Here is a 70,983-nt window from a genome sequence, read left to right as displayed (position 1 = left end):
CCTTTATCTAGAGAAGACATGGCTATGTGGTTTACCAAGTAAACAGATTTTAATTTATTTTATATGTGTGGTGATTTGAATGAGAAGAATGTCAGATTTTCTGCTCTATCCCTTTTTTATCATATTTCCTTAAAAGAGGATTATGCTGACTAGTTTTGTTGTTGTTGTTATTTGATTGTTTTGTTGGGTTTTGGGGAGGGGGTCTGTTTGTCTTTTGTGGGAGTTTTTGTTTTGTTTTGTTTGTTTGTTTGTTTTTCCGAGACAAGGTTTCTCTGTGTAGCCTTGGCCATCCTGGACTCACTTTGTAGACCAGGCTGGCCTCGGACTCACAGCGATCTGCCTGCCTCTGCCTCTGCCTCCCGAGTGCTGGGATTAAAGGTGTGTGCCACCACACCCAGCTGTTTGTTTTGTTTTTTGAGACAGGTTTTCTCTGTGTAGTCTTGGCTGTCCTGGAACTCATTGTGTAGACCAGGCTAGCCTCGAACTCTCAGAGATCCACCTGCATCTGCCACCCCAGTGATGGAATTAAAAGAGATTAGCAATAACAGACATTTTTTTTTTTTTTTTTGAGACAAGGTCTCAACAGATAGCCCTGGCTGGCCCAAAACTCACTATATAGACAGACTGGGCTCAAATTCACAGAGATCAGCCTGCCTCTGCCTCCTGAGTCCTGGGATGGTCAAAGGTCTGTACCACCGTAACCAGCATCTCAACAGATACTTTATAGCACACACTCTGTGCTTAGCAACTTTACATACATAACTCATCCAATCCTCATAATAACTCTGTGAGGCAGCTATTACTGTCACTACTCTCATCCCACACTTGGGAGACTGAAACTACAAGCATCGCAGGTGGGTCTAGAAACCAGTACAGAACCCAGAGCTACATATGCTCGCCCAACCTCTGAATGTTTCCTAGGGAAGTTCCAAGTCAGTCCGTGAGGATCCTTAGCGTATCTTCCCCAACACGTTTACTGTAGCCCGTGCCGTTGACAAATATTTCCAAGAGCCATCCCAGAACAAGACTGCCGCTAGCACGCACAGCGCTGCTGTAAGACCGTTAGCTAGGGTGGTGTGACTTTTTCTGGTGCCCACATAGGGCACCAGAGACTAGAGGAACAATTAGGTCTAACTGAAGCAAAAAGTTTACTGGGTTCCTTGATGTGAGTCAGAAGATTTTTCCCAAGAGCATGGATGACTAAAAAACACATACGAGCCCTGCGGTGGTGGCGCACGCCTTTAACCCCAGCACTCGGGAGGCAGAGGCAGGCGGATCTCTGTGAGTTCGAGGCCAGCCTGGTCTAGGAAGTGAGTCCAGGACAGGCAAGGCTACACAGGGAAACCCAGTCTTGAAAAACAAAAAGAAAAACAAAACACATACAATCACAAAGAGCACCCCGCAGCTCCCGCTCAGGCAACAACTCTCGAAAGCTGCGTGTCCAGAGTTACCAAACTCCCTGCATGGCTTGCAGGGCTTGTTTGGAAAGGCTCCTCCTCCCCAGCCGCCGTTACAATTGATGTAAGCTTGGAGCTGTCTGAAACTTGTCAGTATTGTGCACTCTCGGACTCTGGTAAATTGGAAATGTTTCTGTTACAGGATGTAGTTACATAATAGCTAGCGGGATAGCTTTTTTTCTCTCTTCTCCCCTAGCCTCAGCTAAGGTAAAATTCAGTTTAAACTGAGCTTGGCAGCACCTTCTTGCAATCCTACCAGGAGGGCCAGTAATTCAAGGTCAGCTTTAGCTATAAACTAGTTTGAGACTAGTCTGGGATCCCTAAGAACTTGTCTCTAAAAAAAAAAAAAAAAAAAAAAAAGGTGTTTTTTAAAATATGTTTATTATGTTCTTTTTTAAAAAATAAAGTTTTTTAAAAGTATTTTTTATTTGAAAACAACAACAACAAAAACTCTACTGCTTTGAACATCTCTTTTTGTTTGTTTGTTTTTGTTTTGTTTTGTTTTTCAAGACAGGGTTTCTCTGTGTAGCCCTGGCTGTCCTGGGCTTGCTTTGTAGACCAGGTTGGCCTCGAACTCACAGAGATCCCCCTGCCTATTCCTCCCCAGTGCTGGGATTAAAGGCGTGGGCTACCACACCCAGCTGCTTTGGACATCTCTTGAACCATTTTTTCATTCATTTATTTATTTATCATCATCATCATTATTATTATTATTTGCTTTGCTTTGCTTTGTGAAAGACTGTCTTATATAGCCGAGGCTGGCTTCAAACTTGCTATGTAGCTGAGGATGACCTTGAATTGGTCCTCCTGCCACCACCAGTATCCTAAATTCTGGGATTAACCCGGTGACACCACCACAACTGGCTCACCCGGTTTCTTTTGTAGAAGGCTCATCTGCCATCAAGGCACAGCTCGTGCTGGTCTTGCGTTGCCACAGATAACAGAATCTTTAAGGCATCTGCAATCCTTTTTCCGCACCACTCAAGGCCCGCAGGCCTTATCTCACCTACCCTGTCAGCCATCGCTTTTACACACAACACTTAGCACAGCACACTTCCACATAAATAGTTCATAAAAGTACAGCCCACCTTGTCTACCCTGCACTCATTCTCTCTTAAGTAGCTTTTAATATGTATGACGCTTTGTTTGTGTTGTTATTGTTGTTTGTTTTTTGGGTTTTATTTTGTTTGTTTTTTGTTTTCTTTTGTATTGTTTGGGGTTTTTAAATTATTTCTCTTTTGTTTTGTTTTGTTTGTTTGTTTTCTGTGGTTTTGGTTTTGGTTTTTGAGACAGAGTCTCTCTGTGTAGCCTTGGCTGTCCTGGACTTGCTCTGTAGACCAGGCTGGCCTTGAACTCACAGCAATCTGACTGCCTCTGCCTCCCTGAGTACTGGGATTAAAGGCATGCACCACTATGCCCAGCTTGATTACTTTTACAGCAGAAAACTTTTTACTGTGTAACAGCTCTAGCTGTCCTGGAACTCACTCTGTAGACCAGGATGGCCTCGAACTCACAGAGATCCGCACGCCTCTGCCTCCCAAGTGCTGGGATTAAAGGCGTTCACCACCACTGCCTGGCACTTTTTTTTAAAAGATGTATTTATTATGTATAAAATGTTCTGCCTGCACATGTGCCTGCACAGCAGAAGAAAGCAACAGATCTCATTCCAGATGGTTGGGAGCCACCATGTGGTTGCTGGGAATTGAACTCAGGACCTCTGGAAGAGCAGTCAGTGCTCTTAACCTCTGAGCCATCTCTGCAACCCAGAGGTACAGGCTTCTAAACTTTGCACCTGGGAAAGGTCCCCTCAGCAGGGAAAATCACAAGTCCATGATCTGTCTGGGTTAGAAGGCAGACAAGCCCAGCCCGGCAACTCTGCCTAAAATAAAAAGTAAAGTAGCACTGATGATAATGAGGAAGAGGAGGAGGATGCTGAGGAGAATGTATCTCAGTGGTACAGGACTAGATAACTGGTTTTAGTATGTTTGAAGTCCTGAGTTCAGTTCCCAGTACCATCAAAAAACAAGACACACAGAAAGAGTTAAATTTCTGGAATTCGATATTGCGTTTTGCAAAGCAAATTAATTCAGACCAACTATTGTTCAAGTGCTCCACTGACACACAGAGCTAGTAGCTTCCAATTTGGTCAGGGCAGGTCTGAACCAATGAGCACAGTAATACCTCTTTCAAAATCCAGCCGACTAAACTATACCTAGTACCAGCCCAGTAGTGATAGCCTGGGGACCTATGCTGTACCGACCACACTGAACCCAATGATTTGCTGGCTAGTTGTGAGACATTTCTGTGGTGTATAGTGACCAAGGAAGCCTGTGATTCTGATCAGTGGGACCTTAGCACAAATTGTCTTGTAAGCAAGAACTGTCAGGCCCAGCGTCAGGAGGTATCCCACACCGAGAGCTGAAAGAACAGGCAGACCAAAACATATCCTTAGTAAGATCAATGAGCCGGGCGTGGTGGCGCACGCCTTTAGTCCCAGCACTCGGGAGGCAGAGGCAGGAAGATTGCCGTGAGTTCCAGGCCAGCCTGCTCTACAAAGCTAGTCCAGAACAGCCAAGACTACACAGAGAAACTCTGTCTAGAAAAATAAATAAATAAATAAATAACAAACAAAGATCAATGACTATACCTGGGAGGCTGAGGCAGGAGGAGGCTTAAAGCCAGCCTCCTCTACATAGTGAGGGCCTGTCTCTAATAATAATAATAGTTTCCTTTTACTTAAGCAGACTGGGTCAGAGCATCCAAGAACACCCCACAATCAGGCTTAACCACTGAGTGCAGTTCTTCAGGCTTCTGTGCTGTGGTGCCTCAAAAGGAAGATCTTCAGATAATTCTTTGGATCCCTTTAGGAGTCTTTCTGTGGAACGGTAGTGGTTAACGGCCAATAAATTTGAGGTAAAGATCTCTCACCCTCCAAGTGAGTCAGCACAGCTGCAGATGTCATCTCGGAGCTTGGGAGGGCAGGAAGTCCTTTCTCAGATAAGCTAGCCAACAGCTTGTACAGTTGACCAGCTCAAGCATTTGTGACAGTCTTTCAACACCTCTTCTGGACTGAGTAGACCTTGGGGCTGTCCAAAAGCTGGGTAAGCAAACACCCTTTACCGGAAGGCTGCCCAGAAAGTCATTCCAATGTGCTATGGGTAGCCTTCTCTGGCAGGCCCTGAAAATAGGATCCACACGACCTAGGCTGAGCAACGGCATGAAGAATGTGGAGAAAAGGTCAGAAAGACTGACAACTATTAGGCCTTAGACTGAAAGGAAGGGCAACAGGGGAAATAGAACTGAGAGGAAATTGCTTGTATATTCAATTCTTTACCCCGTACTGATTATCACTATGTGGGCAAACTTTCTCTGAGGCCAGCCACTGACAGTTCAGTCACTGCGCAGGTACTATATTCTGTATTGCTCCCAAGAGAGAGAAGGCAGAACAATCAGTAAGAAAGACACTCCCTTGTCTGTCTTGGAGAACACACACCACGCACCAGTTGGGGGAAAGCAGTATAAAGAAGAGAAGAATGTGGGTTTGAGAGCAACAAACTGCCCTGGGTGCCAGGACAATGCGAGAAAGCCACAGACCTCCTGGGATGCTTTCTAGTCTCTGAAGTGGATCGTTATCTCTCACCGCACTGGAATGTGTGTTACTTTACAGTAAGTGACCCTTGTGAGCTATTGAGTGCTATAAATGTTGAGCATGTTATGTCTCCTTTATAAGGAAAAAAAAAAGCCACCTCTGATGGATACTCTTCTTTCTGTCTTGTATACATGTTTGTTTGAAATGGGGCTTTGCTGTGAGTTCAAGGACCAGCCTTGTCTGCAAAGCAAGTCCAGGACAGCTAAGGATACACAGAGAAACCCTGTCTCGAAAAACAAACAAACAAACAATGACACAAAAAAAGATTTGCACTGACTAGAAAGTCACCGGGGCATGGTGGCAGAAGCTTGTAGTACTGGGCCATTGGCTGAGGATGCTGAGTGACAGCCAGCAGTTTAAGGTCGTCCTTGGCTGTATTATAGTTCATCTGCATCATAGTCTTCAGTTTCCTCTCCTCAAGAAGCAGCTCCACGCAGGAGTTCAAGGTCATCCTCACTGTGAGTTCGAGACCAGCCTGGTCTACAAAGTAAGTCCAGGACAGCAAGGCTAACACAGAGAAACCTTGCTCAAAAAACAAAAACAGAAGCAAACAAATAAAAACAAAGAAATAGGGTCTTGCTATGTGAGTTGCCTAATCTGGCTAATTTTGAAGCTCTGGAAATTCTATTTCAGCCTCCTGCGTACCTGGAATGACAGTCATGTGACACCACACCTGCGTAATTTATCAGATAGGTTTTTAGTCTCCAGAAACTGCTGTTGTGTGACATTCCCTAGGACGACGTGAATAGATGGCTCTTTACGTTAGCTAGGTCACAGTGACAGACCAAATGGTTCTACCCGTGTACATCTCGTTCAAGCAGGCACTTCAGTTGCAGTTATTTGTGGAGCAAATATGAGTGCAAAGTTACTTATGGGAGCGTGAACACCTATGGGCAGATATACCACCATGGTCTCCTCCATGCCACCATGGTCTCCTCCACAGAGCTTCCAACATGCCACCTCTTCCTCTGGCTTGGCATTCTTCTAGTTCCTTCTACCTCTATGTTTCTATAGCTTTTTAGCGTCTGGTGCATGAGGAGCGGAGTAATATAGATGTCTTTTTTTTCCCCATTTGGTGAGGAGCATTGGTTTTGGTTTTGGTTTGTTTTTCAAGTCAGGATTTCTCTGTGTATTCTTGCCTGTCCTGGAACTAGCTTTGTAGACCAGGCTGGCCTCAAACTCACAGAGATCCACCTGCCTCTGTCTCCCTAGTGTTGGGATTAGACTTATTTATTATTTATACAGTATTGTGCATCCATGACATAAAAGGGTACTAGATCTCATTCTAGATGGTTGTTAGCCACCATGTCATTGCTGGGAATTGAACTCGTGACCTCTGGAGAAGCAGGCAGTGCTCTTAACCTCTGAGCCATCACTCTGGCTGAGTGCTGGGATTAAAGGTGTGCACCACCATACCCAGCTGAGGAACATTGGGTTTTATGCCATTGCAACAGTCACTTACTCTCAGAACTTTGATTGCTTATGAGTCTCTGCAGGAACCACTATCTACTGCAAGAAGTAGCATCTCTGACCATGGCAAACAAAACAGCAGCAGTAATCAGTGGTCATAAGCAGCTGTTTAGAAGGCAATCTGAGCCGGGCGGTGGTGGCACACACCCTTAATCCCAGCACTTGGGAGGCAAAGGCAGGTGGATCACTGTGAGTTCGAAGCCAGCCTGGTCTACAAAGTGAGTCTAGGAAGCCAAGGCTACACAGAGAACCCTGTCTGGAAAACCCAGAAGGCAATCTGATAGGCACATCCTAGTCATCTACCAATACAACAAATTTCCCACTAGATCTATGACTTCCCTAGCCACAGAATTTTTGCCTTTGCCTTAATATACCAAATATGAATTCCTTCTTGTAGTGTGAACCTTAAATCCAATCAGAAAGTATGTGGTACCATCTTCTAAGAGGCCCCAGCAGCTGATCGAATTGGATCCTGAGATGCACAACCAAGCATTCTGCAGAGCTCAGAGAGTCCTGTGGAAGAGTGGAGGAGAAAGAATATGACCCAGAGAGGGACAAGAATGCCACAAGACCAACAGAGTCAAATAACCTAGACCCATCGGGGCATACAGAGATGGAAGCGCATATAGGGACCAGACCTAGGCCCCCGCACATATATGACCTATTGACCCCCATGTGGGTTCCCTAGTAAGTGGAACAGGTGATATCTGTGACATGGACTCTGTTGTCTGCTTTCCATCACTACAATGGAGCTGCCTTGCCTGGCCTCAGTGGGTGAGGATGAGCTCGTTCCTGATGTGACTTGGTGTGCTGGGGTGGGTTGGTGGGAGAGGGGACTCCCCTTTTCTGAGGAGAAGGGAAGGGGGAATAGGCGGAAGACAGTGAGAGGGAGGGATGAGGAGGAAAGGAGGGATGGACTGCAAGGAAAGGAGGGAGGGGGCTACAGTCGGAGTGTAAAGTGAATATATAATTTTTTTTTAAAGTATGTGGTTGTACCAGGCAATGGCACACCTTTAATTCCAGTGCTAAGGAAGCAGAGGTAAGGGGGAATCTCAGTGAGTTTGAGGCCAGCCTGGTCTACAGAGTGAGTTCCAGGCTAGCCAGAGATGCAGAGAAACCCTGCCTCAAAAAAAAAAAAAAAAAAAACAGAGAGAGAGAATATGGTTGTACCCATAACGATCATGCCATTATTGCACAAGCAAAAATGTCTTAGCAAGACTGTTGGTAATCCAAAATACTGTCTGCTGGACATGAGGGCTATTGCACGCATGAACTCACAGCACGAGACTGGTCACCATTCCAGCATAAACAGGAGAGGGGCTCATGCTGCTCCACTCCTAGCTGAAGGGCTATTGTCGATTGGCAGCCGCTGATAGGTTGGACACGCTGTAGTTCATCTTCCCACGCTCCTGTGCAAGCAGGCAGTGCTACTTGGCTTCAGTGGGTTATACAAAACAAAAACAAAAGAAGAGGAACCTGGGCGTGGTGGCGCACGCCTTTAATCCCAGCACTCGGGAGGCAGAGGCAGGCGGATCGCTGTGAGTTCGAGGCCAGCCTGGTCTACAAAGTGAGTCCAGGACAGTCAAGGCTACACAGAGAAACCCTATTTCAAAAAATCATAAAAACAAAACAAAACAAAAGAAGAGGACATAAAGGTCAGAAGGAGACATATTGGCTGGCCCAGAAGTGGGAGGTGGAAATTGAGCTGAAAGTTATTATGACTCCTTATATACATGGCTCAGCCATTAAGGTATAGGCTCATAGGCTCACAACCAAAAATATAACAGTTAGTGGTTCTAAAACGGGAGAGTCAGTTTTCCTTAAGGGTGTGGCTCCTAGTAATTGACTGTGCTCCAATGGGTGTCTCTTCACCCACCAGTATATGGACAACACATCAATGTAACTTTTTTTAAAAGATTTTTTTTTATTATTATGTATACAGTGCTCTGCCTGCGTGTACACCTGTAGGCCAGAAGAGGGCGTCAGATCACCTTATAGATGGTTGTGAGCCACCATGTGGTTGCTGGGAATTGAACTCAGGACCTCTGGAAGAGTAGTGAGTGCTCTTACCCTCTGAGCCATCTCTCCAGCCTCTAAATGTAACTTTCTGATTATTCATTTATTTTGATACAGAGTCTCACAGTGCAGCTCTGGCTGGCCTGGAACTCTGTGTAAACTAGATTGGTCTGGAACTCACAGAGACCCACTTACCTCTACATTTCAGACGCTGGGATTAAAGGTTTATACTATTACATATATATTTGCTTTTGTTTTATTTGAGACAAGGTTTCTCTGTGTAGCCCTGGCTGTCCTGGACTTGCTTTATAGACCACACTGGTCTCAAACTCACAACGATCTGCCTGCCTCTGCCTCCCTAAGTGCTGGTATTAAAGGTGTGTGCACGATCACCACCTGCCTTAATATAATCTTTAAAGTTTGTTTATTTTGTGTGTATGGGTACTTTGCCTGCATGTATGCCTGTGCACAGTGTGTATAGCTAGTACATTTGGAGGCCAGAAGAGGGTGTCACATTGACTGGAATTACATGGGGTTTTGAGTTCTTTGGAAGAGTAGCCAATTCACTTATACCCATGAGCCATCTCTCTAGCCCCAGTAAATATAACTTTTTAAACTTTTTTTCATTTTTGGCTTTTTGAGGCAGGGTTTCTCTGTGTAGTCCTGGCTGTCCTGGACTCGCTTTGTAGACCAGGCTGGCCTTGAACACACAGAGATCCGCCTGCCTCTGCTTCCCGAGTGCTGGGATTAAAGACATATGCCACCACACTGGCTGCCACCACCCCATACCCTGTCCCCCAAAGAGTCCTTAGGGCTGTTGTAGGGTTTTCCTCAATTGCCTTAAATGATCATCTGTGTTTTATCCAGCTATAAAATTTCCAAGAATTGGGTCTAGAGAGATGGCTCCATGGGTAAGAGCACCGCCTGGTCTTCCAAAGGTCCTGAGTTCAAATCCCAGCAACCACATGGTGGCTCACAACCATCTATAATGTGATCTGATGCCCTCTTCTGCCTTGCAGGTGTACATGCAGGCAGAACATTGTATATATAATTTAAAAAAAATAAATATAAAAACAAAACAAAAAAACTTCCAAGAATTAACATCTACAACTGAATTAGCCATATGTGATGATGTAGACCTGTGACAACAACACTCTGGAGGTTGAGGCAGGAGGATTGCCATGAGTTTGGAGTCAGTCTGGGCTCCATGGTTAGTTTGAGGCCAGCTTGAACTACATTTCAAGACCATGTCTCAAAAGACAAAGAGTCTACCAGCATCCTACAGTGTCTTGCTTCTTCCTTTGATCCCCCAAACTACCCCTCCTAGTGGGCTGGAGGCATGCTCAGTGGTTAGGCCTGAGGTCAGTTGCTGCTCTTGCAGAGCACCTGAATTCCGTTCCCAGCACCCAGGTTAGGTAGGTCACAACCACTTGTAACTCCAGCTCCTGGGGGTCTACCACCTCCGGGCTCCATGGGCCTTTGTACTCATCTATACATACCCACACTCAGAAACACACAATACTTAAATAAGTTTAGAAAAATAAACTGAACTTCTTAATTCACATTTCACCAAATGCTCTGTCCCCATTTCATGGTAACCATTTATTTATTATTGTTTGTTTGTTTTTCTTTTCCATTTTCTTATTTTGTTTTGTTTTGTTTTGTTTCTTTCATGAACTCTCTTTGTAGACCAGGCTGTCCTCAAACTCACAGCAATCCACCTGCCTCTGCCTCCCTGAGTTCTGGGATTACAGGCATGTGCCCCCGTGCTCTGCTTCATGGTAACCTTTTAAAGTTAAACTCAAACACTCAAACTAGAAATTCCAGTTACTTGTCACAGTTGGTGAAAAATTCCTGCTTTATCTTTTCAACCAATCTATTCCAGATGATAACCACCCAGGAGTGAAGCTGGCGTATCTCACTCTGTGTGCCTTGTTCTGTGTGCTGGTCTTGCTCACCTTTCCAGATTCTTCCACAGCCACACCCCGCAGGGTAGACTGCACATGGTTCTGGCTTTCTTGCCTTTACAATGTTTCTTTGACCTAGATCACAGTGTCCCCATTGGTCACCCAAGACTCAGATCCATTGCCAATCCTCTCAGAAGCTCTTCTGGGCTCCATGGGTCATGTATTTTGAGCATACCTCTATGGCAGCACTTCATTGCTGTAATTATTTACTTCTATATCTTGCTCTGACTAGTACTCTGAAATCCTGAGTGGTCTGACGCAACAGTCCATGAGTTTGTGTGTACTGCCAACTTTGCCATGTGACATTGAATCAGTCAGTGTTTAGCTAGTGAGCAAATAGCTGAGAATTTACAAATGAATGACAAACATATGTCAACCGAAAAGGCTGTATTTTTTTTTACTTTATTTTTTAAGTTTATTCATTCATTCATTCATGATAGAATGATGGGCTTTTCGAGACACAGTTTCTCTGTGTTGCTCTGGCTGTCCTGGAATCCACTCTGTAGACCAGGCTGGCCTCAGACTCAGAGATTCACCTGCCTCTGCCTCCCGAGTGCTAGGATTGAAGGCATGTGCCATCAGCGCCCAGCTTACTATATTATCTTATTTAACTAATTTATTTTAAGACAGGATCTCATGTAGCCCAGGCTAGCTTTAGACCCCTGACCCTCCCAAGTTCTAGGGTTACCAGCAAACGCCACCATCACCAGCATCATTGTTATAGAAGTTAATGGAGGGAGCCGGGAGTGGTGGCACACGCCTTTAATCCCAGCACTTGGGAGGCAGAGACAGGCAGATTGCTGTGAGTTCAAGGCCAGCCTGGTCTACAAAGTGAGTCCAGAACAGTCAAGGCTACACAGAGAAACCCTGTCTCATAAAACCAAAAAAGAAGAAGAAGAAGAAGAAGAAGAAGAAGAAGAAGAAGAAGAAGAAGAAGAAGAAGAAGTAAATGGAGAGAAAGAAGAGAAAAAAAAGTTGGTGGGCTCCATAATTCTCTCTCTCTCTCTCTCTCTCTCTCTCTCTCTCTCTCTCTCTCTCTCTCTCTCTCTCGCTTTCTCAAAGAGACAGGGTTTCTCTGTGTAGCCTTGGCTGTCCTAGACTCACTTTGTAGACCAGGCTGGCCTCAAACGCACAGCTCTCTGCTTGCCTCTGCCTCCCGAGTACTAGGATTAAAGGTGCGCACCACCATGCCCGGCCTGAGCTCCATAATTCCTGAGGCCCCAGGACAGTGAACTACATTAGACCCAGAAGCCCCTGCAGAGGCTCTACCAATCCTCGTAAGACAAGTACTTAGAAGCAGCTTGCACTGAAACACACGGCCCTTGCCACTGTAAAACTGGAACTTATGCTGCCTGTCAACACAAACACCAAGAGCAGAGGCTGACTCTTCAAGTGGCCGTTGGCTTCAGAGCAATCCAAGAAGATAGCAATTTCACACTCTAAGAAACAGGCCACCAGCCGGGTGTGGTGGCACACGCCTTTAATCCCAGTACTCAGGAGGCAGAGGCAAGCCGATAGCTGTGAGTTCAAGGCCAGCCTGGTCTACAAAGTGAGTTCAGGACAGCCAGGGCTACACAGAGAAACCCTGTCTCAAAAAAAAAAACAAAAAAACAAAAAAAAACCACACACACACAAAAAACAAACAAAGAAACAGGCCACTTTATACCTCATCTCCAGGCAGCAAGTTTTGGATGGCATATCAGGATTTGGGATGACACAGACAAACGTGGACACGACACAGGACAAAGGCAAGCAGCCAGCATGGAGAACTCAATCTTGTCTTCTGGCCTGATGGTCAGCGCCTTGTCCCTGAGAGTCATGCTGTTGCTGCAGCAATCCTTATCATTTCCTGCATGTCCCCTTCTTTATCTCTCCCTGTTGTCCCTCTGGACAGCCAGGTCTGGTTAGTATCTGCTGGCCTCAGGCCTGCATTCCTTCTGGCATCACCTGGGTTAGGGATTAACCCAGAGCAAGCAAACCATTAGGGCAGTGTGTGCTCACACCCTCCCTTGCACCATGGACGGCAAAAGTGCTCTCAGTGTTCCCCTGACCCCTGGCATCCTCACTTCTACCCAGGAGGTTACTGAGGGTCAGATGAAAACAGGAAGTGCCGCCCTTCATTTCTGTTGTCTGTGCAGGCACAGAGATGAGTGTAACTGTCTTATTTCTTCCTATGGAACCACTATGGGTTTCGGGGACAGCGGGACCTGTCAGAGCACCCTTTGCTCCTTGCTCCTTGCTTTCACTCCAGATGAAGACAACTGTCCAGAAGGGTGAGGCCACACCCTGAAGCAGAAGTGACCATCTCCTGAAAACCTGCTTGTTCCTCCAAGCAGCAAAGACTGCTTCAGATCTCCTTGGAAACCCAGAGCTCAGACAGTAACCAGAGGACACACCTAAGCCTGGACTGCTTTAATTACACACACCGTGTGGGCTGTTGCTCAGATTTGTCTTCTAGTTAAGACTAAGGTCCGTATCAATGTCATGAGGACAAGGCTTGGGGTCACTAACCTCCTTCATCTTCTCAATGTGGCCACATAAAATAAATCTCTTTTCTGGGCTTGTCACCTTTAAGTTACGTCTTAGTTGGCATATGAGGACAGGTGACTGCGTCGAGCTCATTGGGGCTGCTAAGTCTAGGCTTTCCCTCTGGAATACCAATGATACATTTTATCTCAATATGAATTCCTCTTCTACAAATCCACTTAACCTTTCCCTACTCATTCCATGGCCTTAGAACCATTTCAGTCTACCCCCAAGCTCTGCTGACTTATTTTTAAAATATATTTTATTAACTCATTGAAAATTTCATATATTGTATCTTGATCATATTTACCTCCCAGGGCTCCACCTAACTCCTCCCAGATCCTCCCCACCTCCCTACTCCCTCTTTTTTTTTTTTTTTTTTTTTAAGGTGTATTTACTTTTATGTGTACATGTATTTTGTTGTTTTTGTTTTTCAAGACAGGGTTTCTCTGTGTAGCCTTGGCCATCCTGGACTCACTTTGTAGACCAGGCTGGCCTCGAACTCACAGCGATCCGCCTGCCTCTGCCTCCCGAGTGCTGGGATTAAAGGTGTGCGCCACCATGCCCGGCTGTTTACATGTATTTTGCTTGCATATCTATGCATCACTTATATGCTTGGTACCTTCAGAAGCCAAAAGAAGGCTTCCTGATTCCCTGGAATCAGGCATTTTAGAAGATTGTTAGCTGCCATGTGCTAGAAATTAGACTGGGTCTTAACTGCTGGGCCACTTCTTTTTTGTTTGTTTGTTTGTTTGTTTTGTTTTTCAAGACATGGTTTCTCTGTTTAGCTGTGACTATCCTGGACTCACTTTGTAGACCAGGCTGGCCTGGAACTCACAGAGATCCACCTGCTTTTATACACTAAGAAGGCTGGGGGGGGGGGGTGGGGCCCCGGGGCGAGGGCGGGGCCAGGGGGTAGGGAGAAGCAAAACAAAACAGGGAGACAAAGTAGTTCCGAAATAGTGATCCCATCCCTGGGAACCTGAGGAAAGAGTGTTACTGTGAGTTCATAGCCAGGTGAGGTACTCAGACAATCTAACAATCTAAGATGTAGAGTGAGACTCTGACTCAAAAAAGGAAAAAGTAACAATCTAACAATCAAAAATATAGAGTGAAACTCTGTCTCAAAAAAAAAAAAAAAGAAAAGAAAAGAAAAGAAAAAGAAAAAGGAGCCGGGCGTGGTGGCGCATACCTTTAATCCCAGCACTTGGGAGGCAGAGGCAGGCGGATCGCTGTGAGTTCGAGGCCAGCCTGGTCTACAAAGTGAGTCCAGGATGGCCAAGGCTACACAGAGAAACCCTGCCTCAAAAAACCAAAAAAAAAAAAGAAAAAAAGAAAAAGAAAAAAAGAAAAGAGAAATGGGTCAGTGGTTAAGAGCATGCGCTGCCCAGGAGAGGCCTCAAGGCTCAATTCCTAGCACCCATAGCATAGCTCACAACCCTCTGTAATTCCAGCTCCAGAATCTGACACTGTCTTCTGGGACTCTGCAGGACAAGGCATTTGATGCAAAAGTGCTTGTGCAGGCAGAATATTCATACATATAAAATAAAATAAACCTTTTCCAAAACACGATGAATATCTTTAATCCCAACACTTGGGAGAGGCAGTGGCAGGTGGATCTCTGAGTTCAAGGCCAGCCAGGTTTACAAAGCAAGTTTCAAGGCAGCAAAGTTTTTGCCTCAAAAGAGGAAGCTGGGTGTGGTGGGGCATGCCTTTAATCCCAGCACTCGGGAGGCAGAGGCAGGTGGATCACTGTGAGTTCGAGGCCAGCCTGGTCTACAGAGCAAGTCTAGGACAGCCAAGATAACACAGAAAAACCCTGTCTCAAACAACAAAACAAAAGGACAGGAGGGAGAGGGGATTGCTAAACAGAGAGGATAACGTAAATTTCTTTCCTTCTTTCTTTCTTTTTTCTTTTTTTTTTTTTTTTTTCCTTTTTGGTTTTTGGAGACAGGGTTTCTCTGTGTTATCTTGGCTGTCCTGGAGTCGCTTTGTAAACTAGGCTGGCCTTGAACTCACAGGGATCCACCTGCCTCTGCCTCCTGAGTGCTGAGATTAAAGTCATGTGCCACCACACTCGGCTTTCTTTTCATAAGGTTCATTTTACACACACCTTTAATCCCAGCACTTGGGAGGCAGGGGCAGGCAGATCTCTCTGAGTTCAAGACCAATCTAATAGGGAGCTCCAGGTGGGCCATGGATACAAGACCTTGTCTCAAAACAAAAACAAACAAAAAAACACAATAAAAGTCGCAGAGGCAGGTAGATCTCTGAGTTCCAGGCCAGCTTGGTCTACAAAGTGAGTCCAGGACAGCCAGGGCTACCCAGAGAAACCCTGTCTAGAAAAACAAAACAAACAAAACAAAAAAGTGCACGTGTGGTGGGAGGGGGGGAATCTGGAGAAGTGGCTCAGAGGTTAAGAGCACTGTTTGTTCTTCCAAAGATCCTGAGTTCAATTCCCAGAAGCCACATAATGGCTCATAACTATCTACAATGAGATCTGTGCCCTCTTCTGGCATGCAGGCACATATATGGGCAGAATACTGTATAAATAATAATAAAAAAAAAAAACTTAAAAACAAGCAAAACAAAAAATCAAGCATGAGCCAGGCCCAGTATACAGGTCTGTAATCTCAGCTACTTGGGGAGCTAAAAGAAATTCTCAAGTTCAAGGCGGCAAACGTGGATGAATTAATGAGATCCTACAATGAATGAAGGCCTCTGTTTAATCTCCAATATGGAGGCAGAGGAAGAGAAGGGGAAGGGAAGGGGTGGGGGGACAGAGGAAAAGGAGGGTGGAGTAGGAGGCTCAGTCCAACCTTATTTCTCACAAATACCTACAAAATCCCTCAAATCAAACTGTCCAGACCCCTGCTGTCCTGCTGAATTCTAACCGGTCCCCCTAGCCATGAATCTTTCAAGCCTGGCGGGGCCAGTGTTACAAACCCCAGAATAGTATTCCTGGCATTGTTAGCCAGTAAGCAAGGTAGTGATTTTTAGGAGCAAACACCTAACGGAATGGCCCCTCAAAATGCTCTTTCCTTTATTTCCAGCTAAAAGTGTTGTTTGTTTTGTTTTTTAGAGACAGCATTTATTTGTGTAGCGTTGGCTGTCCTGGACTCACTTTGTAGACCAGGCTCGCCTCAGATTTACAGGGATCAGCCTATTCTGCCTGCGGAGTGCTGAGATTAAAGGCGTGCGCCCCCCACGGCTGCCTTAGGTTGAAATTGTATGATGGAAGTTGAGCATGCCCAGAAGAGGTGAGATGTTCCTGTCAGTTCAGCCTTTCCAACTTGTGACCCATGACTGCAAGCTAAGCATTCCCCCCAAAAAATGTGTCTGTCATCTTTTCTTCTTAGATTAGGATCTTCAATTGGGCATGCTCAGGAATGTCTCCAGCCCAGAGGACTTTTCTACCTGAATAAGAACAAAAATAAGAACAAAATCTCCACAGTTCCTCTGTTAGGGAAGGACACTGCTTTGGAAATAACTCCTGCGCGTCCTTCGCCCATGGCAGTAATTCTTTCTCCACTCACGGAAGCCTTTGACTTTCGTTTAGTCTTGGGCTTGCTGAGATGGGAACTGTATACATTCAGTTCCGGTATGTGCTTCAAAATAATTCTGTCAGAAAGCCAAAGCTGTTAGAGATGAAAGCAGACTTCATGGGTTAGAAAGAGATGCATCTCATAAGCATGTGCAAAGTACATAGCAGGAAGGGGAGAATGACTCTCTCATTATTTCTGATTTTCCCAGAAAAAAAAAAAAAAAAAAAAAAAAAGAGGAGAGCCAGGCGGTGGTGGCGCAAGCCTTTAATCTCTGTGAGTTTGAGGCCAGCCTGGTCTACAAAACGAGTCCAGGACAGCCAAGGCTACACAGGGAAACCCTGTCTCAAAAAACCATAACCAAAAAAAAAAAAAGGAGAAAATCCATCCTTACATTATGGGTTTTATTAGACTCACTGACTGATTGAAACATAATAAATAAATAACCTCGGAACCCAGAAGCATTGGATCCCTGGGAGCTGGTGTTACAGACAGTTGTGAACAACTGGCCCTGGGTCCCAGGCATGAAGTTAGGAGAAAACATGTCCAAGCGTGGGGAGGAGTTGAAGGGGCCAGTGGGAATAGATATGATCATGATGCAGTATCTATTTGGTTCGTTTGATTTTCAAGACAGGGTTTCTCTGTGTAGCCTTGGCTGTCCTAGACTCACTTTCTAAAACAGGCTGGCCTCGAACTCACAGAGATACACCCGCCTCTACTACTGAGTGCTGGGATTAAAGGTGTGCGTCACCACACCCGCCTTAAAAATTCAAGTTTTTTATAACTTTTTTTTTTTTTCCCTTTGAAAAAAGGTCTCACGCTATGCACAGCGAAGCAAGACTGGTCTCCGATTCTTCCAGGGGCCCTGAATTCAGCTCCCAGCACGCACATCAGAAGGCTCACAGTCACCAGTAATTCCAGCTCCAAGGGATCTTGTTTCCGGCCTCTGGAAATACTTGTAGTTATGCACACACATGGCTTGCTAACAGGTATACACACGTATAAAATGCCCAGCCGGGCAGTGGTGGCGCACTCCTTAAATCTCAGCACTTGGGAGGCAGAGGCAGGCAGATTTCTGTGAGTTCGAGGCCAGCCTGGTCTACACAGTGAGTCCAGGACAGCCAAGGTTCCACGGAGAAACCCTGTCTCGAAAAACCAAAACAAAAAACAAACAACAAAAACCCAAGGGATCTTGGGCTGGAGGGATGGCTCAGTGGTTAAGAGTACCGCCTGCTCTTCCAGAGGTCCTGAGTCCAATTCCCAGCAACAGCCGTCCATAATGTGACAATAAATAAATAAGTCTCTCTCTTTTTTTTTTATTTGTTTTGTTTTTCAAGACAGGGTTTTTCTGGCTGTCCGGATCAGCTGTCGGGTGATCTGGATCCACCTGCCTCTGCCTCCGGAGTGCTGGGATTAAAGGGGTGTGTCACCATGCCTGGCTAATGAATATATATATATATAAAACAAAAACAAGGGATCCTAAGAAAATTCAGTTCTCAGCCAGGCATGGTGACACACCCCTTTAATCCCAGTACTCATGGCATAGCCAGGAGGGTCTTTGTTAGTTGAAGCCCAGCCTGGACTACACAGTGAGTTCCAGGACAACCAGAAATACATAGAAAGATCTTGTCTCAAAAAAAAAAAAAAAAGTTAGAGAAAGAGAAAGAATCCCCAGGGCTTTATAACCTGTTGGTCCACATTCTTTGCTTTTTTTTTTTTTTTTTTTGGACAAGGTCTCACCATGTAGCAACATTTTTCTAATGTCAACTCTCATTCATGTCTGAACAAATGAAAGTGTGTGGCATTCAAAAGGGCAAATAGAATACACACGGGGGTGGGGGGGGGGACTGGAGAGATGGCTCAGCAGTTAAGACCACTGCCTGCTCTTCCAAAGTACCTGGGTTCAATTCCCAGCACCCACTAAAAAAAAAGAAAAAAAAAATACACACCGGAAGTGGAAGCTGTGAAAAGAATACACACCGGAAGTGGAAGCTGTTGAGGAGAAGGACGAGAGCCAATTATAGAGGTCCTCTGAAAGACTCCACCCAGCGGGTGACAAAGCCAGCCAAGGCAGAGACTCAGAGGCAAACATAGGGGTAGAACACAGGAAGTCTTTTTTTTTTTTTTTTTTTTTTTTTTTTTGGTTTTTCGAGGCAGGATTTCACTGTGTAGCCTTGACTGTCCTGGACTCGCTTTTTAGAGCAGGCTGGCCTCGAATTTACAGCAATCTGCCTGCCTCTGCCTCCCGAGTGCTGGGATTAAAGGCGTGCGCCACCACTGCCCGCCAGGCACAGGGAGTATTATGGAAGAGTAGAGGTGAGGACCTGGAGGGGACAGGAGCTCCACAAGGAGACCAACGTAGCCAACAAATCTGGGCCCCGGGGGTGGGGGACTGGGGAGCCTGCAGAGAGACTGATGCACCAACCAAGGACGGTGAATGGTGAGGATCTAGACCCTCTGCTCAGACGTAGTTGATAGGCAGCACAGTCTCTTTGTGGGTCCCCTAATATCCTTATTAGCAGGGGCTCTCTGATACAGACTCTGAGGCTCACTCCTTTGATCAGTACCCCCAGGGGGTGGGAGGTGGGGTTGCCTTGTCCGGCCACAGAGGAAGAGTATGCAGGCAGTCCAGATGAGACTTCATAGGCTGGGGACAGATGATAGCTCCCCTTTCTGAGGACTGGGGGAGGGGGGAGGGGAGGGGTGGGGGAGGGATGTAATGAGGGAAGGAGGGTGGGACCGGGGGTAGAGGGAAGAGGAGAGGCTACAATTGGGATATAAAGTGAATCAATTAAGGAAAAAAAAAAAAAAAAAAAGAGGGGGGAGAAAGGAGGAAGCAAAGTGCTGATCAAAAAGAAGATCTTACTCAAGTTAATAAGTTATGGGTCTATAAACTGCACCTTAATTAACATTCTTGCTAATTGCTCTTTTCTGAAGAAGTCACTCGCACTGCTAATCACAGTAGCAGAAATCGAATTCTTTTTCTTCGGACCTCCATAGGGGCTCACAATTCTGCTTAGGCACTTTAAATTTCATCCTCATCACTGTTACACTGCTCTAGTCCAGAAGCCAGAATTTTATAAGATCTTCATTAAATCTAGACACAGTGATACCTTCTCTGTAACCCTGGAAACTGGGAGGCAGAGGCAGGATCACAAGAGCTTAATCTGGGTGACAGAATCAAACCCACTTTCTCTCCCCACCTCTGTCACACACACATACACATACAAAGAAAAGAAGGAACCCATTAAATAACTTTATTTTGTTTTCTGTTTGTTTGAGATAAGGTCTCACTATGAAGCCCCGGCTGTCCTGAAACTCACTATGTGGACCGGGCTGGCTTTGAACTCACAGAGACTTGCCTCTGTCTGCCTCCTGAATGCTGGGATTGAAGGCCTGTGCCATCACACCTGGGTTTTTATTTGTTTATTTGTTTGTTTTGTTTTCCTTTCTTTTGGTGTGGGGGGGTAGCTAACAGGGAGGCAGTGGTTTGAGACATGGTTTCTGTGTAGCCCTGCATGTCCTGGAACTCCCTTTATAGGCCAGGCTGGCCTCTAAATCAGAGATTTTTGCTTGCTTCTGCCTCCTGAGTGCTGGGATTAAAGATACATACCACCATTACCACCCTACCACCCAGCGCTTGCTTTCTTTACTCCTCCTGCCCCAGGGTTTCTCTATGTAGCCCTGGGTGTCCTGGACTCCCTTTGTAGACCAGGCTGGCCTCGAACTCACAAAGATCTGCCTGCCTCTGCCTCCCAAGTGTTAGGGATATTTTTTCTTTTTTAAACTGAAATGTTACTCTGTGTGCTTTATTTTCCAATTGCAAGAGTTTAATTAGTCAAAGCAGCTAATAATTATGTTTATTGCTTTTCTCCTCAATAGTCAAACACATTGATTTGTTTTGTTTTGTTTTGCTGTTTTTGTTTTTTGAGACAGGGCTTCTCTGTGTAGCCCTTGCTGTCCTGAACTTGTAGACCAGGCTGGCCTCAAACTCACAGAAATCACCTGCCTCTGCCTCCCAAGTGCTGAGAGTAAAGGTGTGTACCACCACTGCCCGGCCATAATATACTTCCTAATTTACAGTAATGCCACTTGCTAACCCCAGCAAAACAAGTCTAACACACCGAGGCAGAAAGAACATGCTTACTCAAGAAGTTTATCCCAGAAAATGTAATGTATCTTGCAGGTCTAAAGCTGTAAAGAAAATATTTAAATTGAAACTTACTTAAAGTACTTCACATGACAGTTCTAGTGGCCCAGGTCTGTATCCACAGGTACTCAGATGGTTCAGGGAGAAGAGGCCCAAATGCCGAGCTGGTTTGGGCTTCAGAGTAAGGTCAAGGGCAATTCAGGTAACTTTTTAAATTTTTTATTTATTTATTTATTTATTTTTGGTTTTTTGAGACAGGGTTTCTCTGTGTAGCCTTGGCTGTCCTGGACCCTCTTTGTAGACCAGGCTGGCCTCGAACTCACAGCGATCCACCTGCCTCTGCCTCCCGAGCGCTGGGATTAAAGGCGTGCGCCACCACGCCCGGCTAATTCAGGTAACTTAATAGCATCCTATGTCAAACAAAAAGTCAAAGAGAAGGCTGGAAGTCATGGGTGAGAAACCATCAAAGCCCGGTGTGTGCTGCGCTCATCTGACTGCACTGAGCCCAGCTCTATGCATGCTATGGAGAACTGAGATGTCAACATTTTTACAGCTGTGTAATTCTCGTGCATGTGGATCACATTGCCACCAAGGGTTCTATCTGGGCAGCACTTAGTAGCTCATGCCTAAAATTCCCGAGCTCAGGAGGTGGGGCAGAAGCCCTATAGCTTTAAGAATTCCATGAGAGCCTGGTTTTTTTTTGTTGTTGTTGTTTGGTTTTTGTTTTTCTTTTTTTTTTTTTTTTTTTTTTTTTTTGGTTTTTCGAGACAGGGTTTCTCTGTGTAGCCTTGGCCATCATGGACTCGCTTTGTAGACCAGGCTGGCCTCGAACTCACAGCGATCCGCCTGCCTCTGCCTCCCGAGTGCTGGGATTAAAGGCGTGCGCCACCACGCCCGGCTTTGGTTTTAGTTTTTCAAGACAGGGTTTCTCTGTGTAGCCTTGGCTGTCCTGGACTTGCGTTGTAGACCAGGCTGGCGTCGAGCTCACAGAGATCTGCCTGCCTCTGCCTGCCAAGTGCTGGGATTAAAGGGGTGTGCCACACCTGACTTGCCTCTGCTTTCTAAATCCTAGAATTAAAGATATATACCACCAAGCCCAGCTTAGCAGAAGTTTTATCTCTAAAATTTAGTTTTCTAGGTTATAGGAGACGTTTTGTCCATTGACCCCAAGCATTTGAAATTTTCCTTTTTATAAACTTTAACATTATTATTGTGTTTTTTTGTTTTGTTTTGTTTTTTAAGATGGGGTCTCACTATGTAGCCTTGGCTAATCTAGAGTTCTCAATTGTAGAACAGGGTGGCTTCAAACTCATAGAAAGCCACATGTTTCTCCCTCCGTAGAGCTTAAGGTGGTTTTTCTTTCTTTCTTTCTTTTGTTTTTGTTTTGTAGTTTGTTTGTTTGTTTTGTTTTGTTTTTCGAGACACAGTTTCCCTGTGTAGCCTTGGCTGGCCTCCCTGAAACTGGAGTCATGGTGGGTGTGAGCTGCTGTATGGGTGCTGGGAACGGAACTCAGGCTGTCTCTTTAAGCACGTGCTCTTAACCACTGAGCCATCTCTCTAGCCCCTTTTTATTTACCTTTACAGTACCAGAGATTGGGCCCACAGCCGTTCACATGCTAGGCAAATACTACATCACTAAACTATATCTTTGTGTAGCTCTGGCTGTCCTGGAACTCACTCTGTAGACCAGGCTGGTCTTCAACAGCAAGATCTACCTGCCTCTGCCTCCCAAGTGCTGGGATTAAAGGCACGTGGCCCCACCCTGCAACTTGTCATTTTTTACTTTTAATTTATTTTTTATTTGTGTCTTTTAACTTAATTTATTTATTTGGAGGTTTCTGAGACAGGGTCTTACTCTGTAACCTAGGCTGGCCTCAAACTTGTGATCTTTCTAACTCAGCCTCCCAAGAGCCTGGAACTACAGATGTGAGGCCCCTGGACCTACAGATGTGAGCCCCTGGACCTACAGATGTGAGCCCCTAGACCTACAGATGTGAGCCCCTAGACCTACAGATGTGAGCCCTTGACCTACAGATGTGAACCCCTAGACCTTTCGATGTGAGCCCCTAGGCCTACAGATGTGAGCCCCAGGCCTATAGATGGGAGCCCCTAGACCTACAGATGTGAGCCCCTAGGCCTACAGATGTGAGCCCCTTGACCTACAGATGTGAGCCCCTTGACCTACAGATGTGAGCCCCTTGACCTACAGATGTGAACCCCTAGACCTTCAGATGTGAGCCCCTAGGCCTACAGATGTGAGCCCCAGGCCTATAGATGTGAGCCCCTAGACCTACAGATGTGAGCCCCTAGGCCTACAGATGTGAGCCCCTTGACCTACAGATGTGAGCCCCTAGACCTACAGATGTGAGCCCCTTGACTTACAGATGTGAGCCCCTAGACCTACAGATGTGAGCCCCTTGACCTACAGATGTGAGCCCCTTGACCTACAGATGTGAGTCCCTAGACCTGCAGATGTGAGCCCCTAGACCTACAGATGTGAGCCCCTAGACCTTCAGATGTGAGCCCCTTGACCTACAGATGTGAGTCCCTAGACCTACAGATGTGAGTCCCTAGACCTGCAGATGTGAGCCCCTAGACCTACAGATGTGAGCCCCTAGACCTTCAGATGTGAGCCCCTTGACCTACAGATGTGAGCTCCTAGACCTTCAGATGTGAGCCCCTAGGCCTACAGATGTGAGCCCCTGGACCTATAGATGTGAGCCCCTAGACCTACAGATGTGAGCCCCTAGACCTACAGATGTGAGCCCCTAGACCTACAGATGTGAGCCCCTAGACCTACAGATGTGAGCCCCTTGACCTACAGATGTGAGCCCCTAGACCTACAGATGTGAGCCCCTAGGCCTACAGATGTGAGCTTCTAGGCCTACAGATGTGAGCCCCTGGACCTACAGATGTGAGCCCCTAGACCTACAGATGTGAGCCCCTTGACCTACAGATGTGAGTCCCTTGACCTACAGATGTGAGCCCCTAGGCCTACAGATGTGAGCTTCTAGGCCTACAGATGTGAGCCCCTGGACCTACAGACTTGAGCCCCTAGACCTACAGATGTGAGCCCCTGGACCTACAGACTTGAGCCCCTTGACCTACAGATGTGAGCCCCTAGACCTTCAGATGTGAGCCCCTAGACCTACAGATGTGAGCCCCTAGACCTTCAGATGTGAGGCCCTAGACCTACAGATGTGAGCCCCTAGACCTACAGATGTGAGCCCCTAGACCTACAGATGTGAGCCCCTAGACCTACAGATGTGAGCCCCTAGACCTACAGATGTGAGCCCCTAGACCTACAGATGTGAGCCCCTAGACCTGCAGATGTGAGCCCCTAGACCTACAGATGTGAGCCCCTAGACCTACAGATGTGAGCCCCTAGACCTACAGATGTGAGCCCCTAGACCTGCAGATGTGAGCCCCTAGACCTACAGATGTGAGCCCCTGGACCTGCAGATGTGAGGCCCTAGGCCTACAGATGTGAGCCCCTAGGCTTACGGATGTGAGCCCCTAGACCTACAGATGTGAGCCCCTAGACCTTCAGATGTGAGGCCCTAGACCTACAGATGTGAGCCCCTTGACCTACAGATGTGAGCTTCTAGACCTACAGATGTGAGCCCCTAGACCTTCAGATGTGAGGCCCTAGGCCTACAGATGTGAGCTTCTAGGCCTACAGATGTGAGCTTCTAGGCCTACAGATGTGAGCCCCTAGACCTATAGATGTGAGCCCCTAGACCTTCAGATGTGAGGCCCTAGGCCTACAGATGTGAGCCCCTGGACCTGCAGATGTGAGGCCCTAGGCCTACAGATGTGAGCTCCTAGACCTACAGATGTGAGCCCCTGGACCTACAGATGTGAGCCCCTGGACCTACAGATGTGAGCCCCTGGACCTGCACAGACACCACACCACCCCGCTACGTGCCCTGGACCTACAGCTGTGAGCCCCTTGACCTACAGATGTGAGCCTCTTGACCTACAGATGTGAGCCCCTTGACCTACAGATGTGAGCCCCTAGACCTGAAACAGACCCTAGTTTGTTACAGGAAAACTACAGTTGCTTCCTGGGAAATCGCAATGCCTACTTGCCATGGAAATTTTCAGTTCAGCCAACAGCGCATCAATACCTTGAATCATCAGGCATTCCTGCATGGGTTCCTCATGGACTTCACCCCTGCACCCCTGCTGATGCTGATACACTTAGGAAGTGAGCAAGCACAGAGCCCAAACAGGAAGGACTTGGCTTTCTTCCTCTCCCTCCCCTTCCCCCTTCCCTCCTTTTCTCTCCCCTCCCCTCTTTCCTTTCCTTTCCTTTCCCATGGATAGTCTCAGGTAGCTTAGTCTGGCATTGAACTTGCCAGGTAGCCAAGGGTGGGCTTGGACCCTTGATCTTCTTTCCTACTCTCAAGTGACTGCACAACAGACATAGAATATCATACCTGGTTGAGATTTTCATTTTCATTACAATTTGTTTCATGTGAGGACACTCAGGTTTCTGTTCCTAGATATTATAGGTTTTTTAAAAGATTTATTTATGCTGGCTGGAGAGATGGCTCAGAGGTTAAGAGCACTGACTGCTCTTTTAGAGGCCCTGAGTTCAATTTCCAGCAACCACAGAGTAGTTCAGAACCATCTATAATGAGATCTGGTGCCCTCTTCTGGCCTGTAGATGTACAAGCAGGCAGAACACTATATGTAATAAATAATAAAGAAATAAATATTTATTATTATGTATACAGTGCTCTGCTTACACATACAACTGCAGGCCAGAAGAGGGCATCAGATCAGATCACATTATAGATGGTTGTGATCTTTGTAGACCAGACTGGCTTAGAACTAACAGAGGTCTGCCTGCCTCTGCCTCTGGAGCAGTGGGATTAAAGGCGTGCTCCACTACCACCCTGCTGATTGTTTGTTGTTTTTTTTTTTTTTTTTTTTTTTTAATTTATGTGCGTTGGTGTGAGGGTGTCAGATCTTGGAGTTACAGACAGTTGTGAGCTGCCATACCGGTGCTGGGAATTCAACCCGGGTCCTTCCAAGGAGCAGGCAGTGATTTTAACCACTGAGCCATTTTTCCAGTCCCTTCCTTGGGGTTTAAGCTGGACACAACTGGATGTATACATGAGGCAGCCTTAAATTCCTCATCCTTTTTATTATTATTGTATACAATGCTCTGCCTGCACCTGAGGGCTCACATTATGTGATGGTGTGAGCCACCATGTGGTTCCTGGGAATTGAACTCAGGACCTCTGGAGGAGCAGTCAGTGCCCTTAACCACTGAGCCATCTCTTCAGCCCTGCCTCCATCTTCTAAATGTTGAAGTCATAGGCATACAGGCATGCACAGCCATGCACAGCTTTTGTTCTAGTCTGTTCTGTTTTGTCTTGGGACAGGGTCTCACATAGTCCAGGCTGGCCCAAAACTTACCATTTGACTCAGGCTCTCCTTGGACTTCTGGACTTGCTGCCTTTACCTCCCAAGCGCTGGGATTCCAGGCTTGTACCTCTATGCCCAGCTCTCACTTAACTTTTAAAGAAAATGAAATTTGTTTGCTTGAGTGCTTGTTCCATTTTACCTCATCCCCACACCTGTGTGAGTTCCAGCTGCTGTCAGCACCTTTTTTTTTTTTTTTTTTTTTTTTTTGAGACAGGGTTTCTCTGTGTAGCCTTGGCTGTCCTGGACTTGCTTTGTAGAGGAGATTGGCCTCGAACTCACAGCAATCCACCTGCCTCTGCCTCCCGAGTGCTGGGATTAAAGGCCTGTGTCACCAACTCCCGGCTTTGTTTTGTTTTGCTTTGTTTTTTAGGTAGTCTGGTAACACGAGGTGTCTAGGAAAGTCTCTGTAACTTGTGTGACTTTCACTGACAGGAACAACGTGAGTCCTTTGCCATGCCTGCCAAATGTAAAGCCATTATTTCTCCATGAAATGCTATTATAGATCAAAGAATTTAAAAACAGGCTGGCTGCAGCTTTCACTGTTCTCCTGCGACTAAAACTTGCCAATGAATGACCACACCACTAAAACCAGCATGCCACAGTAATTCAGAGGGACATTTTTCTCGTACACACTGTCCAAGTTTGCTTTCAATTGCTGTGATAAAACCATGACCAAAGCCGGGTGTGGTGGCGCACACCTTTAATCCCAGCACTTGGGAGGCAGAGGCAGGTGGATCGCTGTGAGTTCGAGGCTAGCCTGGTCTACAAAGTGAGTCCAGGATGGCCAAGGCTACACAGAGAAACCCTGTCTCAAAAAAACAAAAACAAAAAAACAAAACAAAAAAACCATGACCAAAAGCAACTTGGGGAGGAGACAATTTGTTTGGCTTACATGTCCGTCATCTGTCACTGAGACACAGGCAGTGGAGGAGTGCACTTACTGGCTAGTTCCCCATGGCTTACTCAGTTTGCTTTTGTTTGGTTGTTTTGTTTTGTTTTGGTTTGGTTTTTTTTTTTTTTTTTTTTTGGGTTTTTCGAGACAGGGTTTCTCTGTGTAGCCTTGGCCATCCTGGACTCATTTTGTAGACCAGGCTGGCCTCGAACTCACAGCGATCCGCCTGCCTCTGCCTCCCGAGTGCTGGGATTAAAGGCGTGCGCCACCACGCCCGGCTTTTTGTTTTGTTTTTTTGAGACAGGGTTTCTCTGTGTGTAGCCTTGGCTGTCCTGGACTCGCTTTGTAGACCAGGCTGTCCTGGACTCGCTTTGTAGACCAGGCTGTCCTGGAACTCACAGTGATCTGTCTACCTCTGCTTCCCAAGTGCTGGGATTAAAGGCGTGTGCCGCCGCCACCACCACCCACCGAGAGCCTGTTATTTTTAAAAAGATGTTCTAAGAACTTAACCATATAGACACCCAGCTGAGGCCTGGCTTTCCCTGTACAGGGATGATTGTGTGGCATATGCAAGGTTTGGGTATTTTTTAAAAATCAAGTCTGGAAAGTTCTCTTGGCAACAGAAATAGCTTGCTAATTGATATAAGGAAGCAGATGGCACTAGAAACACAGCAACAATTAAAAAGATATCATTCTTAAAAAGAAAAACATTAGGGCATTTAGTCAGAGAGAACACTAGTACAAGATAAGATCTTAGAATTAAGGGCAACTGTTCATGCTGCTTTAAAAAAAAAAAAAAAACATGTAACTGCAGGACGTAGTGGCAGTGTACACCTTTAATTCCGGCACTTGGGAGGCAGAGGCAGGTGGATTTCTGAATTGAGGCCAGCCTGGTCTACTTAGTTCCAGGACAGCCTAAGGCTATGTAGAAAGACTTTGCCTCAAAAAACAAAACAAAACAAAACAAAATAAAAACAAAAACAAAACAACAACAAAGTTTTATTTAATATTTATCTTTAAACCGGGAGTGGTGGTGCAGGCCTTTAGTCCCAGCACTCGAGAGGCAGCAGCCGGTGGATCACTTTGAGTTTGAGGCCAGCCTGGTCTATAAAGTGACGCCAGGACAGGCAAGGCCAACACAGACAGACCCTGTCTCAAACACCCCCCCAAACCAAACCAAACCAAAACTATCTTTTTTTTTTTTTTTTTGGTTTTTCGAGACAGGGTTTCTCTGTGTAGCCTTGGCCATCGTGGACTCACTTTTTAGACCAGGCTGGCCTCGAACTCACAGCGATCCTCCTGCCTTGCTGCCGGCTAACAAAACTATCTTTAGCCTGGTGTGGTAGCGCATGTCTTTAATCCCAGCACTCGGGAGACAGAGGCAGGAGGATCGCTGTGAGTTCGTGGTGAGCCTGGTCTAGAAAGTGAGCCCAGGACAGCCAAGGCTACACAGGGAAACCCCGTCTCGAAAAACCAAAATAAATAAATAAGTTAATTAATTAATAAAATTTAAATTAAATTTTAAAAAAAGCAAGGTGGTATGTTGTGTTTTATTATTTGGGGGTGGGGAGTATATCTTTAGAAAAGAACGTATTTACTTGTGTAGAAACTGTTGTGTCGCTCCAGGGAAAGGCTTGAAGAAAAGATACACGCAGGCAAAAAGCTGGGTATCCGGTGCTCTGGACTCTCTGAGGGAGAAGCTGCCGCAGACCTGGAAGCTCTGTATAGAGGTGAACAAGGAGGTGCCGTTCCTGCATACAGCTGAACCAGGAGGCAGGTTATTACCGTAGATAAACAAAAGGTCAGAGTTTATGGTCTACCGCTGGACCACGGGACAGGTTTACTTAATTAAGAATGGTCTCTGAAGAGGAGTAGTCTCCAGGTTGTAATTATCAGGGTGGGGCGGAAGCTACGATGTCCTTTTTTGTTTGCTTTTTTTTTTTTCCCAGACAGGGTTTCTCTGTGTAGCGTTGGCTGTCCTGGACTCACCTTGTAGCCCAGGCTGGGCTCAAGCTCACAACAATCCTCCTGTCTCTGCCTCCTGAGTGCTGGGATTGAGGGTGTGCGCCGCCATGCCCAGCTGGGTTTCATGGGTTTAAGGCCAACTTTGGTTATTTAGGGATTTCAGGGTCAGATCAAGGATGCAGGGTCAGACTGATGGAGGGAGGAGAGAGTCGGGGGAAAATATGAATATGGGTGAATCTGGAACTCAAGGCCTTGTGCAGCTGGAAAAGCGCTTTAGTACTGAGCTAAGTTCCCATCTCTAAAGTCTTTTTTCAAACTAGGCGTGGTGGTGCACAGCCTTTAATCCCAGCACTCGGGAAGCAGAGGCAGGTGGATTGCTGTGAGTTCGAGGCTATCCTGGCCTACAAAGTGAGTCCAGGACAACCAAGGCTAACACAGAGAGACCCTGTCTGGAAAAACCAAACCAAACCAAACCAAAAAAAAAAAAAAAAAAAAAAAAAAAAAGAGCACACACTTATGGACATATGAGCAAATTAAGGAAAATAAGAGGTAAAATATGAATCCTATTAGTCAAAAATATCTTTAGTCTCAACAAGGTCACTATTTTTAGCGCTGATTTTAGTAAAAAGCATACCGTATCTGCTGCTGTACCATGAGATAGGGGAGGAGGAGCCAAAGTGAGTTAGAGTTGCACAGAAAAGGGAGTTTGCGCAAAAGGTACTTTTAATAAATCCTGGTATTAACTTCAGTCTTTTAGGAGGGAAGCACTTGAACCTTCCCTCTCTCCAGGTCCCGTTTGCAGACTGAGAACGCATGAAAGTGAGCTCAGTGAGAGGGCGGGTGTAGGGTGGCCCGGGCCACCTCACTCTTGGGAGAACAGACGTGGACCTCGGTGGGGCAGGCGGCAAAGGTGCACAGGCGCTGTGGAGCCGCCGGCGGGGGGGGGGGGGGGGGGGGACGGGACTGCGCTGCCTCCCCACCCCCCACCCCAACCCCCGAAGCGGAAGTGGCGTCCTACCGGGAGCACAAGCTGCGGCCACAGTCTACCAGAAATAATACAAACAAATTTGACTCCCAGGCTAAAAGGTATCTAACACAAGACTTCGAGATTTCCCTTCCTCCGTGGAGGGTCGCAACTCCAAGAGCACCCTGTAGGGTACTTACAAACCGAGGAGTCTTTTTTTTTTTTTTTTAAAGATATATCATGGGGCTGGAGAGATGGCTCAGAGGTTAAGAGCTCTGTCTGCTCTTCCAGAGGTCCTGAGTTCAATTCCCAGCAACCACATGGTGGCTCACAACCATCTGTAATGTGATCTGATATCCTCTTCTGGCCTGCAGGTGTACATGGAGGCAGAGCACTGTGTACATAATAATAAATAAATAAGTGTTTTTTAAAAAAAAAAAAAAAAAAAGATATATCTTTATTTAATTTTAATTTATGTGCATTGGTGTGAGGGTGTCAGATCTTGAAGCTACAGACAGTTGTGAGCTGCCACGTGGGTTTTAGGAATGGAACCCAGACCTTTGGAAGAACAGACAGTGATCTTAACCACTGAACCAACTCTCCAGCCCTCTCTTTTGATTTTTCTTTTTCTTTTTCTTTTTCTCTTTTTGTTTTTGTTGTTGTTTTGGGGGGGGGGTTTTAAAAACACATTTTTATGTAAAAATAAAATAATTCATATTACATCTCATTTGCTTCCTCCCATTCCTCCCTCCCTCCCACTTTCACCCTATTCCCCTTCCCTATGACTGTGACTGGGGGGGGGGGGGAACCTCCTCCCCCTGAATATGGTGCTAGGATATCAAGTCTCTTCTTGGTAGTCTGCTATGCTTCCTCTGAGTGCCATTGGGCCTCCCCAACATGGCCAAATATGGGGCACCAGAGATCCGGTTCTTTTGGTTTTTCAAGGCAAGGTTTCTCTGTGTAGCCTTGGCTGTTCTAGACTCGCTTTGTAGACCAGGCTGACCTCGAACTCACAACGATCCGCCTGCCTCTGCCTCCTGAACGCTGGGATTAAAGGTGTGCGCCACCACGCCAGGCAAATTGAGGAGTCTTGTGTGATTTTTCTTTCTTTCAGTTGAGATCTCAGAAAGCATCATCCACCAGGCGGTGGTGGCGGTGCACGCCTTTAATCCTACCACTAGGGAGGCGAGGCAGGAGGATTGCTGTGAGTTCAAGGCCAGCCTGGTCTACAATGAAAAGGATATGTACTGTTGGCAGGTTCAGCGGCACACCTTTAATCTCAGCAATGGGGCAGCAGACACAGGCGGATCTCTGTGAATTCCAGGCCAGCCTGGTCTACAAAGTGAGTTCTAAGAACAGTTAGCGCTATAACACAAACTGTGTCTGGGAAAAACAAAACAACAAAAAAGATATGTACTGTTGTATTAACCCAATAATATAAGAGCCTAAAGCACTGAGAACAACACCACTAAAGCATGCACGGAAAAAATAATATCTACTGTGGTACTACTGTAATGTACTAATACTGTGGGACGGTGGGAACCTAGCTGCAAAGAGGAATCCCTAACCAGTGTTTCCAAGGAAATAAATGAGAGATTGGTTCTATTGCTACTGATGGCTTTCATGGATTTCTTACAATTTCTCCTGTTACAACTAGGCAGTAGGGTTTTAGGATAATTTTACCCCACGTGTATACGATTGGCTAAGAACCCTAGAAGAAAGTCTGTGTGAAAAAAAGATTTTGTGAGATGAGAGAGGCTAATGTGGCCATTAGAGAAATGGCTGTTGTGTAGCATGCACAGACCCTGTGTTTGATCCTCTAACGCCCTCCTTCATCAGAAAAAGAAAGGTGTCTGTGGGTAGAAAATTATTATGTATACTTTGAGGGAAATGTTGTCCTAGATTCTTTGATTACAATTACCAGAGCTACATGAAAATGAAGCTGGACACCTCCTGATGAATGAGAAGACCTGCTTTTAGAAAGCTGTAAGGTGTGCAAAATGAGAATTAGAAAGGCTGTTGTAGAGGCTTCTTTTTTTTTTTTTTTTTTCACTTGTGGAAGAAAAGAAGCCTGTGTGGTGGGGGCACCCCAGTATTCTCAGCATTTAAGAAGTGGAGGTACGGGGGGCTGGAGAGATGGCTCAGCGGTTAAGAGCACTGTCTGCTCTTCCAGAGGCCTTGAGTTCAATTCCCAGCAACCATATGGTCCCTCACAACCATCTATAATTGATTTGATGGTCTATTCTGGCATGCAGGTGTACATACAGGTAGAGCACTCATATAAACAAAGAAAGAAAGAAAGAAAGAAAGAAAGAAAGAAAGAAGAAGTGGAGGTAGGAAGATTAAAAGGTGAAGGCTATGGTCTACAAAGCAAGTCCAGGACAGCCTTGTCTTAGAAAAAAAAAAGGGGGGGGGGAAGGCTAGCCTCAACAACATCATGAGCTTGAGGCCAGCCTGTGCTACATTAAGTTCTGTTTCAAAAACAAAAGGAGGCGGTGAAACAGTTCAGTGGATACAGGAATTTGCTGCAAAGCCTAACTGCTTGAGTTTGGATCTGCTAGCTCCACATGTTTTAGGGAGAAAACTGACCCCTGAAAGGTGTCCTCTGGCCTCCACATGCTGTGGTATGTGTATTCACACACACTAAATAAATGCCATTTTGAAAAATAATTGAAAACTAGAACTAGGCAAGAGATAAGCAAGTAGATATCATGTAAGTTTGCGTTGAACTGTTTCCAATTTCTTTCCCATTTCAGTTTTTCCTTCTCTTCTCCAGAAGCAAATCGTTCATTTGCAGAGCCTACGTGTTTCTGTGGACACTGGACAGAGGTCCTCAACCTCCTTATTAGGTTGGCTCAAAAACATCAAGTGTTCCTTACTAGGCAGCAATGTTGTACATCTGGAAGAGGAGATCTAATGAGCAATAGTCTGGTTATTTATTTATTTATTTATTTATTGAGACAGGGTTTCTCTGTGTAGTCTTGGCTGACCTGGAATCTCTTTGTAGACCAGGCTGGCCTCGAACTCACAGCGATCCACCTGCCTCTTGTCTCCCAAGTGCTAATAGTCTGGTTACTAAAAAAAAAAAAAAAAAAAGTTCTAGTTGGGCGTGGTGGCACACGCCTTTAATCCCAAATCCCAGCACTCCAGAGGCAGAGGCAGGAGGATCGCTTTGAGTTCAAGCCCAGCCTGGTCTACAATGTGAGTCCAGGACAGCCATAGGCTACACAAGAAACTGTCTCAAAAACGGGGGGGGGGGCACTGCATCTCCACCACCCCATATCCTATTATTATAAAATAATTTTTTCGTCTCTAGCATTAAAAAAACCCACACACAAAGAAGTTTCTCTTTCTTTTGAGAAACACTTCTGAGTGCCAGCCCCTGAGAGGCATTTAAAAATGGCCAGGCAGGGCATCGTAGTGTGTGCCTTTAATTCCAGCATTCGTGAGACAGAGGCAGGGCTGATCTCTTTGAGTTTGAGGTCAGCTTGATCTACATAGTGAGTTCCAGGGCAACTAGACCTAAAAAGAGAGACCTTGTCTCAAAAGTGAAACAAAAGAAAATACAGTTATGATTACTAGAAATGCAGGAAAGAAACACATTTAAATAATTAGGCAAGCCATTTTTGAGAGGCTGTGATTTCACAAAGAGTTAGGGATGGGCACTGGGAGAGCAGATTGCTGATGCAGGTCTTTAAATGAGACCATGTGGAGTGGATTAGATTTTTTCAGGATCTTCATGCTCAATCAAATGACTACAACACACACACACACAACCTTTCCAGCCCAACAAGCCTAGTAAAGCTAACTGAAGGGTTGAAGTATAGTTTGAACGGAATCCCTAGGGGGGTGAAGCGCGCTTCAGGCTTCCAGAGAAGCAGCTGGGACTAGATGGATTGAACCAAGAGGCCACCACAGGGGCAGATCCGTCGAACTCTCCACCACCAAGCTGAGCCCTTGGGTTCTGAGGCCGTGAAGGGTCCCCAGCATTGTGCTCCTCCCGGTAAGAGGAGCAAGGGAGGCGGGAGGCGAGCAGGGGGATAGCGGGACTGACGTCGGGAGATAGCCTCCGTGGGAAGGGACACCCGGATCTCGACACAGTCTTGGCAGTGGAGCCAGGAAGGAAAAGGATAGATTTCGGACGCCCTCTTGGCCAGCTCCTCGCCGCCCCACCCCCGGGCTGGAGCAGAGAGTAATTCATACAAAAGGAGGGATCGCCTTAGCCTCGGGGAAATCCCAGGGACCGTCGCTAAATTCTCGCGCCGCCCTCACAGCCCGGATTGGCGGTGCCCGCCTCGCCGCGGCGCGAGGAGCATGCGCCCAGGGTTGAGCGCGGGTCGACGGAAGCGCACAAGCTCACAGTCCCCGGCGATGGAGGGGTGGGGTGGTGGGATGGAGGGAGGGAGGGGGGGGGGGGGAGAGGGGAGGGGGAGGGGCGCGCGGAGGAGGGGGGTCGGCCAGGGAGCTGGCGCGGGGCAAACTGGGAAAGTGATGTCGTGTGCTGGCTCCGCCCTCTTCCCGAGGGTGGGGGAAGAACGGTATATAAGTGCGGTAGTCGCCTCGGACGTTCTTTTTCGCAACGGGTTTGCCGTCAGAACGCAGGTGAGTGGCGGGTGTGGCTTCCGCGGGCCCGCGATCCCGCGATCCCTCTTGTTGAGCGGGCCGGGGCAGCGTGCTGCTGTTCCCCCCCCCCCGCCCCGCCACCGGGCACCCCTGCGAGCATCTCCGCCCCGAGTGGCGGGCTGCGCGGGAGTGAAAGTGGGGAGGCCTGGCGGCACCCCCATCCCCTCGCCTCGTGTCGGGCCTGAGGCCTAGCGGGCTGTCCGGCCGCGCCGCCGCGTGCCCCACGCCGGCCGCTCTTGGGCTTCTGCCCCGCTGCTGCCCTCCATTAGTTTCTTTCCAGCGGCCTGGGGAACAAAAGGAGGGGTGTGTGTGTGTGTAACTTTCTCATAGGCAGCCCACGAGAGTCATGTTAGGTTGGAATAAGGCGGCAGGAATGGGGGAAGCCCGGGGCCCGCCCGTCTCGGAGCACATGTCCGACGCCCCCTGGATGGGGCGAGGCCTGTGACTTGGAGGGGACCAGGCGTGGGTGTTGGGGCGCCGGAGCCATGTGGCCTAAGTCCCTGGCTCGGTTTGGCATGGCCGTGCCCGTATCCCTTGCTCCCGACGAAGGGTGAGGCCGGTCCCGCCCGGCACCAGTTGCGTGCGCGGAAAGATGGCCGCTCCAGGGCCCTGTTGCAAGGAGCTCAAAATGGAGGACGCGGCAGCCCGGCGGGGCGGGTGAGTCACCCACACACAAAGGAAGAGGGCCTTGCCCCTCGCCGGCCGCTGCTTCCTGTGACCCCGTGGTGTACCCGGCCACAGTTAAGTCACCTCGGGCGCTCTTCTTGGAGCACCGCTTGTGGCGGCTGGGGGGGAGGGGAATCCAGTGGCGTTGGAGTTTGGTCACATTTGGTGGGTGGAGACTAGTCAGGCCAGCCTGGTACTGGAAGTCATTCTTGGAATTTGCCCCCTTTGAGTTTGGAGGGAAGCTAGTTCTCAAGCTGCTTAGCGGCTCAAAGGTATTTTTTTCAAACCTCTTTTTTTAGGTGTTGTGAAAGCCACCGCTAATTCAAAGCCAAAGTGGGAAAGGAAAAGACTCACATCAACATTGTCATCATTGGACATGTAGATTTGGGTAAGTCCACCACAACCGGCCACTTGATCTACAAATGTGGTGGAATCGACAAGCGAACCATCGAAAAGTTTGAAAAGGAGGCAGCTGAGGCAAGTATAACAAAAGGAAACATGGAAGGAGAAAAATCTTTGTAAGCAGAGTTCCTTAAAAACTAAGGGTTTGAGTGTACTAATAGTAAGTTATTTGCAGATGGGAAAAGGCTCCTTTAAGTATGCCTGGGTCTTGGACAAACTGAAGGCTGAGCGTGAGCGTGGTATCACTATTGACATCTCCCTGTGGAAATTTGAGACCAGCAAATACTATGTGACTATCATTGATGCCCCAGGACACAGAGACTTCATCAAAAACATGATTACAGGCACATCTCAGGTGTGTATAAAATTTGACAACCCCTAACTCTTGGGTTACCTCTTAGGAAATTCTAGTGGGAGTGCTTTTCCATTGATTAACATAGTATGGTTCCCCCATTTCTCATAGGCTGACTGTGCTGTCCTGATCGTTGCTGCTGGTGTTGGTGAATTTGAAGCTGGTATCTCCAAGAATGGGCAGACCCGTGAGCATGCCCTTCTGGCTTACACCCTGGGTGTGAAACAGCTGATTGTTGGTGTCAACAAGATGGATTCCACTGAGCCACCCTACAGCCAGAAGAGATACGAGGAAATCGTTAAGGAAGTCAGCACCTACATTAAGAAAATTGGCTACAACCCTGACACAGTAGCATTTGTGCCAATTTCTGGCTGGAATGGTGACAACATGCTGGAGCCAAGTGCCAATGTAAGTGACTTTCAAGGTGGTTGAATGGGGAAGGCTTGGAGTGGAGAGGCTCTAATATTCTGACTACCTGTTTCAGATGCCTTGGTTCAAGGGATGGAAAGTCACCCGTAAAGATGGCAGCGCCAGTGGCACCACACTGCTGGAAGCTTTGGATTGTATCCTGCCACCAACTCGTCCAACTGACAAGCCCCTGCGACTGCCCCTCCAGGATGTCTATAAAATTGGCGGTAAGTAGAACATTAGGGTACTGGACTGAGCTGCTTTGAGGTGTGTCCAATTTTCTTCACTAACATACTGTAAATGTCTTAGGTATTGGCACTGTCCCTGTGGGCCGAGTGGAGACTGGTGTTCTTAAACCTGGTATGGTGGTTACCTTTGCTCCAGTCAATGTCACAACAGAAGTCAAGTCTGTTGAGATGCACCATGAAGCACTGAGTGAAGCTCTTCCTGGGGACAATGTGGGCTTCAATGTAAAGAACGTGTCTGTCAAAGATGTTAGACGTGGCAACGTTGCTGGTGACAGCAAAAATGACCCACCAATGGAAGCAGCTGGCTTCACTGCTCAGGTAACTACTTTTTTTAAAGTCTTAGGCAAGTGTTTAAGATTGTAGAGTTAGAAGGCAAGAACTAATTATAATTAATCTGTTTATTTTTAAGGTGATTATCCTGAACCATCCAGGCCAAATTAGTGCTGGCTATGCCCCTGTACTGGATTGCCACACTGCTCACATAGCATGCAAGTTTGCTGAGCTTAAAGAAAAGATTGATCGTCGTTCTGGCAAGAAGCTGGAAGATGGCCCTAAATTCCTGAAGTCTGGTGATGCAGCCATTGTTGATATGGTCCCCGGCAAGCCCATGTGTGTTGAGAGCTTCTCTGACTATCCCCCACTGGGTAAGTATGACTAAAGCTTTTGTTGAACTGGAATATCAAGTTCGTAATAAGAAATGTTGTGTGCACAATAAAAGTTAACTGACAAGTTGTTTTTTTTCTGTATAGGTCGTTTTGCTGTTCGTGACATGAGGCAGACAGTTGCTGTGGGTGTCATCAAAGCTGTGGACAAGAAGGCTGCTGGAGCTGGCAAAGTCACCAAGTCTGCCCAGAAAGCTCAGAAGGCTAAATGAATATTATCCCTAACACCTGCCACCCCAGTCTTAATCAGTGGTGGAAGAACGGTCTCAGAACTGTTTGTCTCAATTGGCCATTTAAGTTTAATAGTAAAAGACTGGTTAATGATAACAATGCATCGTAAAACCTTCAGAAGGAAAGGAATGTTTTGTGGACCATTTTTTTGTGTGTGGCAGTTTTAAGTTATTAGTTTTCAAAATCAGTACTTTTTAATGGAAACAACTTGACCAAAAATCTGTCACAGAATTTTGAGACCCATTAAAACAAGTTTAATGAGAAATTTGTGTCTTTGGGTCAATGTGTAGCCAACAAAGTTCATTGGGGGGGGATTTCCTTGGGTGTGTCTCTAGGGATTGAACTCAGAACATCTGACTGGACAGATGTCTTCCCAGGGATAAGCCATTCGAGGTCCCAAGAGGTAATTTTTTAAACTAAATTGTCTTGATATTTATGGTTGAGGGAATCTTAAGATTCTGGTGAGACAAGCTGATATAATTTGTCATTTTAGAGGGTATAGCAGAGGCTGGGATTATATCTGAATATTACTGAAGCTAGGGAGTAGCCCAGGCTAGTTAGGCATCCAGTAGATGTACCTTAGGCCTTATTCCTGGGGGCTTATTGGTATGTATTGCTATACAGTAGTATATCTCAGTGCATTGTTGCTGAATATTAAACATTGATATAGGCCTTGGCATAGCCTCTCAACACTAGGACTTAAAGGAGTAATGTTGAACATTAACAGGCTAAGAGATTAACAGTTGTGGCTAAACAAGGGCTTTTAAAATTTTGCCTATCTATATACATGTTTTCTTATGCTTTTGCTTGGATTTATCAAGCTGTTGGTAGCTTGCTAGATAAGTGTGTAAGGTCCTCTGAGACAACTCAATTGAAGAGATCAAGGTAAGCAAAGAGGCTGTTTTGAGATTGGGGAACTTAAATTGGGAAGAGTATCAATTCAGGTTTAACACTTTGTTAAAAAGTTGCCAGGACACCTAGTTAGTTTTGAAGTAGGGGCGCACCAACAAAGCATAGTAGCCCTGAAAAGTGCTTGGTGGTATAGTGGCTGAACACAGGCTCTAGTCTGGGTGTGGATGGGAAATAGGATTTCACATAGGATCTTAAATATGGATCCCAGATGTGATCACAACAGGTGGCCAACTTTAAATCTGACTAAACATAGCTTTTAAGCACTTACGAAGTGACATTTTCTTCACATAAGCTAGGTAAGATATCCATTAAGTGCTTGTTTCTAGAAGTAAAGATTTCATTATTAAGTAGGACTGGGAGAGTGCAAAGCACAAAAGAATCAAGATGTAATTGGTCAGGAAGGGCAAGTTGGAATCGCAGGTTTCCTGTAGCCTGTTTATGGGGGCAGACCTAGTTTTTGCATGCATAAGTGTACAATTAGGTGGGATAGCACCACCTACTGGCACTTTGAAGAGAAACTTGTAAGACTTTAAGAGCATGAAGAAGCGTGTTCTGGGGGATAAATTCAGGGCCTCAGGCTTAGACAGGCTCTACAAAAGTTACCAATCTTTACATTGATGAAAAGCATAGACTAAGTGAATGATTGAAACATTTGCTTTAAGTAGGTTAGCTGACATGTTTGGTTATAGCTTGTGTAGAATTGTGGACTATTACCTAGGATTCTGGTTTAGTTTCTAGCACTGACATGGTGATTCACAACAGGTGGTGGGGATAAGTGGGTAGACACCTGATCCGAGTTCCATCCCACATACACATAGTTGCAAATTGTCCTTTGTCCACAGGTACATGCTGTATTAAAAGGAAGCTGATTTTTTTTGAGACTGTCTTTCTGTAGCCATGTCTGCCTTCCAAGTCCTGGGATTAAGTGTGCCACACCCTGCTGCTTTTTCACTTTTTGAGATGAGCCGTGATAGTCTTCCCATTCTGTCTCCTCCCCCTTCTCACACCTTTGGCCAGTTAGCGTAAAGTTCATCTTTATTTTTTACAAGTAGTGTTTTTCTATTATGTTGATTTTACCTGCATGCACATCTGTATCATGCCTGGCCTGTGGAGGCCAGGAGAGGGCATCAGATGCTTTGGATTTGAGTTATAGATGGGTGTTAAGCAACCATATGGATTCTGGGAATCCCTCCTCCCCCGCTTCTCCCTCCCCTCTTACCTCTCCAGGCTTTCTCTGTAGCCTTGGCTGTCCTAGCCACCACCCCACTGTACTTTTTAAGTACACCTTAACCTTGAGCTTTGTGGCTTTCCTCCTGTCTGCCTCGCCAGTGCTGGGATTACAGGTTAGCTTGGCTTTGTTTTTCTATGTACTCCATGCTTGCCTCCAATCCTGCCTCTGCCTCCCAAGTCCGTGCATTATTTCTCAAGTGTGCCTTGCTGTCACCTAACATGCCTAGTTAAAGTTCCCTATGTCTATGTTGTATTTATACACACACATGGTGTTGATTAAAACAAAAGCTACCTTTTGAAATTGGTGGCTGAAGAGCTCAGCTGAAGAGCAGGCTGCTCTTCCAGAGTTCAGTTTTCACCATCCACATGGCAGCTCACAACTGTTTCAGAGGATCTGCTACCTTCATACAGGTAAAACACAATGCACATAAATCTTAACAAAAGACTGACCTGAACTGGAAAGACTGAAATTGGATGAGCAGCACCCAGATAGCCATGTGAAATTATAACAATATTTGGTTGGCCAGGTGGGTCCAGATAAGACTACACACAGAAAGGCTGTCTTGAGAAAAAAAACCAGGTGGTCTATCCAGCAGGTGTGGTAGTGCATGCCTTTAATCCCAGCACAGAGGCAGGCGGATTGCAGTGAGTTCGAGGCCAGGCTCATCTACAAAGCCAGTCCAGGACAGCCAAGGCTACACAGGAAACAGGTGTTCTATCATCAGATCTTAAAGGCCAAAGTGACTAGCTGAAGCCTGAGTAAGCACTAGGGGCCTCTCCCTAGGCAGGTTAACTGGCTGGCATCAGACAAGATCATCAGGCTATGTTCATCCCGGCTAGCCATAAGGCTAGCCTCACTGGTTGCCCTAGTGCAGCCCTTGGATCACATACTATCCATGTCCCAGAAAAGGATGTAACATTTCTAAACAACTCATAATTTACTATGGGTTTAATATTAAACCGTGCCCAGGTCAGTTGTATCTGCAAACATTTTTATTTTAATGAAATAATATGACCACTTTTAGTGTCCTTTAACCAGCTTACAAAGTAAGTTTGTTTTATATAGTACATTCATGAATGTTAAAAACTGAATGACTATTGAAAATTTCTAAAGTACTGAAATCTAAGGTTTAAATGTCCTAAGTCAGCTTTTAACCTACAAATTAATCCCCAAATTAGAAACTGCATGGGCTACACATAGGGTGCCCCGCCCTGCAACCGAGGCAGAATCTCATGTAGCCCAGGCTAGCCTCAAACTTAAGACTGAACTTCTGATGTTGCCTTTTTTCTTGCCTCTCCTTTAAAAAGTATGTGCATTGGTGTTTTGTCTGTGAGGGTATCAGATCAGAAGTTAAAAGGCAGTTGTGAGCTGCCATGTGGGTGCTGGGAATTGAACCAAAGTTCTCAGGAAGAACGGTCAGTCCTCTTAACCACTGAGCCATCTCCAGCCTCTTGTGTCCACTTTCAAGTCTTAGAATTTTTCTTTGTTGTCAAGGAGAGTTGTAGCCTTCGCTGTCCTGAAACTCACTCTATATAGACCAGGCTGGACTCAAATTTACAGAGATCTGTCTGCCTTCCTGAGTGCTGGATTACAGGTGTGTGCCACTGCCCTGTAAGATTTTTTTCCCCCTTGCTTTTTGAGACAGTTTCTTTGTGTCATCCCGGCTGCCCTGGTCTCACTTTGTAGACAAGGCTGGCCTTGATCTCAGTGATCCACCTGACTCTGCCTCCCCAGCGCTGGGATTAAAGGCCTGTGCCACCACATCCCGCCATGTTAGAATTTTTCTAAAAAATAGTATGACTTTTGCCTACATGTACATCCATGCACCGCCTGCCTATGAAGGCCAGAAGAGGGTGTTGGTCCTCCGGAAACTCGTGTTAGACTGTTATGAGCCATAGCGTGGGTGCTAAATCTCCATCCTATCCTCTGAAAAAGCAGCCACTGGTCTTAACTGCTGAGCCTTTTCTTTAGCTCCTCCCCCTGCTTTTCCCAGTGTTAGGATTACATGTGTGTAAAAGTATAACAACACACCAACTAAAGACCATTCTCAAGAGAAAACAAATGAGCTGAGTAAATCTGGGTGGTTCTGTGCAATCATCACTGTCACGTAAACTTCAGACTCTCACTGCTTCTTATAGTAACCAGACGAATGTGCTAAGAGGTTAAGCCTGTGATTTGGTGTACTCTATCAGCAGCAAACCTACAACTTTATTCATTGATGAATTTTCAAGTTTTTTCTCAATTCAAGTTTACTCATAGCTGGGTGTGGTGACAGACACCTGTAATCTTAGCCACTTGGGAGGCAGAGGCTTGAGTTCCAGGCCAGGCCACCCCGGTCTACAAAGCCAGTCCAGAACAGCCACGGCTACACGGAGAAACTCTGTGTTGGAAAAAAACAAAAGCAAAAAGCCAAACAAAAAAATTAATCTATACAAGCACTAGAGGACACTAGTGACCTGCAGAGTGTGGGGAATGGGGTTGTCACAAGTCTGCCTGTCTTCGTACTTGCAGCTAGGCCTTCACTGAGGCCTTGATACCTACACTTAGTATGTCCATCCACTGACTGCACTGCTTGCTTCATTGTGCATTGTTTTCTTAGTCTTCTTGGTGTTTAAAGACTTTGATGGCCACAGCACCTTTGTACTTTTTGATAAAATAACACGCTCATTGGGCATTTGGAGTCAACCTCCTTTAGACTTCTCTGTGTAGCCTTGGCTGTCCTGGATTCACTTTGTCGCCTCCCTGTGTGCTGGAATTAAAGGTCTGTGTCAGCACACCTGCCTGCCTATTATTCAGTTTCTATCTACTTATTTAGACATGCAGTATTCTGTACTGCATGTGAACCAGTAGGCCAGAAGAGGGCACCAGATCTCATTATAGATAGTTACAAGCCACCATCTAGACTGGTTTTCACGTGGTGTGGTTCTTAGACTTGGCAACATCTACACACTACACTGGTGGTTCCTCAAGTGCCTGGGACTGGAAAAGCAAAGCTCCTTTTCAAAGATTTTACTTGGGGAGGGGCACAAAGGAGGTCTTGGTAGAAGCGGAGGCCAGAAGAGAGCATCTGATTCCTTGAATTGGAGTTACAGTCATCAGGCTGATGTGGTGCTGGGAGTTGAACTCAGGTCCTCTGCAAATGTAGCAAGCCTCTGGGCTAGCTTTCCAACCTGTGCTCTTTTGTTTCTGAAGCTCAAGGACACTTTTGAGAGAAAAGCAACAGGGGCAGGTGCACTGCAAAAAATCTGCAGCTGCCAGGAAGAGGGCGCTGGAGAAGAGAGAGATACCATTTAAAGAAAACGTAGGCAGGGATTGAGGAGCTTCAGAGAACAGGTTGTCTGGGAAAGCATGGCCCATGCATTGATCAGCATCAGGAGGAAGGAGAAGGAAAGCTCTTCTGAGCAGCTGACAGAAGTTGGCAGGCTGTGGAGCCTTGTTTCCTTGAGAGCAGGTCTCACTGTGTAGCCAGGTTAACCTCCTGATCCTCCTGCGTCAGCTCACGTGATGGGACTGTAAGGCTGTAAAACCACACTCAGTTTCAGGTTTGGCTTTACTACCTCTGATGACCTATAGAAATAGGCTCACTCTAGAGAGCTCCAGAGAGAACTACACATTGTGTGTTTAGTTTTGTTTTGGAGACAGGATTTCTCTATGTCACCCTGGCTGTCCTGGACTCACTTTGTAGATCAAGCTAGCCTCATGCTCATAGCGATCCGCCTGCCTCTGCCTCCTGAGTGCTGGGATTAAAGAGTGGGCCCCCATACCCAGCCTTTACACATTGGTTCCCTCTACCCCCACCCCCAGACAGGGTTTCTCTTGTAGTCCTGCTGTGCTATGTAGACTAGGCTGTCTTCAAATTCACAGAGATCTATTTGCCTCTGCCTCCTGAGTGCTGGGATTAAAAGTGTACAGAACCACACCTGGCCTTTACACATTTTAAAAAACTGTGTTGTCAGGCCGGGGCGTGGAGGTGCATGCCTTTAATCCCAGCACTCAGGAGGGCAGAGGCAGGTGGATCGCTGTGAGTTCAAGGCCAGCCTGGTCTACAAAGTGATTCTAGGACAGCCAAGGCTACACAGAGAAACCCTGTCTCGAAAAACCAAAACCAAACAAACCTCTAAGCCAGTGGTTTTCAACTTGTGGGTTGCAACCCCCACAGGGGCCACATATCAGGTATTTATATTATGATTCAAAACAGTAGCAGACTTACAGTTATGAAGTAGCAACAAAATAATTTTATGTTTGGGGGTCACCACAGCATGAGGAACTGTATTAAAGGGTCACAGCATCAGGAGAGTTGAGACCCACTGCTCTAAGCCCTCTCTGCTTTTTTGACAGGGTTTCTCTTGCTTTGTAGAGCAGGCTGGTCTTGAACTCTCAGAGATCCAACTGCCTCCATCTCCTGAGTGCTGGGTTTAAAGGCGTGCGCCACCATTCCCAGCCTAAGCCCACTTTCCAAAAGTCCTCTATGAAATAAAAGTCATAATTCTGTCTCAGAGTTTCTTTGTATCACAAGTACGGATTGGTTTGGTGTTCCATCACTGCTGCCTGTCTTTGCCGAGTGTTCTTCACAAATCTGAGCAGATTGACGATGGCAGCTGGTGTTACTCCAGGTATGCGACTAGCAGCCCCAATCTAGAAATTAAAATGACAAAAGAACCAAAATAAGCTATGTCAAATCAAATTTACTCTCCTCAACCCACCCCCCACCCCCCCTTTTTTTCTGTACAGGGTTTCTCTGTGTAATGTAGGCTGTCCTAGACTTGCTTTGTAGACTAGGCCGGCCTTGAATTTACAGAGATTCACCTGCCTCTGCCTCCCAGAGTGCTGGGACTAAAGGCATGCACCACCTCCACCTAGCTTCCTCAAAACCACTTACAGGACAGATTATAATCTACTTAGATTCTGAGTTTGAGGTCAGCCTATATTGACCAAGTTAGTTTTGAACTCTTGGGCTAAAGAGAGCCTCCTTCACTTCAGTCTCCTAAGCAGGTAGCTGGGACTACAGGCAGGTGCTGTCACACCTAGCTACTAAAAATTATCTGATGGCTGGAGAGATGGATGGCTAGGTACTTAACAGTGCCTGCTTCTCCTGCAGAGAACCTAGTTCAGTTCCCAGCACCCACATGGCAGCCCACAAGTATCTGTAACTCCAGTTCCAAGGGATCCCATGTCTTCTTCTGTCTTCCATAAGCACTGGGCATGCACACGGCGCACCATACTTAAATGCAGGTAAAACATTTATATACATAAAAAATCTGAATCTCATTAAAAATAAGTTTGTAAAGCAGAAAAAGAAAATGTGACATTATGTCTTCAGAAGTTAAAACAATATGTGCAAGATAATACTATTGTTGGTTTTTTGTTTTGTTTTGTTTTTTTGAGACAGGGTTTTTTCTCTGTGTGCTGGGATAAAAAGTGTGCATCACCATTGCCTGGCTACATGATATACATAAACTGGACATGCATGTAACCATAGCATCCAGGAGGCATTATGTCAGAGGATGACAAGTTTGAAGCTAGCTTGGTCACAAAAGGAACCCATGTCTCAACAAACAAAACCACTTCCATGCAGGTCTTGGCACACACCTGTAATTGTAGTGCTAGGAAGACCTAGGCAGAAAGAGCTCCTATTCCTGTAACATGTTACAGTATCTTTTTCTTTCCATTAAAAAAAAAAGGGGGGGGGGGGCTGGAGAGATGGCTCAGCTGTTAAGAGTACTGACTGCTCTTCCAGAGGTCATGAGTTCAATTCCCAGTAACCACATGGTGGCTCACAACTATCTATTAATGAGATCTGATGCCCTCCTCTGGCTGCAGGTGTACATGCAGGCAGAGCACTGTATACATAATAATAAATAAATAAATCTTAAAAAAAAAAAAAAAATCATCCGTGGAGGGCTGAAGAGATGGCTCAGTGATTAAGAGCACTTGTAGCTCTTTCAGAGGACCAGAGTTGGGCTCCCAGCACCCACGGGTAGCTAGCCCACATCCATCTCCAGTGCCAGGGGATCTGAATCTCATACCTTTTCCTGACCTTCACAGGAATCACATAGTGCATATATATGCAGGCAAAAGAGTCATACACATACCCGCCCCTCTTTTTTTTCCAGGACAGGGTTTTTCTGTCTAGCTCTGCTATCTTGGAAACCATAGAGATTCGCCTGCCTCTGCTTCCCAAGTGCTAGGATTAAAGTCGTGTGCCGCCCTCAGCCCCCTTCCCTTTCTTTTTTTTTTTTTAAAAAGAAAAGAGACATGAGACATCTGTATCAACACTCTTCCCCTCAGGGCTCAGGCATTTTAGAGAAGGGGGTGGGGGATGGAAAAGTGCTAAGAGTGGATGAATGAAAGAACACAGTGCTTTCAGACCTCAACAGACAAGACCTGCCCAAGTTCAAGCCAGACAAAAATCCCATCATGGAGTGGGGAATAGGAGGGGAGGAGAGTAGAAAGTCCCACACTAGTTGAAAGTTACTGGCTTTTGGTAATTACTAGAAGAGAAAATCATGTGCTTTGTGTGTGTGTGTGTTTTCTTTTTTAAGGCTTTTTGAGACAGGGTTTCTCTGTGCAGCCTTGGCTGTCCTGGACTCACTTTGTAGACCAGTCTGGCCTTGAACTCAGAAAGCCTCTGCCTCCCCAAGTGCTGGCATTAAAAGTGTGTGCCACCAAGCCTGGCTCAAACCAAATCTTTTTTTTTTTTTGGTTTTTCGAGACAGGGTTTCTCTGTGTAGCGTTGGCCATCCTGGACTCACTTTGTAGACCAGGCTGGCCTCGAACTCACAGCGATCTGCCTGCCTCTGCCTCCCGAGTGCTGGGATTAAAGGCGTGCGCCACCACGCCTGGCTCCAAACCAAATCTTTTAAAATGAAACATTTATTTATGTATTGATTGATTGTGTGTGTACATACATGCCACAGTGTGTATATAGAAGTCCAAAGACAACTTCTGAGAGCAAACTAACTCATTATTAATATCATTATTATTATTATTATTTTATTATTTGTATGTAGAGGTGTTTTGCCTTCATGTAAGTTTGTGCACCATGTGTGTGCCTGACGCTCACCAAGGGCAGAAGAGGCATTTGGACCCCCTGGAACTAGACTTACAGATGGTTGTGAGCCACCATGTGGTAGGAATTGAGCCCAGTTTCTCTGGAAGAGCTGCCAGTGCTCTTAACCACTAAGCCATCTTTCCAGCTCCAGCAAATCAATCTCCCGCCCCACGCATGGTTTAGTTTTTTTAAAAAATCAATTCTTAATTTCCAGTTATTTCAATTAAGTTCAGCTTTCTTCTCTCTCACTGAGATAAATCAACATCTGTCCTATGGAAAGAAAATAAGAGGCTAAATTTTAAAGAAAAATTTCAGTCGGGTGTGGTGGTACACACCTTTAATCCCAAGCACACAGGGAAGCAGAGGCAGGAAGATCTGTGAGTTCAAGGTCAACCAGGTCTACAAAGTGAGTCTAGGACACCCAGGGCAGAGAAACCCTGTCTTGAATAACCAAAAAGAAAAATTTTAAAAAAAATTTTAAGATTGATGCACATGAGTGCTTTGCCCATGTGTACGTAAATAGGCCATGTACAAGCAGAGCCCTCAGGGGTGAGAGGGCACATCAATTACCCTGGGACTGAAATCATGGATGGTTGTGGGCTGCCATGTGGGTGGCTAGGAACCAAACCTCGGTCCTTTGCTAGAGCAGCAATGCTCTTTACTGCTGTCAGCTCGTATTTATAATTAAACCAGGATTAAAGACTAAAGCACCAGGCCTTTTGAGCTTTACACATAACTTGCGCCTTCCCACTGTTTGCTTACCGTCTGTGGGCGACTCAAATGTAACTTCTCTCGAACTTCTTGGGACAATGACACATCCTTGATTGTTAGATAATCTAGGTCTTGTGGCAGCTGGAAAGCTTCATCTTGTTGAACCTCCTTTATTTCTTGTAATTGATAGGACAATACTGACTCATAAGTGGCTGGTGAATAAAATTAGATTATATTATGATACATATAGTGCACTGACTTATATTATGATACATATAGCGCACTAACTTATATTATGATACATATAGCGCACTAACTTATATTATGATACATATAGTGCACTAACTTATATTATGATACATATAGTGCACTAACTTATATTATGATACATATAGCGCACTAACTTATATTATGATACATATAGTGCACTAACTTATATTATGATACATATAGCGCACTAACTTATATTATGATACATATAGCGCACTAACTTATATTATGATACATATAGCGCACTAACTTATATTATGATACATATAGCGCACTGACTTATATTATGATACATATAGCGCACTAACTTATATTATGATACATATAGCGCACTAACTTATATTATGATACATATAGTGCACTAACTTATATTATGATACATATAGCGCACTAACTTATATTATGATACATATAGTGCACTAACTTATATTATGATACATATAGTGCACTAACTTATATTATGATACATATAGCGCACTAACTTATATTATGATACATATAGTGCACTAACTTATATTATGATACATATAGTGCACTAACTTATATTATGATACATATAGTGCACTGACTTATATTATGATACATATAGCGCACTGACTTATATTATGATACATATAGCGCACTGACTTATATTATGATACATATAGCGCACTAACTTATATTATGATACATATAGCGCACTAACTTATATTATGATACATATAGTGCACTAACTTATATTATGATACATATAGTGCACTGACTTATATTATGATACATATAGCGCACTGACTTATATTATGATACATATAGCGCACTGACTTATATTATGATACATATAGTGCACTAACTTATATTATGATATATATAGTGCACTAACTTATATTATGATACATATAGCGCACTGACTTATATTATGATACATATAGTGCACTAACTTATATTATGATACATATAGTGCACTAACTTATATTATGATACATATAGCGCACTGACTTATATTATGATACATATAGCGCACTAACTTATATTTGTATGACTATTATTTACAAATACCTTCTGCAGGCATCATCTCATTCAACTTGACACTTTGAGACAGGTGAGGTAGATACTCTTTGTTTTTTGAGACAGAATCTCAGATAGCCCAGGCTGGCCTCAAATGTGCCATATAGTGAGGATGACCTTGAACTCCTGGGTGGAGCTGCTTCTTGAGGAGAGGAAACTGAAGACTATGTTGCAGATGAACTATAATACAGCCAAGGACGACCTTAAACTGCTGGCTGTCACTCAGCATCCTCAGCCAATGTCCCAGTACTACAAGCTTCCGCCACCATGCCCCGGTGACTTTCTTTCTTTCTTTTTTTTTTTGGTTTTTCGAGACAGGGTTTCTCTGTGTAGCCTTGGCTGTCTTGGACTTATTTTGTAGACCAGGCTGGCCTCAAACTCACGGAGATCCACCTGCCTCTGCCTCCCAAGTGCTGGGATTAAAGGCGTGCGCCACCACTGCCTGGTTGTTAGTGCAAATCTTAATAACAACTTTAAATGTTAAGTCCTAAGGATGGGCTGTTTCTCCAAAAAAAAAAAAAGGTTCTCTAAAGTTATTTTCATGTGAAGCTGTGTGCACTTGTGTGCTTTAAGATGGTCCTAGGGATTAATTCCACAGTTGATACATGCCAGACAAGCAGCAATACTACTCAGCTAAGCCCCGGCCCAAAGCCATCAATTTCAGAAGTGGAGTTTTTCGGTTGGCAATCATAGCTTATGCAATTTAGTTAAGGTTTTTATCAAGAAGTAATGTTATAAACCGGGCGTGGTGGCGCACGCCTTTAATCCCAGCACTCGGGAGGCAGAGGCAGGCGGATCGCTGTGAGTTCGAGGCCAGCCTGGTCTACAAAGTGGGTCCAGGACAGCCAAGGCTACACAGAGAAACCCTGTCTCGAAAAACCAAAAAAGTAATTTATGAAGAGAGCTTGGCAATTAATTTTGTTAAGCATTCTATTCTTAGAAAAATAAAGTCAAGCTGGGCATGATGGCGCATGCCTTTAATCCCAGCGCTTGGGAGGTGAGGCAGGTGGATTGCTATGAGTTTGAGGCCAACCTGGTCTACACTAAGAGTCCAAAACAGCCAAGGATAAACAGAGAAATCCGGTCTCAAAAAAGAAAGAGAAGAAAAAAAAAAAAAAAGAAAGAAAGAAAGACAGAAAGACAGACAGACAAGCTGGGCAGGGTGTGCACACCTGTAATCCTAGCACTCCTAGCATTCAGGGGGCAGAGGCAGAGGCAGAGGCAGGTGGATCTCTGAGTTGGAGGCTAGCCTGGTCTACAAAGTGAGTCCAGGACAGCCAAGGCCACACAGAGAAACCTTGTCCCGAAAAACAAAACAAGAAAGAAAGAAAACAAGAAAAAAACTGGAAGAAAAAAAAAAAAAAGAAGAGAAAAGAAAGTCCAGTGCTGGTGTTAAAAGCATGCACCATCATGCCCAGCTAAATAAAGTTTTGGTTTGTTTTGTTTTACGGTTTTTTGAGACAGGGTTTCTCTGTGTACCCTTGGCTGTCCTAGGCTTGCTCTGTAGACCAGGCTGGCCTTGAAATCATAGAGATCTGCCTGCCTCTGCCTCCCAAGTGCTGGGATTAAAGGTGTGCTACATCCACCCAGACTCTCACCTGACACAGTTTCATGACTCATAAATGGTCCTCAGGGCATAATGGAATGTGATGGCTAATATTAATTACCAATCTGACAAGATTTAAAGGTGCACAGAGACTTGAGTATGTCTGTCAGGATGTTTCCAAAAAGGCTTAGGTGAAGAAGGCCCACCTGAACGTATGTGACAGCATCCCACAGGCTGAGGCCCAGACTTAACAAAAAGGAACTAGGGACCTGAATGCCGGCATCCCTGCCTCCTGAGTGTGGATGAGCTGTGACTAACTGCTTCATTTCCAGCAGACCTCATCACCATGCCTTTTCCACTAGGATGGACTCTCTCTCCTAAGGAAATGAGCCAAAAATACACTCATCCCAGTGAACGACACTCCAGCTGGTCCCCTGGCCTTCTCTGAGTGGGTTCTTGTCATGTACTTTGTCACAGCAATGAGTGACGATGTTGATACATGGCATCACTAAGACCTTGCATATGGCCAAGGGCATATTTATTTACTCTCTCAAATATAAATTGCAAAACAAGAAAGACAATAAAACGTGACACTGATTTCTGCCCTCAAGAACCATGTCTAGGGGCCGGCATGTAGCTCAGCTGGCAGAGGGCTTATCTGGCATGATTGCTACCTGGGTGACTCCAATCCTGTCAAACTGACAACTGACATTAGTCATCACAGGCCAACACTGCAGAGAATCAGGGACAGTGGCATACACCTGCAACCCCAGCACTTAGGATAAAAGCAAGAGGACCTAAAAGTTCTAGGTCATCCTTAGGTGCGTGGGAGTTTGGGGCCATCCTGGGCTACATGAGGCCATGTCTTCAACAACCACCACCACCACCACCACCACCCAAAAAACGCAACCAAGCCAAACCCACTGAAGAGCACTTGCTGCTCTTGTAGAGGACTCAGGTTTAGTTTCACATCCCAGCACTTGGGAGGCAGAGGCAGGCAAATCTCTCTGAGTTCGAGGCCAGCCTGGTCTATAAAGTGAGCCGAGGACAGCCAAGGCTACACAGAGAAACCCTGCCTCAAAAAAACAAAACAAAACAAAAGAAAACAAAAAATTTGCAGGCTGCTCTTGCAGAGGACAGGAGTTCAATTCCCAGCACCCACTGCAGGCAGCTCACAATCTGCTGTAACTCCGTATCAGGCAGCTCACAACTCAAGTCTCTAACTAGTTCTAGGAGATCTGATATCCTCCATGAGCACCTGTATACACGTGCATACAAATGTAGACACAAACACATAAATGTACATTAAAAAAGAAAAAATTTAAAAGAAACTTGTCAAGTTGGAGAGATGAACGTAGCAACTTGAGAAATCACCCAAATATGTTGTACTTTAACCCAATGTGGTTTCTTTTAAACTTCAAGTGGTCGCTAGAATTTTTATGAGCACTAGCCTTTATTTTATTTTATAAAATTAATTTATTTGGACTGGAGAGATGGCTCAGAAGGTAAGAGCACTGACTGCTCTTCCAGAGTTCCTAAGTTCAATTCCCAGCAACCACATGCTGGCTCATAAACATCTATAATGTGATCTGATGCCATTTTCTGGCCTGCAGGTGTACAAGCAGGCAGAACACTGTATACATAATAATAAATAAATAAATCTTTTAAAAATGTATTTATTATATATACAATGTTGTGCCTGCATATACAACTACATGCCAGTAGAGGGCAGCAGATCTCACTATAGATGGTTGTGAGCCACCGTGTGGGTGCTAGGATTGAACTCAGGACCTCTGGAAGAACAGCAAGTGCTCTTTTTTGGGGGGAGGAGTTGAGACAGGGTTTCTCTGTGTAGTCTTGGCTGTCCTAGACTCACTTTGTAGCCCAGGCTGGCCTGGAACTCACAGCAATCTGCCTGCCTCTGGGATTAAATCCATTTGCCACCACGCCCGGCCAGCAAGTAAGTGGTCTTAACCTCTGAGTCATCTGTCCAGCCAGGAGCAGTAGCTTTTAAAAAGTGAACAGCAGCAACTCCATGATTGAATTATTCCCTGTAAGCAGGTTAATGATGACTGCTTCTGGACCATGCTAACTGGAACCTAGTATTTACTGAACAAAGTAAAGCCGTACACCAAGTTTAAAATACGTAATGCAGAGTTGGACTGGAGAGATAGCTCATCAGTTAAGAGCATTGAGTGTTCTTCCAGAGGACCCAGGTTCAATTCCCAGCACCCACATGGCACCTCACAACTGTCTGTAACTCCTGTTCCAGGGGGTCCCTCACAGAGACATACACACAGTCACAACACCAATGCACATAAAATAAAATGAGTAATTATTTAACAATATGCAAAGCTTCCTATTCAGATCTAGCCAATGGACAGCACATTCTCCATAGTTGTGTGGAGAGTGGGGACTGACTCTGACATGAACTCTGGTGCCCCATATTTGACCACTTCCGGTTGGAGGGGAGGCCTGGTGGCGCTCAGAGGAAGAGGAAGCAGGCTACCAGGATGAGACCTGATAGGCTGTGATCATATAGTAGGGAGGAGGTCCCCTTCTGTCATAGACCTAGGGGAGGGAAATAGGGTGAAAGAGGGAGGAAGGGAGGAATGGGAGGATACAAGTGAGGGGATAACAACTGAGATGCAATCTGAATAAATTACTTAAATAAAAGAACAAACAAACAACAACAAAAAACAATATGCAAAGCCAATATCCTCAGGCATGCATCGCTATGCTTAGCAAACACATGCTCTTGAGGGGTCTACTGCTTGCTCATGACCTGCACATGCTGAAAAGTGAATACAGGCACCTAAGGAAACACCTCCCCTTTACCTTCTATTTTCAGTCTTCTAGCCAGCTCTTTACATGTAGTATACTTCCTCAGGGGCTCGGGGACAGCGCGGGCTACTAGCTCCAGGTCAACTTCTTCACACTTGAGAATATCCAGAGCACTGCCAATGTAAAAAGTTTTTATCAACATAAGGACCATGTTCTGTATGGCAAACTAAGAACAAAAGTCCTTGGAATACTACTAAATGTTGAATAATTAAAAGGGACTCTTAATTTCCCCCATGTACAGTGAGTGAGCAAAGCAGGAGCATCTGGCCATGCAAGGGGGTGCAGATCTTTAATCCCAACACTTAGGACGCAGAAGCAAAAGGCTCTCTGTGAGTTCAAGGCCAGCCTGGTCTACATAACCAGCCAGAGCTACAGAGAGACTATGTCTCAAAATAAAATAAAACAGTGAATAAAAAGTGTAGCATCTAAGCCGGGCGTGGTGGCTCATGCCTATAATCCCAGCACTCGGAGGCAGAGGCAGGTGGATTGCTATGAGTTCAAGGCCAGCCTGGTCTACAAAGCGGGTCCAGGACAGCCAAGGCTACACAGAGAGACCCTGTCTCGAAAAACAAAACAAAAACAAAAAACAAAACAAAAACAACAACAACAACAAAAAGTGTAGCATCTGCAAAGTAGGTCATTAAAAACAGGATAACTGATTCTTTCTGGGCCTGATGGTACAAGTTGAAGATCCTAGCACTTGAGAGCCGGGCACGGTGGCACATGTGGTGTCTGGTTTAAGGGGGGCAGGGGGTGATTTGAACCTTGGACCTTCAGATTGGAAGTCTGATGCTGGGCTAGAGAGAGGGCTCAGAGGTTAAGTGCACTAGCTGTTTTTCCAGAGGTCCTTAGTTCAATGCCCAGCAACCACATGGTGGTTCACAACCATCTATAATGAGATCTGGTGCCCTCTTCTGGCCTGCACGTGTACAGGTAGGCAGAGCACCATGTACTATACATAGTAAATAAATCAATCTTAAAAAGTCTGATGCTTTACATACTGAGCTATCCAGGCTCTTCTATTGTTAAGGTTTTATGAGGCTGTTGTCATCCACTGTCCTATGTCATATTGTGGAGGTGCACCTTTAAGAGGAAGGGCTGTGACAAGGAGTAGGGAGGCCTCTGTTCTTCAGAAGAAGGAAAGGCCACTGTCATGAAGTTGGTGCTCAGGCTAGTGAGTTACAGGCTTGATGCCTAGATTTCTGGCTTCCTGTTGTTCTTTGTGGTCTCTGAAGAGCAAGCAGCACATGCTCCTGTTTTTGTTTTGCTTTTTTTTCCCCCTTGAGACAGAGTTTCTCTGTGTAGCCTTGGCTGTCCTGGACTAGCTTTGTGGACCAGGCTGGCCTCGAACTCACAGCAATCTGCCTGCCTCTGCCTCCTCAGTGCTGGGATTAACAGATAAGCCTCTTTTTTAAAAAAATCAAATAGGCAGCCTCAGGTATTTTATTGTAACATAAAACTGATTAATACAGCTAGTAAACAAATATGTTGACTGCAATGGCGAGAATGTTGGTATCCCCAAATTTGTGTGCTGCATCCTAATAACCAAAGTACTATTGCTTGGGGGCAAGGACAGCCATAAAGACTAGCATCCCTATAAAAGAGGCTTCTAGAAGCCTGTTTGCCCCTTCTCCCATGAAAGGATATAGGCAAAGGACCAGGAACATAAAGTAGTTGTCAGCCATCAAGCAAGTTTGGGCCACCCAACCCCCCAAACAAAACACAATGCAATAAAAAGCCAGAACACCCTAATATCCTTAAGAGCCACCACAGACAAAAGTCTCACAAGAGGAGCCTATCTGCCATCCTGACATGCACTATGTACCACTAACGTACAGAGGGCTACCGACTCGTTCCCTGCAGGCTCCCTCTCCATCTTAAACCACAATTTTTTTTTTTCAAATGGGAGGAAACAACGGCGAAACACACATATTTTATATTATTTAAAGTCCTCAGAACTCATGTTTGTCCCAGCACTTGGAGAGGTGGGGCAGGATGATTCTAAGGGGTGCAGGCTTTTCCTGAGCTACCTCAGCCATTGAGCAAGTTTTAGGCTAGCTTGAACTATAAAGAGACATACACCAGAGACACAGACAGACAGACATCTTGTAGCTAGAGCTAAAGTACAAATGAATGCCCTTTAGGCCTAACTAAACTGAGGGAAACAATATCCAAAACGTGGAATGATTCTTCAAAAAATTTGCAATAAACATAAATAAGAATTTAGGATATATAATATAATAAACAACAACAACAAAACTTATAATAGCACGCTTCTTTAGTTGAAGGATTTTCTTTGCTGTAGCTCCAATTTTTGAGCCTAGCAAAAAAAATGGGGCCTTATATTTTTCTGGTTTGGAGTCTCTAAGTTTGAAGAAAACCAAAAGAACTCAAGGGGAAGCATAAAGACAGTGAACAGGAAATTAAGAACTGGGCTGGAGAGATGGCTCAGGGGTTAAGAACACTGGCTGCTATGCCAGAGGACCTGGGTTTGATTCCCAGCACCCACAAGGCAGCTCATAACCATCTGTAACTCTAGTTCCATGGGATCTGACACCCTCTTCTGGTTTCCTGGGCACCAGGCATGCATGTGGTGCACACACACACACACACACACACACACACACACACACACTATTCTATAAGAGGACTGAAATGTTTAAGAGGCCATTGTGAGCCAGGCGTGGTGGCGCATGCCTTTAATCCCAGCACTTGGGAGGCAGAGGCCAAGGCCAGCCTGGTCTACAAAGCAAGTCCAGGACAGCCAAGGCTACACAGGGAGACCCTGTCTCAAAAAAAAAAAAAGGCCATTATGAACTGAATAGCTATTCTACTCAACACTGATACACATAAATAATTTATAATCATACATAAATACATATTTTAAAGATTTATTTATTATATACACAGTGCTCTGCATCATGTAGGCCTTCCCTCCAAAAGAGAGCATCAGATAAATGACTGTGAGCCACCGCGTGGTTGCTGGGTATTGAACTCAGGACCTCTGGAAGAGCAGATAGTGTTCTTAACCACTGAGCCATCTTTCCAGCCCAAATATATTTCTCAAGGTTTATTTTCTTCTTTTTTCTACGTATAGTGACCATGCTACTAGCCAGCACTTGGGAGGCAGAGACCCTGGCCTCTCTCACACTTAAGCACACAATTCTAGCACCAAGCTGCATGCCCAGCCATATACATTTTACTTTTCTTTTTAAAATGTATTTTTCAAGTCAGGGTTATATAGAACCCAGTTTGGAGTCCAATTTGTTACATAGCAGAGACTGACCTGACACTTCTGATCTCTATCTACCTCCTAACTGTAGAGACTGATGTCAGACAAGACCCACATACTTACATATATTGAATAGTAGATGAGTTACACTAAAGGCTGCTGAAAAGCTAAGAGCAAGCTGGCGTCATTTCAAATGTGTAGGTAGGGAGCCTATAGATGATGTCTCTCTGAAATCTCATTTTTATGTAAAAACTAAGAGAAGTCTATATTGAAGAACATACCTGACAGGAAGGCTTCTATTAACACTTATAGGAGCTTGCGGAATTAACTTTTTCCACTTGGAACTTGAAAACTCAATGGATTTCAACACAGAAGTGCCTTCCTCTAAAGAAGACTTCATCCACGCAGCTCTTTCATGTCGCCGTGGGGACACACAACCAGCGTCTTTATGGGCTACAAAGTGAAGGGGGAGAGTAAAAGCAGTGGTTAGCCTGGAGAACGGGGCGTGGGAGTGCATACCTGTAACACCAGCACTTAGGCAGAGGACGGAGACCGTAGTGAACTCACGCCGGCCAGGCTGTACGTGGAAACCTCATCTCAATAGCTCCCCTAACTCTCCTTCCCAAGCTACTAACCTTGAGAAGTGGGGTCAAGAAGAATAGGGATTCAGTCACCTTAGCTATACTGCAGGACATCCTGCCTCAAAACAACTACACAACTAACAAAAACCCCAAACTCAGTGAACTACATTCAAGACTTGAGTAAAAGTTACCTCGGAATGTGAGCCGAATGTCAGCGTTATCTGGGCGCAGAGACAAACGGAACTCTACCCTGCTGGTGAACATTCGGTATGGTTCGCTGGTGCCCAGGGTGGTGAGGTCATCGATCAAGACTCCTATGTAGCCTTCTGTGCGGCTTACAACAAAGGGCGCTTTCCCACTGACTCGAAGACTGGCATTGATTCCAGCTATCACACCCTATAAGAGGACTGAAATGTTTAAGAGGCCATTATGAACTGGACAAACAGCTAGTCTACTCAGCATGCTATCTGGAAAAAACCCACACAGGGTAGGAAGAGCCAGGGGTGGGGGGGGGGGGTGGCAGTGGCGGCGGCACATCTTTAATCCCAGCTCTTAGGAGGCAGAGGCAGGTGGATCTATGAGTTCCAAGCCAGCCTGGTCTACAAAGTGAATTCTAGGACAGCCAGTGCTATACAAGAAAAACACACAGGCAGGAAGAAAGCAGGCTCATAAGGATGGTAAGAGAGGTAAATGTGATCCGCATTCAGAAACAGAACACGTTGACATGCTATAGTGCATTTGGCAGTTGATGGGGTAGGGGGTGCCAATCTTTTTAAATCCACTTGTGAGACTTCTCTAGTTTTTTTTTGTTTTTGTTTTTCAAGACAGGGTTTCTCTGTGTAGCCTTGGCTGTCCTAGACTTGCATTGTATATGTACAAACAAGCGACATAATTTACCACTGTGTGGTAGGGTTCCCAGAGACTCATACATTTGAATGCTTAGTCATCAGGGAGTGGCACTACTTGGGAAGGATTAGGAGGTGTGGCCTCATTGGGGTAGTTGTGTCACTGGGGGTAGGCTTTCAAGTTTCACAAGCCCAAGCCAGTCTCAGTCTCAGTCTCTCCCTCCCTCGCTCCCTCCCTCCTGCTCTCTCTCTTCCTACTGCCGCCTATGGATCCAGAGGCAGAACTCTCAGCTCCTTCTCCAGCACTGTGTCTGCCTGCTTGCCGCCATGCTCGCCACCATAATGGACTAAATCTCTGGAATTGTAAGCAAGCCTCAATTAAATGCCTGCTTTTCTAAGAGTTGTGGTTATTGTGTCTCTTTACAGCACTAGAACAGCGACCAAGACAGAGGTAAAGAATACTATGGGAGGTTGAAAAGATTTCATAAAAAGCCTGCCTCAAAAGCATTAAGGACCCAAATTCGATCCTTGACACCCTCATGAAAAAGCTGAGCGCAGAGTGGTACAGGTCCGTAATCTCAGCACCAAGGAGGTGGAGACAGTAAGGTCACTGAAATGCACTGGTCAGTCAGTTCAGCCTAACTGGTGCGCTCCCGTGAGAGATTTGCCAGTCGTGGTGGAACACGCCTTTAATCCCAGCATTTGGGAGGCAGAGGCAGGTGGATCTCTGAGTTCAAGACCAGCCTGGTCTACAAAGTGAGTCCAGGACAGCCAGGGCTGTTTACACATAGAAATCTTGTCTCGAAACACCAAATAAATAAGTAAATAAATAAATAAAATAAAAATTAAGGCGCAGGGGTTGGGGAGGTGCTTCAAGAGATTAAGAGTGGGCACTGCTCTTGTGGAGGACCAAGTGTGGTTTTTCTGAACCCATGACGGGCAGTGCACAAGCGCCTATAACTCCAGCTCCAGGGAATCCCTCTTCTGGTACCTACAGTCACGTGTGTACCCTCAAGAAGTAAAATACACTAAGGTAGCTAGAGATGGCTCAGCAGTAAAGAGCATTGGCTGCTCTGGATTTGATCCCCAGCACCCACACAGTGGCCCACAATCTTCCGTACTTCTAGTTCAAGGGAATCTAACGTCCTGTTCTGCCCTCCACAGGCACCAGGCACACATGTGGTACCCAGACATGTATGCAGACACATGATCCATACACCTAAAATAAAATTAAAAATAAAATACACAGAAAGCCAGAATAGTAATAACAACATAATTTTCAGAAACCTTTGTTTTCTTCTTCTGAGACAGGGTTTCTCCAAGTAGCCTTGGCTGTCCTGGACTTTCTCTGTAGATTAGGCTGGCCTCAAACTCACAGCAATCCAACTGCCTCTGCCTCCCAAGTGCTGGGATTAAAGGTGTGTGCCACCACACCCGGCCAGAAATCTTAAAAGAATTAAATGTACTTTTTCTTTTACACTTTAGGAGTAATTCCGTAATTTTTTTTTACAACATGCTAGCAGATCTAGGGACTCAGAAACTAGCTGTAAGTACTTTCAAAATCATCTCCCACTAGCTGGGCAACACGGCACATGCCTGTTGTAATCCTTGCACTAGTGAGGTGAAGCAGAGATCAGCAGTTAGAGCTGGGAGTGGTGGTGCATTTATGATCTCAGCACTTGGAAGGTGAAGGTGGGATTGGGGATTGGATTTTCAAGATCAGCCATGGCTATACAGTACGTGTGAGGCCGATCTGTGCTACATGAATCACTATCTGAAAGAAAACAAAAAAACTAAACCAAACCAAACCAAACCAAACCAAAAAAAAAAAAAAAAAAAAAATCAGCCTGGGCTACACGGCAAGACCCTATTTCAAAACAAAACAAGTGTATTATATATAAAATAACCATCTCCACTTAGCCTAAAATACTGTTGTGTCCAAGATCTGTACAATCAATACAACAGACACTAAAACATGAACGCTAATGAAATGGTCTCTTATGATTATAGTAGCACCTGAATACATTCTTACCTGGAGCTGGGCGTAGTGGCACACGCCTTTAATCCCAGCACTTGGGAGGCAGAGGCAGGTGATCTGAGTTTCAAGCCAGCCTGGTCTACATGTAGAGCTCCACAGCAAGACTACATAGAGAGACCCCATCTTAAGCAAAACAACAAACCTTACCTGAGCCGCTGCTTCTTCGTAGCCAGTGGTTCCATTTATCTGTCCAGCAAAGAACAGCCGCTGGACCAAATGTGTCTCTAGGGAAGGGCTGATCTGACGGGGATCTAAATAATCATACTGAACACCATAGCCTGACGAAAGAACAAAAGCACCAGTCAAGTCAAAACAGCCGCGCCCACCTCAAGGACGAGACACAAAGCATAGCAGACCACATTAGATGTACAGATGCTGCCCTTCATCTGTTTGGATACAGGGTCTTGCTATGCAGCTACAGGCTGCTTCAAACTTGCAGATTGCTTCCTGTTTTAGCTTTCCATGTGCTAGGATGACGTATGTGTCCCCACATCCAGCCTGGCCTATTTTATGGAGAGTTAAACAACACTGGAAGTAACTAAGGCCACCTCACTGGCACACTGAAGGGCACCTGTGATCCTCCTTACCTGGATGAACCATTCTGGCTTTCTCTAAGCCCCTGATGCATGTTATCATTTTCTCTTGTAACTCAGCAGGCAGTGTGACAGATAACCCTTGGGGGTAGATGAGGTCAGAATCCATTCCTTCAGGTTCCAACCAAACCTGATGGAGGCGGTTTGGGAAACGTAAAACCTTTGACTCAATGGAGGGGCAGTATCTAGAACAAGACATTGAAGTTTAAAGTAGATTCGACAACAGAAAGTTTACCTCATACCTTAAAGTTCACCTCACTTCTGTCCTTACCGGGGTCCTCTTGTGGTCTCCTTAACATGGCTATTCAGGTGGAGGTTCTCAAGGACAATCTCGTCCACTCTGGGATTGGTATGAGTCAAGTAACACGGCAGCTGATCTTCTGGCTAGAAAACAGTAACCAGATACAATGCAGATTTCACCTGCCTGTTTGTTTGGGACAGGGTCTCTAGTAACCTAGACTGGCTTGAACTCTCTTGAGAGAAGTTATCCTTAAACTCTGGGAGTAGGAGAGAGAGAAATCAAGGGGTAAGAGGAGAAAGCATATAAGCATACAAATAGAGATAGTATGTTTGAAGAAATTAGGGGAAAATTAAGCATCAGATGACATAAGAAATGATGTTTTAGCCAGGTCACGGTGGTGGCCTACCTTAGTTGGAAGACACTACTTTTTTGTTTGTTTCACAGGGTTTCTCTGTGTAACCTTAGCTCCATGGCCAGCCACTTCTTGTTTTTTGTTTTGTTTTTGTTTTTTCGAGACAGGGTTTCTCTGTATAGCCTTGGCTGTCCTGGACTCACTTTGTAAACCAGGCTGGCCTTGAACTCACAGCGATCCACCTGGCCCTGCCTCTGGAGTGCTGGGATTAAAGGCATGTGACACCACGCTAGGCTCACTTCTTGATATTTTAAGCTAGTAGCTTGAACCATTGATTAAAGAATCACAGACCCGGGGCTAGGGAGATGGCTCGGAGGTTAAGAGCACAGTTTGCTCTTCCAGAGGTCCTGAGTTCAATTCCCAGAAACACTGGGTGGGTGGTGTTCCATGCCTTTAAAGCATGCTAGGCAAGCACTCTGCCAACTAAATTATATCCCCAACCACCCAAACTAAAAAGTTTAAAGCACTTGGGAAACAGGCAGGAAGACTGTGGATGGCAGGACAGCCTGGGATGTACAGCAAGACCCCGTCACTAAAATGTGAAAAGTATACATGCTACTGGACTTAGTGGTGCACAACTTTAATCCCAGCACACTTGGGAGGCAGTCAGGATGATTACTGTGAGCTGGAGGTCAGCCTAATCTACAAACCAAGACCAGGTCAGTCAGAGCTACACAGAGAAACTCTGTCCTGAGCCCCTCCCACCAAAAAAAAAAAGTACACATGCTAAGAAAATGTCATTGTAAGTTGCATCTTACTAAGCAAAAATATTAAAGTGAAAAAAAAAAAAATTAAAGTGGGCAAGCAGGAAACAACACTGATGCCCGATTTCAACCCCAGGGACCCACAGAGTAGGAGAAGGAACTCTCACAAGTTGTGCTCTGATCTCTACTGCGTGCTCAAGTGCTGCTGTGTGCATGTGCAGACATGTATACACACACAACAGAGAGAAAGAGAAAGAGAGAGAGAACTGAATATTTAAAGCCACTTACATCGGGAAGTTTATGAGATTATGAATGACAGCCCCTGCAGGTTCACAGGTTTGAATGCTTGGGCCCCAGCTGGTAGGACTGCTTGTTGAAAAGGGTTAGGAAAACAACCGTGTTGGACTCGTATCACTGCACACAGGCTCTGAGGTTTCAAAAGACTAGGGCCATTCCTGGTTAGCTTTCTCTCTCTGCTGCAGGCTTGCTGGATATGATGCAAGTTCTAACCTACTGCTCCAGTGCCATGCCCCACTGCCACCGTGGCAGTGGATGCACCTCTGAACATATATGCCCCCAACGAACTCTTTCTTCTGTAAGTTGCTTTGGTCATGGTGTTTTAGCAATAGAAAAGCCATTACAATGGTGTACAGAGTAAGATATATAGAAGTGATGACATTTAACAACACACAGGGAAGGACCCAAGTGCTAAGTTAGCTAAGATTTTAAATGCTTTTACACTCTTATTTGCTGTTATGCGCGCATGATATCCGTGTGTGGGCACACATTCCACTGCACTCATGTGACATCAGGGAACAACTTGTTGGAGTCGGTTCTCTCCTTCTATCTTTACAAGGTTCTGCAGGACTAAACTCAGGTCGCCAGCCTTGTAAGGCGAGGACTTTCACCGGCTGGGCCACTGCACTCACCTGACCTAACAATGGTAAAGACTTTCTCTTTTGTCCTAAGCAACAGTGATATAAATTGTCGACAAAAGAAGCTGAGTGTGGTGGCTAGGAATGCCACAAATTCTAAGGCCAGCACAGGCTACATAGTGAGTTCTAGGCCATGGACAGTGTGAGTAACCCTGTCTGGGAAAAAAGAAAAGAAACAAAGAAAGAGAGGGAGGAGCTAGAGAGATGACTCAGCAGTTAAGAATATTGGTGGCTTTCAGCCCAGCACCCACATAACAGGCATAAACTCTGTAACTGTAGTTCCATGGGTCTAACGCCTTGTGCTGCCCTCCTTGGTGGGCATTCACCAGACATTTACACGGTGCACAGACACTCATGCAGGCAAAACACCCATACACATAAAATACCAAAAAAAGGAGGGTATGGAGAGATGGCTCAGTAGTTAATGCTTGCTGCTCTTCCAGAGGACCAGAGTTCTGTTCCCAGCACCGAGAATGGGCAGCTCAGAAGCACCTGTAACTCCAGCTCCAAGGGGTTCCAACACCATGTTCTGGTCACCACAGTCACCATACACACAAACAGGAAGAAAACCAAATTAAAAAAAGAGAGAAAGCAGGGCTGGAGAGATGGCTCAGCAGTTAAGAGCACTGACTGCTCTTCCAGAGGACCTGAGCTCAATTCCTAGCACCCACATGATGGCTCACAATCATCTATAATGTGATATGATGCCCCCTTCTGGCCTGCAGGTGTACATGCAGGCAGAACGCTGTATATATGTAGACGTAATAAATAAATAAATAAATAAATAAATAAATAAATAAATAAATAAATAAATCTTTTTTAAAAAAAAAAGAGAGAAAGCAAAAGAAAAGAAAGCCAGGTGGAGCCAGGTGTGGTAGTGCACAACTTTAATTTCAGCACTCTGGAAGCAGAGGCAGGCAGATCCTTGTGAGTTCGAGGCCAGCCTGGTCTATAGAATGAATCCAAGACAGCTAGGGCCACAGAGAAACCCTGTCTCAAATAAATCCAAAAAAGCCAGGTGGGGTGGCACATGCATGTAATTCCAGCACTTGGGAGACAGAGGCAGGCGAGGCCAGCCTGCTCTACAAAGGCAAGTCCAGGACAGCCACAGCTGTACACAGAGAAACCCTGTCTGGGGGTGGAGGTGGGGGGATATACTCCTGCTGTGAACAGCTAGCATCAGCCATCAAACTAGGTTTCCATAAACTGTCTTACCTTGATCCACACCTCGTCACTGAGAAAGCTGAAGGGCATGGATGGGTTATCCGGGGTGTGCTTGTTTAGAATGCTGAAATTAATGGACTCTTTAGCAAGTCGGGGTGGAGTTCCAGTCTTCAGTCTTCCTACCATAAACCCCAACTTCTCTAGGGTCTGAGCCAACCCTATGGAGGGCTGATCCCCCAACCGTCCAGCAGGATGCTTCTCCAATCCAATTATGACCACACCTCTCAGAAACGTCCCAGTAGTCAGGACTACACTCTCTGCGGAAATTGTTCTTCCATCTGCTAAATGACATAAAACAAAACAATAACAACTAAAATGGTAAAATAATTTTCTCATTATTATTACATAACAAAATAGAGTGTGAGCACTTTACATCAGAATTACAGAGCTGGAGCCAGGCATGGTGATGCACACCTTTAGTCTCAGCACTCGGGAGGCAGATGCAGGTGGATCTCTGTGAGTTTGAGGCCAGCCTGGTATTACAACGTGAGTCCAGCACAGGGCTCTGTAACACAGAGAAGCCTTGCCTCAAAAAAACCAATAATAATAATAATAATAATAATAATAATAATAATAATAATAATAATAACAACAACAACAACAACAACAATAACAACAACAACAACAACAACATCATTTAAAAACTTTATTAAAGTATGAATTTATTTTTCATAAATAAAAATTTATTTATTTATATATATTTATTTGAGACAAGGTCTCTATGTAGTTCTGGCTGTTCTAGAAGTCCCTATAGAGACCATGCTGGCCTCAAACTTGCAGAGATCTGCCTGCTTCTGCCTCCTGAGTGCTGGGATTAAGGGCGTGTGCCATTGGGGCTAGAAAGATGGCTCAGAGGTTAAGAGCACCGGCTGCTCTTCCAGAGGTTGTGAGTTCAATTCCCAGCAAGCACATGGTGGCTCATAACCATCTATAATGAGATGTGGTGCCTTCTTCTGGTGTACAGGTATACCTGTAGTCAGAATACTGCATACATAGTAATAAATCTAAAAAAAAAAAAAAAAAAAAAAAAAGGCCTGCCCTACCACCGCCTAGCTGAGATTTTCTTTCTTATAACAACAGTATATATTTATGATATCTATCATGGTGTTAGAGGTTCAATTGTGAAACAACTCCTATAATCTTAGTTAACATACTACCTCATGGCTACTGTGTGACTGTGTGTGTGTACATATACCTCAAACATTCAAGTTCTAGTCCCTTAAAAAAAAATCTAAAGGTACAATATTATAGTTAGCATCTTCCCGCTGCCCCGCGCCCCCGCCAGATAAGGTTTCTCTGTGCAGCCTTGGCTGTCCTGGCACTCTCTCTGTGGACCAGACTGGCCTCAAACTAACTCTGCCTCCAAGTGCTAGGACTAATGGAATGAGTCACCACTGCCCTCTTATAGTTACCGTCTTATACAACACACATGTAAAAGCATCCAACGTGTAACTGAAAGCTTGGGCTTTTACGTCAGCATCTCCCCATTTCCCGTGGAAGACAAAGAACTTTAAGTGAGTAGGAGTCCTATGTGTAGACACAGTGGTTGGTGTTTACGTCCCCAGCATTAGGAAGATGGAGACAGTGCAGCCAGGCCAGATGAATCAGTGGGAGACATTGTTTCCAAAAGTAAGCAACTCGGGAGCCTGGGGAGACCGCTTCACTTATCACACAGGGAGGCAGGTGCTGTGAGGCCTGATGGCCTGAGCTTGATCCCTGCACCCACAGGTAAAAGGAGGGAAATGTCTCCCGTGAGCTGACTCTGACTCCCACGAGAGTGCCAGACATGTGTCCCGAATAACATGTAAAAATAAACAAGTGTGGAAGACACCTAACACTAACCTCTAGCCACTACACACATGTGCACACACACACTAGAAGGCTATATGTTATGAAGCTCAAGAATCTAAAAAGTGTGGTAGGGAAAACATGATGTAATTTCATATGTTCCTAAAATCACATGGGCACAATGCAGTTAGTGAAGGTTCATGTAAAAATTAACACAGTTTAGACTTTTGGCTAAACATGACATGATTTTTTTCTCCCTTCTCAAAGTGTCAGAAACTTAAAGGAATAAAAAAAATGTATAAAAGAGGCCATGTGCATGCCTTTAATCCCAGTACTTGAGAAGTAGACACAGGTGGATTTGTGTGAGTTTGAGGCCATTCTTGACTACATAGGGAGATAAGATCTGACTTAAAAAAAAAAAATTATATATATATATGTGATATATATTACATAAATTACTGTGCTGTTTAACTTGTGGGAAAGTGTGTGTGTGTGTGTGTGTGTGTGTGTGTATAGATAGACTATGGTATACATGTAGCCAGGATAAAAAGACACTGACCAGTGTGATGCCATCCCATCGACCCTGCAAGTCTTGCCCCTCCTTCCCATGAATGTCTGTACACGAGTTGCCAAAATGGGAAACTTGACGTCTGAATACTGGCTTTTGAATAACAAGCAGACATACATGGGGACAAAAACACTTCCTCCTGTGCAGAAATATAGTTTAGACATGAAACCCCCTGTGTTTAGAAAGCCTTGTCAGTGCGATGGCACCCGCCTTTAGTCCCAGAATTCGGATGGCAGAGCCAGTGACTCCAAGGCCAGCTTGGTCTACATAGCTAGTTCTAGGACAGCCAATGCTACACAGAGTAACCCTGTCTTGAGAAAAGGAGAAGAGGAGGAAAACAAGAAGAAAAAAAGAAAGGAAGGAAGGAAGGAAACAATGCAAGAAGGAAAGAGCAAGACATATGCACCCTGAGAGCATGACATTTGAGCGATGATTCTGGAAAGGCACTTTCACGTCAACATCCAGACTGTCCGTCTCTTTCTTCTCATGTGAATCTTTGCAGCTCATCAACTCTTAGCAGCACCGCGGGGCACATGGCCATAGGTCCAGCTACTCTGGAGGCTAAGGCAGAGCATCTTGAGCCCTGACGTATAAGCCTGGGTAAGAGAGTGAGATCTTGTCTCACACAAACGACATAAACCTCAAGTCCGTCCTCGGGCCCTGATACAGGGTAACCGGGGTTTGCAGGCTTTCACAATAGAAACTCAGTAAATCTGTCCTTAAGCTATAACTAAACACACACATTCTCACTTGTGTTTCTTTCTTTCTTTCTTTCTTTCTATCTATCTATCTATCTATCTAAATCAAACACCCACAACAACAACAACAAATCAAAAGTGGAGACAGTGTGGAGGACCTTTTTCTTCTGAGACAGGTTCTGTCTCCACACAAACAACCCCTTCCAAAACAACAGCTTTATATATTTCTGAGTGCTAGACAGTAGCTGAAGAATGGTAACTGATAGAGGAAGAGGAGAAGACAGGAAGATTAAACTGTTTTCTCCTTGCAATGGCTTAGAAATTAGAGAACCAGAAAAGACGGAGGCTGAGGAACTGTGCTGGCTAATTTCATGTGGACTTGACCCTGGATAGTCATCTGAGAGGATGGAAACCCATCTGGGAAACGCCTCAATGAGACTGGGCTGCAGGCAACCCTACAGAGCACATTTTCTTCACTAGTGATTAATGTGGCAGGGTCCACCCCATTGCGGGTAAGGCCATGCTGGGAAGGCCAAGCAAGCTATGGGGGAGCAAGCCTTGCTGTGGCCTCTGCATCAGCTCCTGCCTCCAGCTTCCTGTCCTGCTTGAGTTCCTGTCTTGGTTTCCTTCAAGGGAGTATGATTCAGGAAAGAAACAAAGCCAAACAAACCCTCTCCTCCCCAACTTGCCTTTAGTTGTGGTGTTTCATCACAGTAATAGTAACTAACTAAGACAGGACTGTAGGGAGGGGTAGGTGTCGTAGTTCAGTTGATAGAGGGTTTAGCTAACTTTTAAGCCCTGGGCTGGGTTCAATCGCTAGCAGCACCTAAATTAGACATAATGGCACATGCCTATTAATCCAGCACTTAGGAAGTAGAGGCATGTGAATCTAAAACTGAAGGTCATTCTTAGTTATACTGTGAGTGTGAGGCCAGCCCAGGGTATATGAGTGTGTGTATGGTGGGGGTGGGGTAGGGGGTGGGGGAATATTAAAAGGGGCAGAGGCAGGCGGATCTCTGTGAGTTCATTGTCAGCCTGGTTTACAAAGTAAGTCCAGGACAGCCAGGGCTACACAGAGAAATCCTGTCTTCAAAAAAAAAAAAAAAAAAAAAAAAAAGGGGTAGGGCTGGAGAGATGTCTCAGTGGTTAAGAGCATTCCCTGCTCTTCCAAAGGACCCAGGTTCAATTCCCAGCACCCACATGGCAAGTCACAACTGTCTGTAACTCCAACATCTGACACTCCCACACCAACGGATATAAATTAAAATTAAATAAAATATTAAAAAAAAGAAAAGGGTAGCGGTGATGGTGATGGTATGGTTGAGATGGCTCAGTGGGTAAAGGTGCTGGCTGCCAAACCTGAATGACTGGAATCTCATCCCCAGTGTCTAATATGCTGAGAGTAGGGAGCCAAGCCTTGAAGGCTGTCCTCTAATTTTCACATGTGTGCACCTCCCACACAAAGTGGACAATCTGGAAACAAACCTCTGACAGAAGAACCTGGATAAAAGGTACAAATATGAGCTGGGCGTGGTGGCGCACGCCTTTAATCCAAGCACTCGGGAGGCAGAGGCAGGCGGATCGCTGTGAGTTCGAGGCCAGCCTGGTCTACAAAGTGAGTCCAGGATGGTCAAGGCTACACAGAGAAACCTTGTCTCGAAAAACAAAACAAAACAAAACAAAAAAAGATACAAATACGCAGGCTCTGGAGTCTTAACATTAAAATGGTACCGACGAACTGAAAAGCTGACTGAAATTCACCCTGGTCAAAATGAAGAAAGGATGGGTTGTTTACATAATTTTTCCTATGTAGGCAGAGAAAACAAGAGTTTCCTGGCACAGGAAAAACCATCTCCCAGAGTTTCACATGCTGGTATGTGCATTATAACTTACCGAGAACAACACCTCTGACCCTGGCCTTGCCAGCACATCCAGGCTCTGGGTCTGTAAGAACTAGATCTTCTACAGCTCCCTCCTGAACGCTGAGGAGGGGTGTACTCAGGATTTCCTTCTGTTAAGAGAGAACGGCAGTTGAAAGAGCCGCTGAAGAAGCCCACAGCCCTTCCCGGCCTCACCTTTGCTCACCTGCATGTTCTGTTTATAGAGTTTCCGGTCAATCTGCGCTCTCAGTCCCCACACAGCAGGGCCCTTGCGCCGGTTGAGTACTTTGTAATGTACACCAGACTGGTCACAGATTCGAGAACACAGGCCATCCAATGCATCTACTTCCCTCATCAAGTGCCCCTTTCCAATGCCACCAAAGGAAGGATTACAGGACATCTGACCTAAAGAGAAAGGACAGGATCACGGTAAACAAATGAGTGCCCATTGTACATACTATTTAACAGGTAATGAGCCTCGTTTACAAAAACCCTTCCTCCTCTAACAGCAGAGGAGGAAGTAGGATGAACGACTCACTCCTGCTCTCTGCATTCCTATGGACTCAACCTTTTAAGCCAACACCATCTGTCTTCCTTGAAGGCAAGGAATACTTGATATTGTACCAAATTTCCTTGAAACGATCAGTGCGATGGGGCACACCTTTTTGTTTTGTTTTGTTTTTCAAGATAAGGTTTCTCTTTGTAGTCTTGGCTGTCCTGGACTCACTTTGTAGACCAGGCTGGCCTCGACCTCACAGAGATCCGCTTGCCGCTGCCTCCCTGAGTGCTGGGATTACATGCTCGGCTCCATTTGAAATGTCTTATTTTATTTTAATTAATGTGCGTTGGTGTGGGGGTGTCAGATCTTGGAGTTGTGAGCTGCCATGTGGGTGCTGGGAATTGAACCCGGGTCCTTTGGAAGAGCAGACAGTGCTCTTAACCACGGAGCCATCTCTCCAGGCTCCTGAAATGTTTTAAAACATACCCCTACTTCGTTGACAGAATAGGGGTTTTGCATCACAGTGTATATATCCAAAACAATGTCTTCGTGCTGAAGCGACAAGTGTACTTCTACGTTTAATGAATCACTATGCGCTAGAGACAAGACACTTGGGCAATCATTAAGTAATGAATGGATAAAGAAAACCTGGTGCACAACGCTACCGCGCGCGCAGCCTCACATCTTAAGGCACAAAACAGAAAAACACAGACCGCAACGAGCAGCGCGCCCTTTCTTCTCAAGGACTTGACGAGCTCTCGGTGAACGCACCACATCGCTTAATCAAACGGCTGTGAAATGTTAATTCACCCTTTTCTCTGAAGTGAGACTACCGGGGAGGGTCGACCCCACGCCCACCTAGCAGCTGCGTGCTTTTCAGCCCTCCGCTCCTCCACCCCAGGCACCCACCACTCTCGTCCACCTCGACCCTGGCCGCGCCCGGTCGGACGCAGAGTGCCCGCCGCGAGCCACCTCACCGATCGTGTCCACGCGGTGTGTGAGCAGCAGGGTCCGCGAGCCACAGCGAGCAGCAGCGGCGGCCGCCTCGGTTCCTGCGTGCCCTCCTCCGATCACTACCACGTCGAAGTGCGGGCCGCAGGGCGCTACGCTGTCGCTGCGGAGGCGAGGCAAAGGCGAGCGTTTGCCGAGGGACGCCGCGGCCCAGCGGCCGCAGTCTCGGAGGAGGAGCATGTTGAGGAGAGTCGAAGCCGCCGGAAGAATCTAGGCGTAGGAAAGCCGACCGGGCGCCGCCATCTTGCCCTGCGTCAGAGCGCAACGCGCCTGCGTCCTGCGTCGCCACTGAGTGCGTCACCGGAACAGCTGCCCCTGGCCGCCGGGTGGGTCGCGCAGGCCCGGTGTGCGTCCCTTCGCGATTGGGTATACCCCACGCTGACCGGTGGTGTCTTGTAGGTTGGGCCAGTCTTTATCGCCAGGACGCCGCCTATAAACAATAACTTTGATCAGTTCGTCTTAGGACCTTTTTCTGAGAGGTTGATTGACTAAGGCA

At 45.7% G+C, this 70,983-nt stretch overlaps 2 protein-coding genes across 2 annotated transcripts; one reads left to right on the top strand and one right to left on the bottom strand.

Moving 5' to 3' along the window:
• The first annotated feature begins 35,873 nt into the window (after nt 1-35,873).
• Eef1a1 (eukaryotic translation elongation factor 1 alpha 1) lies at nt 35,874-37,894 on the top strand. Its single transcript, XM_051140124.1, has 6 exons — nt 35,874-36,083; nt 36,192-36,488; nt 36,565-36,715; nt 36,798-37,054; nt 37,146-37,380; nt 37,486-37,894. The coding sequence occupies exons 1-6, from the start codon at nt 35,904-35,906 to the stop codon at nt 37,608-37,610; spliced, it is 1,245 nt and encodes a 414-aa protein (XP_050996081.1). The 5' UTR covers nt 35,874-35,903; the 3' UTR covers nt 37,611-37,894.
• Nucleotides 37,895-44,124: 6,230 nt separating this feature from the next.
• On the bottom strand, nt 44,125-70,728 carry Mto1 (mitochondrial tRNA translation optimization 1). The gene is made up of 12 exons (XM_051140130.1): nt 70,454-70,728; nt 69,183-69,382; nt 68,991-69,108; nt 64,035-64,324; nt 60,799-60,911; nt 60,522-60,712; nt 60,082-60,212; nt 57,243-57,447; nt 56,752-56,923; nt 53,233-53,351; nt 47,586-47,746; nt 44,125-44,407 (listed from the first exon to the last, which is right to left on the bottom strand). Exons 1-12 carry the CDS (start codon nt 70,665-70,667, stop codon nt 44,282-44,284), a joined length of 2,040 nt encoding a protein of 679 aa, XP_050996087.1. The 5' UTR covers nt 70,668-70,728; the 3' UTR covers nt 44,125-44,281.
• Between the last annotated feature and the right edge of the window lie 255 nt (nt 70,729-70,983).

Source organism: Acomys russatus, chromosome 32 (genome assembly GCF_903995435.1).
Source record: "Acomys russatus chromosome 32, mAcoRus1.1, whole genome shotgun sequence".
NCBI classification, from domain to species: domain Eukaryota; kingdom Metazoa; phylum Chordata; class Mammalia; order Rodentia; family Muridae; genus Acomys; species Acomys russatus.
Note: the sequence above shows the minus strand (reverse complement) of the source record. Positions and strands in the feature narration are given on the sequence as shown.

What these genes read in the sequence shown, in the direction of transcription:
- Eef1a1 (XM_051140124.1), top strand. Translation starts at nt 35,904, where the DNA reads ATGGGAAAAGGCTCCTTTAAGTATGCCTGGGTCTTGGACAAACTGAAG. An exon ending in TGCTGGAGCCAAGTGCCAAT is followed by an intron (nt 36,489 to 36,564) that starts GTAAGTGACTTT and finishes TACCTGTTTCAG; the next exon opens with ATGCCTTGGTTCAAGGGATG. An exon ending in CTCTGACTATCCCCCACTGG is followed by an intron (nt 37,381 to 37,485) that starts GTAAGTATGACT and finishes TTTTCTGTATAG; the next exon opens with GTCGTTTTGCTGTTCGTGAC.
- Mto1 (XM_051140130.1), bottom strand. Translation starts at nt 70,667, where the DNA reads ATGCTCCTCCTCCGAGACTGCGGCCGCTGGGCCGCGGCGTCCCTCGGC. An exon ending in GGTCAGAGGTGTTGTTCTCG is followed by an intron (nt 64,325 to 68,990) that starts GTAAGTTATAAT and finishes TATGTCATTTAG; the next exon opens with CAGATGGAAGAACAATTTCC. An exon ending in TAGAAGACTGAAAATAGAAG is followed by an intron (nt 47,747 to 53,232) that starts GTAAAGGGGAGG and finishes TTTATTCACCAG; the next exon opens with CCACTTATGAGTCAGTATTG.